The following is a 72089-nucleotide window of genomic DNA, read 5'->3' as shown; positions in this document are numbered from 1 at the left end:
TAGTTGCCAGGGGAGTGATAAACTCAATAATGGGCTATCTCTATATCACAATTAAAATTATGACATGCCCAAGTGATGTGGATGATGTGGAACAATGGAAATTCTCATGAAATGCTGTGTGGAATTTAAATTGTTAGACCATTTTAGAAAACAGTTTGTCATTATCTAGTAATTTTGAAGATGCATGTACCTGATGGTTCTGCAGTTCCATGCCTAAACACATACTTCAGAGAAACATGCACATAAGACCCAGGATCTATGTACAAGAATATTCATTTCAGCATTTTTATAATAGCTTGAAACTTATAAGTAGTAGTATATTCATATCAGAGAACATCAGCAATGAAATCAAACAAATTACAGCTGTACTCAACAGACTGTATTAAGAGAAAGAAACCAAACACAAAAGAATATGAACTGTATGGTTTTTACTTATGTGAGTTTCAAAAATAGTTAAAAAGGAAAAGCATGTTTTCTAGGAATATATGATAAAACTTAAAAAAAAACCCATGAAGTGTGAGATTGAAAGGGGAGCTTCTGGGGAACTGGTCATGTTACATTTCTTGATTCAGGTATTTATATTTTCTACTTTCTGTATGGTTGTTATATTAATCTTAAAATATTTTAAAATACATTAATTAGAGACCACATATCCTTTTTCTGGGCAACATTTTCAAAGCCTGTCTCCTGATACACATTTAAATATTACTTGCTAATAATAGAATTAGATCTGCTAGCAGTAACGGGAACATTAGAGATTGTTTCTGTCCTAGTCAACCTCAATTTCTTATCTAGTGTTGAACTTGGGGGCAACCTATCAACAAATTCTCTGCCTTCTTAGAAAGATGCAGACATTCTGGTAATGAGAATTTGGTGATTACTGTTATAATGTGGTGATTACTTTTTTTCTTGGGAAAATATACAAAAGAATGTGGTAAGAATGGGCTTTTTTCCCCAGAGATAAACCAACGCACATATGGTCACCTTATCTTTGATAAAGGAGGCAAGCATATACAGTGGAGAAAAGACAGCCTCTTCAATAAGTGGTGCTGGGAAAACTGGACAGTTACATGTAAAAGTATGAAATTAGAACACTCCCTAACACCATACACAAAAATAAACTCAAAATGGATTAAAGACCTAAATGTAAGGCCAGACACTATCAAACTCAGAGGAAAACATAGGCAGAACACTCTATGACATAAATCACAGCAAGATCCTTTTTGACCCACCTCCTAGAGAAATGGAAATAAAAACAAAAATAAACAAATGGGACCTAATGAAACTTAAAAGCTTTTGCACAGCAAAGGAAACCATAAACAAGATGAAAAGATAACCCTCAGAATGGGAGAAAATATTTGCCAATGAAGCAACTGACAAAGGATTAGTCTCCATAATTTACAAGCAGCTCATGCAGCTCAATAACAAAAAAACAAACAACCCAATCCAAAAATGGGCAGAAGACCTAAATAGACATTTCTCCAAAGAAGATATACAGATTGCCAACAAACACATGAAAGAATGCTCAACATCATTAATCATTAGAGAAATGCAAATCAAAACTACAATGAGATATCATCTCACACCGGTCAGAATGGCCATCATCAAAAAATCTAGAAACAATAAATGCTGGAGAGGGTGTGGAGAAAAGGGAACACTTTTGCACTGTTGGTGGGAATGTAAACTGATACAGCCACTATGGAGAACAGTATGGAGGTTCCTTTAAAAACTAAAAATAGAACTACCATAAGACCCAGCAATCCCACTACTGGGCATATACCCTGAGAAAACCATAATTCAAAAAGAGTCATGTACCAAAATGTTCATTGCAGCTCTATTTACAATAGCCAGGACATGGAAGCAACCTAAGTGTCCATCATCGGATGAATGGATAAAGAAGATGTGGCACATATATACAATGGAATATTACTCAGCCATAAAAAGAAATGAAATGTAGGTATTTGTAGTGAGGTGGATGGAGTTAGAGTCTGTCATACAGAGTGAAGTAAGTCAGAAAGAGAAAAACAAATACAGTATGCTAACACATATATATGGAATCTAAGGGAAAAAAAAAAGTCATGAAGAACCTAGTGGTAAGACGGGAATAAAGACACAGAGCTACTAGAGAATGGACTTGAGGACACGGGGAGGGGGAAGGGTAAGCTGGGACGAAGTGAGAGAGTGGCATGGACATATATACACTACCAAACGTAAAATAGATAGCTAGTGGGAAGCAGCCACATAGCTCAGGGAGATCAGCTCAGTGCTTTGTGATCACCTAGAGGGGTGGGATAGGGAGGGTGGGAGGGAGGGAGACGCAAGAGGGAAGATATGGGGATATATGTATATGTATAACTGATTCACTTTGTTATAAAGCAGAAACTAACACACCATTGTAAAGCAATTATACTCCAATAAAGATGTTTAAAAAAAAAAAAAGATTGTGCTTTCTTCAAAAATGCCCAATAGAAGAAGACAAAGAAAAGCTATTAGGAAGAAAATAAGTTGACAAAATGGAGATAAGAGAGATCATTCAGGAAATTTGAATCATGGGATTACTTTGAAACTGTAGAAAGAAGCCAAATGGATGGAACCAAAATTGAATATTTCTCAAAAAATTTATGAAGGAGAGCAATGACATATGTATTTGCAGCATGCATATAATATGTCAGTGAAAAAATGATACTGAATAGCCTACCCCAGATTTCTCTTAAAATCAATTATCCTATTTTAGGAAAACACCATGATAAGGGCCCTGATGTTAGCAATGCCCAATAAAACAAAGATTTACTGCTTTACATGCTAGTAAGGCAAATATGTATTTGCGTGTGTGTGTGTGTGTGTGTGTGTGTGTGTTCTCAGAAAAACAGTAGGAAGCTAAGGACCATGTGGAGTGAGGTAGCCAGTCAAAATTCTGTGGTTGTGATATGGCAAAGGCCATTTTATGAAAAAGTCTCATTGATGTTTAATCATAGTGAGGTGCACTGGTGTAACACTTTTACTTGGTCTTCTCATACGCAGATCTATCTCACTCATGGATGCTTCGTGTGTGTGTGTTTCCTAGTTAAGGTCACTGTGACCTAGGCCAACCATGAAAAGATAGATCCATGGACACTACTTGAACTAAAAGTAACTCTAATATGTCATATTAATATGACAACCACAGCAGTGTGTGCCTTCCTCACAGTATAGCCCAGAGAAGTAAATTTACTTTCTCTTCCAAGTCCTATTTGCTATCGTACACATTAGGGTCACTCCCTTTGACTATAAGCCATCCATTGTTAGGTATTTTACCACACGCAAAGATCCTATGAACCACGCAAGGTATAGAACAGCCTTCTTCTGTTCTTCCATAATCATTTTATAATGTGCAGTTCTTCACCGATGAGTTGTTTCCTTGTGCGTTCATATTGTCTAGGCATGTGCAGGCCTGCAGTTATCTGAAGCACACATATTAGGACCGTAAACCCAGATATTCTAGGGCAACAGTTCCCAAAGTGTGGTGCACAGACATCAACAGCAGCATTACCTGGCAACTTTTTAGAAATGCAAAATTTTTGGTCCCACCGCAGGCCTACTGAATTAGAAACTCTGGGGAATGGAGACCAGCAATCTGTCTGTTAACAAGCTCTTCAGGTGATTCTGATGCACACTAAAGTTTGAGAACCACTGATCTAGGCTGATTGCTAATAATTACTAGCGAGTGTTCTATTCCTTTCTGATGGCTATGCATCTTTGAGGCCTATTTCTTAAGAGCAACCAAGAACAAGTAAGAGCAGACTTCTGCTAGTCACATTGCTTACATACCAGATTTTCTGGTTGGGCTGCCATGATACTACAACTTAACAATAATGAAGACTTTATATCTTAGAATGTGATTCTGGACATTTGATCAAAGCACAGACTATGACTCCAGTCTGCCTGGGTTTGTTTCCTAGTTCTGACTGTACTAACTGGGTTGCCTTGAGCAATTTACATAACCTCCCTATGCCTTAGTTTTTCCATCTATCAAGTGGGGGTAACAATAGAACCTACTTTATAGGATGTTTGTGAGATTAAATAAATTAACATACACAAACCTCTTAGAACAGTGTCTGGATAGGGAGCTTTATACAAGCACTTGACATCATTAATACTAAGGAGACTATATTAGAAGAGCAGACGGCTGAGATACGAAATTCAGGTCACAAAGAAAATTTGTTGAAAGAACAGACAGCAGTTAATTTGGACAAAAGAAGACTAAGGAAATACATTATAAGTGTCTTTATAATGTGTTGCTCCTGAAAATAATGTTAGAAACAAAGAGAAGTCACAGAAGGTAATCTTTGTTTCAACATGAGTATATGTCGTATGTTAAAGTATATTTCAGAAATTAAAACATTGAAACACAGTAAAACTCAATGATAATGTGTTCTGGATATAGCATGATTAATGATTGCTGCTCCCAACCTGTGTCTTTTGTTGTTAACCTATTCTTAAATGTAACTGGGAAAAGTTCTTGTATTGGGAATGCGGGGAGTGAGAGGATTAGCAAGTGATGGCTACCTGATTCTTTGGGAATTTCTGAGTTCAGTGTATAGTCAGCTATGTAAAGTATAACCTTCTTCTCTTTACTTTTGTGCTTTTGACAGTTTAGGCTGTTTGAAAAACTTACTCTTTTTTTTAAACTCACAATACCGTGACACCACATTTTATGTGATTAAATTATTGGATATTACATATTACGCTATAGTGCAGTTTTAAGGATATCCCACTAGGGTTAGGAAAAAGCCTCTATTCTAAGCCTCCTGAGTGGACCTCTGCTGCCCTGACTCTTCAGCTTTACTTCTGGCGCCCCTCAAACCTTTCCATGATCAAGAAACTGCCCAGCAGGTCACCTCAGAGATGCTGCTCTAAGACAAAATCTGTTGTTCATGTGTCTAATCCAATTTGTCAGTTAGTTGTTAAAGATATTGAATAACACACAGATTCCCATGCACTTCTTCTATTTTCTTTATGGCACTTACCAGAAGATAAGTATTTGCTTATTTATTTGTTCAGTATCAAAAGGGCACAATCTTATTCTGTTTGATTAATCACCACAAACCCAGCACCAAGAAGAGATCCCAGCAAAAAGAAGTATTTATACTAAGTAGGTGATGAATTAATGGATGACTGAATAAATGAATATACATATCTTCTAAGTACAGATGGCCATTTTTGGAATAATGTGTTATATCTAAAATCTGTCTGGGAATTATCAACAAAACTGAATATATACAAAAAATTCAGTGTTGGGGACATTTAATAAACCTCACAAACACACTTAAGATATTAATATCTGCAATTCATTGATATTAAAATTCATGTCGTATTCCTCATAACAGCTGAAAAATCCCACTCCTTACTTTATTGATGCTAATTACAATGTAAAACACATTTTAATGTCACCATACTGGATGAGATAATTAATCTCTGCAAAGTGGTGAAGCATTATTTAAATTACTAATTGCATTTCAGTATGCATTATCAATGACTTTTAGTCTGTGTAATGAGTGATTGGAAGCCTTATAGAATGTGGCATATTAATACTAAAGAATGTGAATAACAAAAATAAGTCAGAAGTATAACATTCTAGGAATCTCTTAAAAAGACATTCAAACTTTAAAGACATGGAACTCATGTAAGACAAATGAAGCCTACTAATCTAACACGTAGATAAATATTTGATTATAATAATGATTTTGTAGAAAGTATAGAATTGCAGAAACCTAAGGAAAATTATAACTTTAGGGAGAGGGTGCAATAGAAGAATAATTTGCTGTGGAAATTATACTGGTGATAGAAATTCTAGAGGCAGTATGGGTTAGTAACTTTGGCATCAGACCCAAATTCAGATTTCAACTCTACCACTGACAAGTTGGGAGACTTAGGCAAATTATAAAACTTTCTAAGCCTGTCTGTCTTTTAAAATATTTCTCTTTTTTACTTTATTTTTTCTTTCTCTTTTCCTTCTTTCCTGGCTTCTCTCTCTCTCTATTTCTCTCTCCCTAATATGCCCACACATAGATGTGTTTGAGAACCCCGAATTTCTTTCTTTGTAAATGCAGTACATTTTTAGCAATATTATTACCATAGGCTCTCATAGCTTAATCCATGCATAAGACCTAGTTTCCTCCCCAGGGGACATATTCTCTGTGCAAAAGGCTGGTAAATATTAGGACAGATATATTGAAGACTAAATTTATTATACAGAGAAACATTTTACTCATCAGCTTCCACTGATGTCTTCTGTGCCTGTTTTTGAAATAATCTATTTCAGAAGGTTTATTGATTGGAGTCAAAGTTTCTTGATGTGTCCAACTTACATCAACATCATTCTGACTTGACAGACAGATTTTGTTTTTCTCCACCAGTCTCTTTTGTTTCCTAGATTCTAAGAGCAGATTAAGTCTATAAGTATTTGGAAATCTTCTACAGAAGATGAACATTATAGTAGTCTTCTACACTAGTATGGTAGTAGAACATATGTCAATAAGTGAAAGCTCTTTTGTTTGTTGTCAACTTCCTCTAATTTAAATTCTAGACCCTTAGGCATCAGCCATTATTTTTTAATATCTACCCAGGAAATGGTTTCCCACTTCTTGACGTGAATAAGGAACACTGGATTTGGAGTTAGAATAATCTTGTTTCAGAAATGGCTGCATCTCAAACTAGCCCTGTGATGTAAATTTAAGACAACTTATTTAACTTCTCTTAGTCTTTCTCATTTATAATATCAGAATAATAGTTTACAATTGTAGTGAAATGAACTGAGATCATGTGTAATGAATATGAATACAGTTTACAAGATGTAAGACACCTCAAGTTATAATTTAATTACACAAACACTGAACTCGTCCAGTATATTTACATAGACATCTTCAGAGAATGACATGGAAGTTTCCAAAGAAGATTTCAAGTAACCTCCCTTCCTACCCCAACTCCTATCTCACATATTTAGCCAGATATTTTTCTTTTTTTGGCAAGGAGAGGGATAAAAACTGCTTTGTCTCAAGGGCCTTCGATGTTTTAAAACAAGCATTAATTTCTTTAGAATACTATCACACCAATTTGAGCAACATTTATTTGCACTTTTCAAGCAGCTATTTAGTTTACTTATTCTGGTTAGGATAACCCACAGGAATAATTTCAAACCTAAAATTGAGGTCTGGTTATCCATTTTAGTGTTGGGGCAAATTATCATTGGTATAGGGGAGAAGGGTATCTCTCTTTTTTTTTAATCACTCTGATCATCTCCGCTCTGTTTTGCAGTATTCCTGGGAGGCTAGTCTACTTCTGGAACTACAGTGAAAATTCATGGACTCAGACAGGCCTCAAATGTGAACTTACCCTAGGGAGATTTGACCAGTTGGTTGAAACTTAATAGTAATGAGATTGAATTATCTGTTATGGACCAATGGACTATGTTCTGTTCTATGCCCTTGGGCTACATTCGAAATTTAGCCAATCATCTCAGCATTGTATGCCAGGCTGAACTGGATGAATCAGCAGAAATAAATCTCCATGACTACAAAAATGTCTAAAATTATATGCCCTACTCATCTGAATTAGTACCATTATGTTTTGATTTGGAGAAAAGCAAATAGATTTTGAATACAAACTGATATACTTCAAGCTGAGCAAATCTCCCGAACTTCCTCTGATATATGGTTGGTTATTTCCAAGTTCTAAATTATACCGCTAAGTCAGAGTCAGGTCCAGAATAAAAAAAGAAAAAAAGCAGAAAGAAACTTGATTAATAAGATCCCCATGTTTGGAAATGATTGATTCTAGGATGCACCTCATATTAGACTGAGAGATCATATTTATGATCAAGACTTTCAAATCCCACTAGCATCCCGAGCATATGCCAAGCACGAAACAAACGTTTATTCAATGACTGGTAACATGTCAGAAGATTTTGGTCAGGGATCAACTCCCAAAAGACCAGCAGAAATACCTGTTGATCAAGCAAGTCTAAATTTATTAGACTTACTGCAGTAAGGGATAATATCTTGTCAGAGGGTTAGCAATGTCTCAAAATAGGGGAAATTAGGAAATAATAATTTATAGGGTTTTAGGGCTTAGGATGGATGATTTTAAGGCAGGTCTTGCAATGTGGAGAACTGACTGGGAGTGGGCAGAGTTTATAACATAATAGCTTTCAATTGATAGGCACAGTGAAGCAAGGGTTTGAAATAAATAGTCTTGATAAGCAAGCTCAGTCTTGTTAAAAAAGGTTTTTAGTTTACTCAGAGTTTTACCTTTGAGGAGTGGGTATTTCTTGGTGCAAGAACTAAGGTACTTTTCCTTGGTATCGGTACAATTTTACACAGGGAAAGAAAGTATGCCTGGTTTTAGTATTGTTTAACACAGGGGCAAGAAATAATATTGGTTTTAGCTAATTAAAAATGAAATGAAGAGTAAGTAAATCTTTATTGAACCACCTAACGACAAAAGTTGTCTTAATGAGATAGTTGCATCTGCCTCATTGCAAAGAAATTACTCTCTTCCGTTGTATTATTCTTAGTTAATTCTTTCCATGTCTATTCTATGTCTTTCTGAAAGTAATTGAACGGACTAAGAGAGCAATCAGCCCTTTTTTGAGGTAGTCAATATTCCGTATTAATTTCAATGAACTATTTTTGGCACTCAAGAGTCTTTGTACATCTGCCTAACTTATTTTCCCATACTCCATGTGGGAGGCAGTAAGCAGTAAGAGAAGACTGAATTTTTTTCATCTTTCTGCTAACTGATATTTTTGGCATTTCAAATGTTGATACTTTATCATGCATAGGTAAAACTTTCACTTTTTGAGTTAATTATTTCAGGTTTTGATGGGGAGATCAAATCTCTCTTTGGCTACATTACCTTCCATGCAATATTATAGACTTTTGCTCCCTCTACCTTGCTTCATTAGCCCAAGATAGAAGGCATTCTAACTTGAAGGAAACTCATAGAAATCCCTTTTATTCCATTCTCTCTGTTGCTTTGGTTTTTAAAATATTTTTCTATTCTTTTATCGTCATTTAATTGGGTTTTAGGAGGAAAAGGAAAAAAGAATGTATACTTTGGTCTGTCACCTTGACTGAAAGATGTTTTGTTAATTTTGTGTATCAATTGGGATATTCTATTTGTTTTTAACTGATTATTAAGTAATGAAGCCTCTACTATTCTATAAATTTATTTATTTATTTATGGCTGCATTGGGTCTTCGTTGCTGTGCACGGGCTTTCTCTACTTGTGACGAGTGGGGGCTACTCTTCGTTGTGGTGTGTAGGCTTCTCATTGCGGTGGCTTCTCTTGTTGCGTGCAGAGCACAGGCTCTAGGCGTGTGGGCTTCAGTAGTTGTGGCACGCAGGCTCAGTAGTTGTGGCACACGGGCCCAGTTGCTCCGTGGCATGTGGGATCTTCCCAGGCCAGGGCGCGAACCCGTGTCCCCTGCATTTGCAGGCGGATTCTTAACCACTGTGCCACCAGGGAAGTCCTTACTGTTCTAAAATATATTGTACCTCTTAATGGAAAGCAATGGAGATGGTGAAAAATAACTCTAGACTGAGAGTTAATTCATTCCTAGTTCCAGTTTTGATGATTCTAGCTATATGAAGTGAAACAAGTCACTTAACCTTTTCAATTTCAGTACCTTCATCTGTAAAACAGTCATGTTATTCTATATACCCTTCTAAGATCCTTCCAGTGCTAATATTATGACTCTGTTTTATCCCAAGACAAGGTATCTCAATTGGCTACCTTTGAGTACAGAAAAATTTGATTATTTTAGTACAAGTTTTAGGAACATTAAATCTCAAATCCAAACTTTTGAGTTTTAAGTCTTAGGTCTACATGCTTTAAAATCTTTTAATGCATTTATAGATACAGGTAGACATAGAGCAACTAGATGTATGACAGTCCAATTCTGACATTGATTACCTGGTGTTAGTATCAGACTCCACAGGCATAAGGGCTCAGTCCCACAAGATTGCCCCCACTTCAGATGCCAGTCACAAGTATCCAGGTTATCCACACTTGTTCAACTTGGCTACTAAGTTGGGGGTTTTTACAACCCCCCCTCAAGTTTGACAATTTGCTGGAATGACTCCCATAACTCAAGAAAAAGTTATACTTACTATTATAGTTTGTTATAAAGGATACAAATGAACAGTCAGATGACAGGTACATAGGGCAAGGCCAGGAAGAGTCCTGAGTGCAGGAACCTCTGTCCTGTGGAGTTGGAGTGTGCTACTCTCCTAGCACATGGATGTGTTCACCATTTCCTAAGTTCCCAGAACTCTGTTATTTGGAGGTTTTATGGAGGATTCACTACATAGGCATTGGTGATTAACTCAATCTTCAGCCCTTCTCCACTCTCTGGAGGTTGGAGGGTGGGACTGAAAACTTCCAAGTTTTTAATCAGGGCTCAATCTCTCAGGGACCAGCCCCACCCTGAAACTATTTAGGGACCTGCCAAGAATCACCTGACTGGAATGAAAGGTGCTCCTCTCACCCTTATCACTTAGGAAATTCCAGGGGCTTTGGGAGCTCTGTGCCAGGAAATGGAGAAAAAGACAAAATATTTTTCTTTTTATAATATATAATATGTATATATTATATACATGCATATATATGCATATTTCTTTCCCATTTTAAAAATTGGTAGAAATGTCTCTTTTTACTTTAAAGTCTTGGATTTTAATTCATTTCTTTATTAAAGAAACTTTTATAAGAAACTGATTAGAGTACATAAGCAAACAATATCTAGAATTTTACATACATACTCAACTGGTTTCATCAAGGGCATAAAATACTCCCTTGTGGTATATTAGATACTTTGGGAAGCTATGTTGACTCTTCAAGTCGCCAGGGTACCATTTAGTAAATTCCAACTTCAATGGATTATTAACTTTTTAGATAATATATTTCAATTAAAACAAAATTGAATCTCCATGAAATCAAATGGCTGATGCTGAGTTTAGTCTATGAGCAGGAAAGTAAGCACTGGAAATGTTGCTTAAAGATGTATTACCTATAAGAAATCCAATCACTTCAGAAGTGAGCTAACCATACATGGAAGGAATGGATATACATCTTAACACTCCATCTTCCTTAGAGATTCTCCCAGATCTTATCTCTAAAAAGGAGAGCTTTACAAAGTAATCCTCACCTGAATGCTACAAAAATAACCGCTTTTAAAAATTCAGCTTGGAAGGTGTTGGTATTAATTTCCCTCACATAATTATTTTGAGTAAGTTAGAATTCTTCAAACCTACTACACTTACAGAGCTAGATTGTCTCAGTGCATGTAAACTATACTCTGCTAACTATCAACTCATTTTGAAAGTAGAATTAACTATTTCTTACCCATTAAGGGCACATTTGAATGCATTGAAGAGCAGTTATTGCAACCCACATCACCTAAACTTTCACATACTGGCTTAGTTTTGAATTGTGATTCAAAGCCTTACTAGATTCACTGAATCCTATAGATAGAAGAGACATTTTGTTCTATTTATTTATGATATTTTTGACATTGATTTTTGTTATGCTACTTTAACTTTGTGTGGTTTTCACTGTCTACTCCTGTTAACGTCCTGATTGGCCTGTATACACAACCCACTGAGGAATGAGTCCGTTAAAGTGCGCTCCTATTAGTACAATGCAAGTTCTGCATAGTGCCAGCTTAGAGTAAATATTTGATGGAACATTTCTCTCTCTCTTGAGAATTTTTGATTTTATCTCCTACCCACCCACATTTTTGCTTTTAGTTTAAATAGTCTAGTTCAGTACTTTCTTATTCTGATCGAATTAAACCTTTGGTGATACCTATTTCTAACATAGCCTAGCTTTTAGTTTTCTTCTTTTAAAATATATCTCCCAGGTTCAGACTACAAGCAAAATGTTGATAGCATGAATATTTCTAAATTTTTAAAGATAATATTCCTTCTTTCCTTCCTTTCTCTTTTGGTTAAAAAAAAAAGATATAAAAAATATAACTGAAATTGTTACTTCCAAATTACTACTTCATCATTTGACCGTCATGGGCATATTGTAATCTTTCTCAACTCATATAGTAAATAAACTAGTTTATAAAACATGATCAACCAAAAAACTTCAAGCCGGTTTATGTAAATTTACTGGATGAAAAAGACCTTTACGACTTTGTGTACTAACTGATCCTCTGTAGCTAGAATCTCCTATGGCATGGTTCTTCCAATGTAATGGAGAACATCCATGTTATATAAATGAGCCAAAGATGGCTTCTGTGTATTGTTTATTTCTTCACTTCAGGCTGAGGTCCATTAGCTTAAAAGCCCACTGGAGCTGAACTCAAACATTTTTGCATTCCAGTTATTATCAATACTATTTTTATTGCTATATATTGGACATATAACACGGCATAAGTTTGAGGTGTACAACATGTTGACTTGATACACTTACATATTGCAATCCAAACAAGCAGATTTTCAACCTTCTAGAGCCTACCTGCTTTGCATACCCCACAAAACCACACCCAACATCTGCCAGCTATAGGTAAGGTAAGTCTTACAGATAAAAGATCCCAAGCTGCTGCTGCCCATTGGAGCACTCTGACCCAGAGACTGTTTGCTGTGCTATTGAGTGATGTCATCTAGACAATTAAGCACCCTTTCTGAGTCCTCTCTTTCCTGGGAGTTCTCAGGCCTCCCTCCCCTTCTGAGCAGGGACAGTGCCAGTAGCCTCTGGACAGTATCCTGCTATGAGGGACTTCCTCTGAATGGTAACAAGAGGCAAAGAAAGTCATTATATAATGATAAAGGGGTCAATTCATTAAGAAAATATAACAATTGTAAATACTGATACATATGCACCCAACATTGGAGCACGTAAATGTATTAAGCAAATATTAACAGATCTGAAGGAAGAAACAGACAACAATACAGTAATACAGACAGTCCTCAACTTATAATGGTTTGACTAACAATTTTCAACTCTAGCATTCAGTACTGCAAATTTTGAATTTTGACATTTTCTCTGGCTAGCAATAAGTAAGATACTCTCTCAGGATGTTGGGCAGTGGCAGGGAGCTGCATCTCCCAGTCAGCCACATGATATCAAGGGTGAACAACCCATACACTTACAACAATTCTGTACCCATACAACAATTCTGTTTTTCACTTTCAGTACAGTATTCAGTAAATTATATGAGATATTTAATACTTTATTATGAAATAGACTTTGTGTTAGATGATTTTGCCCAAATGTAGGTTAATGTAAGTATTCTGAGCATGTTTAACATAGGCTAGGCTAAGCTATGATGTTTGGTAGACTAGGTATATTAAACGCATTTTTGACTTATGATATTTTCAACTTACAATAGGTTTATTGGGATGTAACCCCATTATAAATTGAGGAAGATCTGTAGTAGGGGACTTAAATACACGACATTCACCAATGGATAAATCATACAGCCAGAAAAATCAAGAAGGAAAAGTTGGACTTAAATCATACTTTAAACCAAATGGACCTAACAGACACACACACACACATATATAAAACAGTCTATCCAATGCAGGGGAATACACGTTCTTCTCAAGCACACATGGAACATTCTCCAGGATAGATCATATGATAGGTCACAAAACATGTCTTAATAAATTTAAGAAGACTGAAATCATATCAAGTATCAAACACTAATTCAATAAACTAATATGTTGAATTAAAATGGCTAGCAAAAGGAATTCATGAAGTGTTGCAGATGAACACCTTCCTATAACAGCATAGAAAAGGTCTTGCATTAAAATGCAGGAGAAAACAAAAACTCTTTGGCTCCAAATGCAATACTGAACTACATAGTTTTAGTAAAGCTTAGCTGATCAACAGGATATATGGGGATATGCAAAATTCCGTTAACTGTGCTAACTCTTAATATTTGCATCCATATTTTGAAAGAGAAATAATATTAACTTTATTGTTATTGAAATAAATATAACAAGTTGCTAAATTATGCTTACCCTCTTGATAGACAATAAGTATGTTTTTAATTGCAACATTCCTTTAAAAGTTGAATCTATTAAAGTCCAGATATAAAGATAATTTACTTAATAATGTCATACTATCATTTTCTCATATGTATTGTAATGTATAGATGTAGATTACAGATGGAATGACTAAAATATTCCTCAAAAATGATTGATATTATGCAGAAAAAAATAAGTTCAAACCCCAAACAAAATACTGGAAATAAAAATAGTTTGTCATATTATGCCAATTTATGGCTGTGTAAAGATAACAGGCTTTTCCTATTTGATCAAAGTACCCAACAATTTTAGGTAAATTTACTTTATAAAAGTTAGTCAGTAAATAAACATTGTACATAAGCCCTGTGGCATTTTTTCTTGTGTGTGAAGCTATGGCTCTACAAATAATTATATAAGTTGCATTCTTTCAGAGTGTTCAGAGTATAATGGGGGACATGACATATATGAAACATTAGTTGGTCTTCCTTATATTGCTCAGGAAAGATATTTTTCTCTATTAATTTTTTTTCTATTAATTTTTAAAATGTAATATATGAAACATACTGTGAAAACCAACATCCAAGATGGACCCCAGTGATCCACATTTTGGATATTTATGCCCTTGAATAGTTTCCTCATATATTTAATGTATTTAATAGTTTCCTAAGATATTTCCTCTGTTGGTGTGTGACTTCCAAAGCTAGGTCATAAAATGCATTGCAGTTTCTACCTTGCTTTCTCTTGGATCACTTCTGGGAGAAGCCAGCTAACACATGGTGAGAAAACTCAAGCAGCCCAGGTATAGGTACAGTATAGAAGAACTGAGCTCTCTTGGCAATAGCCAGCACTAGCCATGTGAGTGAGGCATCATGGAAACAGACTCTCTAGCTCCATTCAGTAATTTTTTTTTTTTTTGGCCGTGCAGCTGCTTGCAGGATCTTAGTTCCCCAGCCAGGGATTGAACCCAGGCCACAGCAGTGAAAGTGCCTAGTCCTAACCACTGGACTGCCAGGGAATTCCCCATTCAGTAAATTCTTAAGATGAGGGCAGCCTTGGCTGACATCTGACTGAACCTCATGAGAGGCCCTAAGCCAGATCCATACTGCTAAGCTGCTCCTAAATTTCTGCCCAACTAACATTAGGATAATGTGCAGCAATAGATAAATAATACACCATAGAAGACAATATATGTAACATATATGTTATTATAAAACATAATAATAAACACCTGTGACACCACCCTCCCCAAAATTTATAAAATAGGACATTATCATATATGTTAGTATAGCACTTTTAAACTACTATTGATTGGTATTGCCTGTTTTCTGGCAGAATATGTGCCCTCATCCAACTTTTTTATTTCTTTTAGGAGCGGCTTGGCTATTCCCTTTGCCATTTCCTATAAATTTTATTTTCAATTACCCCAGGCTCAAGATCTTGGGATCCATGAAAGACACTTTTGGGATATTCATTTGAATTGCATTTTGGACAACTGAGTATTTGACATTGAATTCTCTTATCCATTAACTTCATTTGTTTAGGTCTTTCAGTAAATGTTCATAACATTCCTCATACATGTTTCACACATCTTTTGTTGGATTTATACTTAGGCACCTTACATAGCTATAGAAGTTGCTCTTCATTAGCTTATTTCATTAAATTTTAATTCCTAATTTTCATTAGCTTATTATCCCAGAGGTAGGAACATAACTATCATTTTTAATTTTTTTAGAAAAACCAAAGGATTTATTATTATTTTTCTTCTTATTGTTGTTCAGCTCATTCAGACCTTGCATAAAGAAATTGTTTGGTAATACTGGAAATCAAACCAATTTTTGCAACCATATCCTAATGATGAGCAAAAAATATTCACTTATTCAACACTGTATTTTCTTAGCCAAAACATTCAATGTGGCTCATACTTCTTTTTTTAGGTGATGTTAAAATAATGTAATATATGATATTCCCCATGTGTTGCCAAATATGATGGTAAAAGTGTGGTAATAAAATTCCATAGGCTAAATTAGAGGAAATCAACAAAAGTAATGTGTAAAGCAAAATATGAGAAAACATTTCAGTGAGTATGTTTGATATGCTTTATCATTTATTTCAATATTATCCTGTTAGATTTAGTTATTTACTACGGAAAGAGAGAGATAAATTGTATACCAGCCAGTCAATTTATTGAATATTACCTATAGGATATGTATGTACCTGTATTTTGCATAAGAAAAAAATGGTTCATTTATATAACAATTGCTCTGTGTAGAGTTAATGGTAGTCAACCTTAAGTTCTATTCTATTTTCAGACCAACCATGAATCTTTGGTTCAGAGTACACATAAAAATATTGTCTCATAATCCTTAAATTTGTAATCAAATATATTTTAACAGTAAACATCATGAAATTGAGGAGAAGCTAAACTAATTTCCTAAGACAAACTAGCTATGAAATCTAAACAAAAGATTCCTTAGTTTCTCATTTTTAGTAACAGCTTCACAAATGACTTGGAAAATCAGTCTAGAGATAAGTTTAATAAACTGCTTTTCCCATATTCTTGAAGCTAATCATTCTTGAGAAATAATCTAGCATCACCTGTCTTTGAGTATCACAATAAAGGCAGAATTTGATATTAAAGTCTTGATTCTGGATTCTGGATTAGTCTGGACTGATCAAGAGTCATTCCTTTTCAGAATCCTTATTAGTGAGTTTAAGCAAGTATGTGTGAGCCCTATCTTCTCTCTTAGGCCTGCCAATCTTTTCTGGTAGAGAGGTCCATTTTGCATCTCCATCTCAGCTATACTTACTATGGCTTTTGTTTTAAGAGCTGGTATACCAGAAGTAAGGCAGACGTAACCTCTCAGAGCAGCCAAGGAAGCCATCAGTGGAATAAAAAATGGAAATCAATGGGAATCCCGCAGGAATTACAGAATAAAAGATTATATGTGCTGCCTCCTGAGTCAACCTTCAATGCCCAATGTAAGGGTGTTTCTCAAAGATGTTCTCTGATTCTTCTTGAGCTGTAGCCAGCGTCTTGGCTCTTCAGCCCTAGTCTTGCAGGATCTAGGAATGGGGACCTCTTCACCACCTCCTTGTCCTACTCCAAGAAATTTATAAAAGAATTGCTTTCTTAGTCCTGCTATCACAAAAGTCACCCTGTAGCAATTTAGCATAGCACCGAAAAGTCTTTTGATATCAGAAGAGGTAATTTTTTATGTTTCTATGTTTATTTTTGACTTATAGTTGAGTAGAGAATGAAGCTGTAAGCTCTCTCAGTACTGGAGAGTATAATTGAGAAAAGCCTTTTGTGATTTGAAATATTTTCCTACCTCTGGCGGGTGAATGAATTAGATTATACAGTCTAAATTATTATACAGTCTAAATTATTATACAGTCAAAATTATTCTAATAATAATTATATAATTATAATAATTATATTATAGAATTATATTATATAATTAATATGTTATATTAATATACATTATATATATAATTATATAATTATATATTATAAGGCTTATATATTAATTATTAATTATAAGGCTTAATTAATTATTAATTATAAGGCTTATTAATTATAAGGCTTATATAATTATATTATTATATAACTATATAATAATTATATAATAATATAATTATATTATTATAATATAATTATAATACTTATTATAATTATAATTACAATTATAATATAGTTATAATAGTTATAATTATTACAATAATTATATAATAATTATAATTATAATTATTATAATAATCTATTATAATAGATTATACAGTCTAAATTATTATATAGTCAAAATTAATGGAGCTTTATGTTAATGGATTTATAGAGATTTATAAATGCTTCTCTGTATCTAGCAGTTCCAAAGATTTACAGAAAAAAAAGAAACTGAAACTTCAGATGTGCTAGCCTTTGAAGAGAAAAAAATCTTTTCTTACAGAAATTTTCAGCATCTTTATATAGAAACCCAAGTTCATATATTCAGAGTGAATCTTTTTACAAATTAGACTGGTTTCAGAACAGCTATATGCCTTTTCTCTAATTTTTATGTGTTAAATATAATACAATCAATGAATTTTGTTTTTTACTATATTTAGGTTTGGTTTTTCAGGAAGAAACTAGTAATTCTGAGCTTCATAAACTTTTTATATTGGCTTATTGATCAGATAAGCAAATTTAGTTCTATACACTGATTAGGATTGTGAAAAATTTAAAACTATGTGTTCATAATTCTGACAAAGCTTTTATGTGAACTGTAAGGTAATTATGTACAAAGTAGTATAGAGGTCTAAACGTGATTTCAAAGATTCTTATGTAGACACATGAGCTTTGCTCATCTGCTACTTGTTTTGCATGACAGATGTTTTCTTTGTGAAAAAGAAGTTAGTTAAGTTGGTTAAAGGATATAGTTTCTGTGGGTAACTTAGACTCTACTAAATTAACAACAGCAGAAAAGCACAACTGTGTGTAAAAGGTAATGGGATGTGTTTTATTAAAAAAATGAGAGTAGTTTGTAAAATAAGGTATTTGTTTCAAAATGTGAAAGAGGTTAATAAAAGACATAACCTGAATAGACATAGAAAGTTGCATAATTTTTACAGGAAAGAAATTTAGTCTTGGCTTATAATAACTGCAAATAATGGAGCTGAAAAAAAAACATTGAAATGTATTAACATTTTGACAAATTTTGCTCAATGTTGATGGGCTTACTCGCAAGATGATTTATAAAGAAAGGAGCTCATGAATCTTATTTGGTTTTCTCTTTGTTAAAATGAAAATTGATCTTGAAGTTTTTAGTCTTAACAAGGAGTATTAAAAAGGTTACTCTTTGTGTAATCCGCTCAGAAAGCAGAGATTCAGTATCTCAACCAGAAAAATTTCAGTGCTCTGTGTTGAATTTATTGAGCTCTATAACAGGAGTAAGCAATTTTTTTTTCTGTAAAGGGCCAGATGATAAAGATTTTAATCTTCTCAGATTATAAGGACTGTAAGATCTGTCACAACTACTCTGTCACTGTAGTGGGAAAGTAGCCATAAATATGTTTATAAATTATTAAGTGTGGACATGTTCAATAAAGCTTTATTTATGAGCATTGAAATTTCATATAACTTTCACATGTCACAAAATGTTATTACTATTTTAATTTTTTTCAACATTAAAAAATGTAAAAACTATTCTTAGCTTATAAACTCTACCCATGAACTCATGACTAGACCTATGGATCATGGTTTGCTAACTTCTGTGATAGATTTTTTAAAAAAATAACAGAACATTTTTGAAAGAGCTAAAATTTCTTAGAACCATGTAACCTTTTTCTATATTTATTTTAAAATATAATATTGTCACTTTGATTAAATAGATAAGCAAATATTGTTTCTCAGGTGCCTGTCATTTCATCTTAATCAAGTATTTAAATCTCCTTTGATAACTATTTTGATTTTGTCTTCTCAAGATCAGACCCTTAATTCAAAAAAATTAAGATATCTTTATACCTGAAAATATCTTTGAGATTTCCCAGTGTGCCCTAGAAAATCACAAAGATTTCTTCTTTCTCCTTATTAAGAAAAAAAGATACTATAAATACTTAGGTTTATTTGGTCTGCTCCATATTTATTAATTAGCTCAATACTATTATAAGAGATGAATGAGAATAATAATTAAAAAGATAAGAGGAGCTCATCCTTACCTAGGTTAATTTTATACATGTAAAATGCTTTTAATATTAAAATTTAAGGGTATTTGTCAATGTGCTCATTATTCATAATATCTGGTTCTTACCCTCAAGGGAAAAGGGATGAAAATCTTATGAAATAGTTATGTGTTGTACACTCCAATGGCTCTTTTTCATTTTGATATTATTGATTACTGTAATAAATTAACAACAGCCATTTACTCTCATATACAGGTGAACTTTGCTTTTCTCTGATTCTTACTTAAAACATGAGTTAGAACTCATACTTTCAACAAAGAAGGTCAGTCTCTGTGTCTCAAGAAAAGGACTCTACCAGATATCTTAACTAGTACATCAAAGAATAGACTTTTGGCTGAAGATTGTTAATCTGGTATCACTTAGAAACCTTTCCAACTATACCAGAGGACCGAGTCAAGCTTTCCAGGACTATTTTATTTCATAACAAGATGACTTCAGGAAAGCAGACTACTGATTTGAGATCCAGGGGAACAAAAATTAATTACATTGGACTAAATAAACTGATGGGAAAATTTTAATAGCAGTTATTTGTTTGGAAGATTTTTTATGTCGTTTTAATGCTCTATTGACTGATGAATATATAAGAACTCACTTTTTCTTCCTTCCAGATCTCTTACCCTCAATTTAGAATATTATGCTTTTATAAATGGAAATGAAGCATTTAAAAATGGAATCTAATTTCCAATTAAGTCTTATAGTTCGCAAACAAATATTCTTAACGAGTTTTCTTATTTTTTTTTCTGGTAATAGTTATACAAAAAAAATTAATAAAGAGAAACCTTAATTAAATAGAATTGGGAGACCAGAACCGGGAGCTCTCATGCCCAGCAAGGATAGCCCAGCCCAACAGGAAGAAGAGAGTCCTCTTCTTTCCTGGCAAGGACTCAGCCAATGAAAAGCCCTGAACTCTTTGTTTACTATAGCCCTCCCAACTTCCTTTTCCTCTCTGTAAAAGTGTTTTTCTTCCTTTACCCTGCAGGGGGACTTGTCTGGGGCTCACCATGGTTGTAGACTCCGAATTGCAATTCTCTGCTGATCCTGAATAGTTCTATATTTGCTGGAGAAATATGTGGCAATCTATTGATTTCAGGTCAACATTTTGGTGGCCCATGTGGGGACCATTGAAGACTCCCATTGGTTCCAGGCCTGGTGAGCACAAGGTGCAGTACCCACAACTGAGCCCATTGTCACTCATTGCTTTTCTCGCCAACCCTGGAGTTTGAAGGTATGTCTTTCTCCTGGATCAGAGCTCATGTTCTCTTTGTGTTTGATGCTCTCCAGGCTTTATTTGGGATCTATTTAAAGGTTTCTGGTTAAGGCCTTGTTCTTTATGCAGTACTTAAGTTTGATACTTCCCTCTTATCTTGAGATCAGACTGTTTCCATCAAAGCTGGCTGAAAATGCCTTTGGCCTAGTTCCTTTGGGAAGGGACTGCTTTGAATAAAACTATGCCAGTTTTTCAGACTTTGGCCTATTCCTTTGGAAGGGCTGTCCTCTGGGGACTGGCTAAAAAAGGCCAGATCCTCCAGGACAGGGCTGTCTCCTTAAAACTGGCTGGGATTGGCTTGAAAGCTGTGTGAATTGAGCCGTTTGAGCTGTTTGAAGATTGATCTTTACTCTAGAGGAAAAACCTCTGAAAAGGCGCTCCTAATTATCTAAATATCTTGAAACCCTCCCCCCAACTCTAGCTGATTTCATGTTTAAAAACCATGGCCCTTCCTCATGTACATTTCTAACTAAATGGACTCACCTGACCAAAGGCAATTTAAAGTATCAATGTCCATAATTGGGTGTGGTTTGTCCTGGAACCCCAAGCAATAAACACTGTTATCACTCCACATTATATTGTTTCTAACCCTGTTGTTACTAACTCTGTTGTTACTATCATCCATTCCCACCAGAAGTAAATTCTTTACTGTAATGGACTTATGCAATGCATTCTTTAGTATCCCAGTAGATGAAGCTAGCCAATACATTTTTGCCTTCACCTTAGAAGAAAAACAATTCACCTGGAGAGTAATGCCTCAGGGTTTTACTGAGAGTCCTTTTTTCCAGCAAATCCTGAAGGCTGATCTGGATGACATTAACTTCCCTAGAGGCTCTACTTTGTTGCAATATATGGATGATTTGCTTCCTTGCTCTCCTTCTTAAGCCTCTTCACAGGAAGACAGCATCCACTTGCTAAGGCTTTTAGCCTTAAAGGGACATAAGGTCATCAAAGAAAAAATGCAGTTTGCCCAAACTCTGCTTTGATATTTAGGGCATCTAATATCAAAACAAGGGCTACACCAACATCCAAATAGACTTCATGATGTCCTAAGTTTCCCAAAACCTGAAACTAAGTGCCAACTGTAAGGTTTATTCAGACTAGTTGGTTATTGCCAAAACTGGATTCCAAATTTCTCTCTTACGGCCAAACCCCTATATGCTTTACTCAACAGTAACAACTCAAACCCAATTTTATGGGACGAACCAGATGACATAGCCTTTAAGGCCTTAACGGAGAGTTTGATGAACCTGCCCTTGGGCATCTCAATTATCAGATTCCCTTTTCCTTGGGGTTCTCACCAAAAAGCACAGGGACCCATAGGGTATTATAGCCAGCCACTGGACCCTGTGGATATGCCCCTTGCCTTAGAGCCATTACTGCCACTTTCCTTTTTATTAAGGCAACTGAGAAAATTGTTGTGGGATCTCCTTTAACCATTTTTGTATCTCATGCTGTAGAAATTCTCCTGAATTCTCATCACATTCAACATTTCTCGGGCAGCCACTTCACCTCCTATGAAGTCCTTTTGTTAACTGCCCCTCCATAACTCTTTTACATTGCAATAACCTTACATCACCAATGAAATCCCTCACGACTGCTTAATGCTGACTGACCACCTCCTGATTCCTTGTAATGACCTACAGAAAATTCCACTGGGTAACATTTACTTCTCATGGTTCACTGATGGTCTTATTTAAAAGGTAACAATGGCAAATATTGTGCTGGGTAGGCTATTGCAATTCCTTTTGAGGTTGTTGAGGCAGCATCTTTACCTATGGCCACTTTGGCCCAACAGGCTGAATTATATGCTCTTACAGGGTCTTGTACTTTAGCTAAGGATGAAACTGACAATAATTATACTCATAGTAGATACGCCTTCAGAGTAGTTCATGATTTTGGAATATTGTGGAAATAACATGGCTTCCATACTTCCAGTGGAAATAAAATTAAAAATGACCCCTATGTTCAGGACTGGACTGAAGCCTTCCCTTGCAGATAGGCTACTGCCTTTTCTATGGCTAAAGTCCTTTTGGGAAGGATTAACCCTACCTGGAAGAACTCTTCTTGAAATTCAAAGTAATCGAGAAACCCATTTTACTGGCCAGATGCTTCAACAAGTCTGTGCTGTTTGGCCAGTTTTACAAAACTTTCACTGTGCTTACCACCTTCAATCCTCTGGTGTAATAGAACACACTAATAGCATTATTAAGACTCACTTGGCAAAATTTGTAGAAGCCCTCCAAATACCTTGGCCAAAAGCATTGCCATTAGTCTTTCTAAATCTCAGATCCACCCCTTTTGGAAATCATAAACTCTTTGAGAGAGTCACAGGATACCCAATGCACTTGGCTCCTGCTTTTTTTTTTTTTTTTTTTTTTTTTTTTTGCTGCACTGTGCGGGCATGCAGGATCTTAGTTCCCCAACCAGGGATCAAACCCATGCCCCTGCAGTGGAAGCGCAGATTCTTAACCACTGGACTGCCAGGGAAGTCCCACTTGGCTCCTGCTTTTGACCCACAACGGATAAGAGGAGAGATACTACAATATTTCAGTGACTTAATTGCTTCTACTAAAAATAACCATGTTTTGGTAGAGTAATCTTTTCACAGTGCTCCCTCAGGAGATGAACACCTTAAGTACTGTACTGTGAAACCTGGAGGTTTTGTCTATTGGAAAAGATACTTCCAAAAGAACTCCCTTTAACCTCAGTGGATAGGCCCCTATCAGGTACTGCTGACCAACCCTTGTGCCGCAAAACTCCAAGGAACAGACTCTTGGATTCGTGTGGCACACTTAAAGAAAGTTCCAGACCCTGACTGGACCTGCATATCATCTGGTGACCTGAAAGTAAAGATTTCCCAGAATTGGAGCAGATGACATCTGATGAAACAGCTTTCTCAAGATATCCAGGCCAGGCCTGTCGGAAGTTTGTTACCAAACCTTTGATGATGACATAACACTCAGATGATCTCCAGTGTTTATGATCTTGGTAACATATGGACTTTACATAAAAAGTGCCTGAGAGTTCTCCCTCCCACTCCTCATTACTCAAACGTGACCTTAATAGGTTTCCAATCCGTACACTTTCCCTACAATGTGAGACACTACAGCCAGGAAAGATTTTTCCTGGAATTGCAGGGCAAAAAGCCACTGAAACTAGAAAACCTGACTCTTGATCAGGAATGCTTTCAGAGAAAGATCTTGATCAAAACGGGGGAAATGTAAAAAATTTAAAAACAGAAACCTCTATTAATAGAGCTGGGAGACCAGAAGGAGGAGTTCTCACACCCTGCAAGGATAGCAGAGCCCAACAGGAGGAAGAAAGTCCTGTTCTTCCCTGGCAAGTACTCAGCCACTGAAAAGCCTTGGACACTTTGTTTACTATAGTCCTCCCAACTTCCTTTTCCACTCTATAAAAGCATTCTCCTTCCCTTGCCATGCAGGGGAACTTGGTTGTAGATCCCAAAATGCAATTCCCTGCTGGTCCTGAATAAACCCATCTTTACTGGAGAAGCATTTGGCTATCTATTGATTTCAGGCCAATAGTTATTTTCATTATTTCAATAAGAATCAGCCTCCATTTTACCTCAAGTTAGAAAAAAGTTGATCGTTCAACCAAAAACATACTACACTGTTATATTTGGGAATGAATCACTTATAGTTGGATATAGCAAGCCCACTGTTAAAGAACAAAGATACCAGTGCCTACAAAACCATCACAGGAAACTGGTCGGGTACTTGGCTTATAGGGCTCCAGCCTCACAAGTGACAAATAAAGTCACTTTCTGGCAGGCCAGGAACCTTAGCATATTTGGGGGACTTTGAAAAGAGAAGAATTTACTAATTCTATGGGTACTACAATAAAATCTAGGGGAGAGATTTTTTTAGCCTTAACTTCCTAGCCTAGACTTTATAGAGTCTTTTAAATGGTCCAATCATGGATTCTTTAATAAAATTTACAAACAAAAGCTAATAGTTTTAAGCAGACTCACAGCTATAGAGAACAAGCTAGTGGTTACCAGTGGGGGGTGGGGTGGGGGAGGGGCAATATCGAGGTAGGGGATTAAGAGGTACAAACTACAAGGTATAAAATAAGCTATAAGGATATACTGTATTGTATATCATGGAGAATATAGCCAACATTTTATAGTAACTATAAATGGAGTATAACCTTTAAAAACTGAATCACTCTATTGTACACCTGTAACTTACATAATATTGTACAGCAACTATACTTCAATTTTAAAAAAAGCTAATAGTTTTGCCTCAGTATATGTTAAATACTATATGATCTAAGAAGCTTATATAGTTATTTAACACCACTTATTGCATCTGTGAAAATAATCAGTCTAAACTATAATGAGGCCAACCTTTTTTTCTGATCAGTATTTGGAAATTATTTATGACCAAAACAGGGAATGCTATGGACTAAAAGTTTGTGTCCCTCCAAAATTCAAAAGTTGAAATCCCCATCACCAATGTGATGGTATTTGGTGATGGGGCCTTTGGTCATAATTAGGTCATGAAGGTAGAACCCTCATGAATGGGATTAGTGCCCACTCCCCACTCAGTCCCCCTACATCCTACCGGTTCACTCTGGGGTTTCTCCCGTCTCCTTGGGCATCAGAGTTCCCCACCATAGGCCAGCAGGCACCCTAGTTGTGGGGAGATACTAACTCTGCATCTTCCCACACCACCATCTTGACTCTGCCTCCATTGATTGATTTAAGGTAAGAGAGAGAGAGAGAGAGAGAGAGAGAGTGTGTGTGTGTGTGTGTGTGTGTGTTTTGTGTGTATAGGAGGGATATTTTCAGACACATTTTTGAAAGCTCATACTAGTCAAAGGATTGAATAGATTAAAAGGGGATAATTTGGGCAATTTGGTTAGAGGGAAACTATCTATAGCACTATTTTATTTGTGGACCTCCAGAGATAGTGAATAAGAATGGTGGTAATGGAGATGGGAAAAGTGGACATCTTAAATATGTAACAGCCTGAAAACTAGGTCTTTTATGTGTGCAATTTAGTGGACATTAATGCTTTTCATTAAGATAAAATATGTTAAAAGAGGTGGGTCAGTGTTGGGGAGGTTACATGTACAGTATGGGGAATTTTTAAATGTGAGTATCCTTTGAAATATAAATAAAAATCTGAAATTTCAAGAAAGCAGTTAGGTCTGGATCTCTGAGGAGAGTTCTCAGAGATAAAAGTCTGTGAGTCATGTGTGAGCATGACTGTGAGCATGTGTGATTTATTAAAAACTTTTGAACTAGCTAAGACAGAGAAAAGAGCTCACAAATATATAAGCCTGGAAAAGAGGAACTGGTACTAAGCCCCAAAAGAAGTTAAAATTAAATTAAGAATAAATATTTTTGTATACATATTTTTAAAAAAGGATTCCTTATGAGAATATAAATAATAAATGGCTTTAATACGATAGAGGTTTCTTTCTTTCTCACCTAAAATAAGTTACATGTTTATGCAATACAGGGCTAGTTTGGTAGTTCCTTAGCAAGTGATTTTGATGATCAGGTTCTCTGGTTTCAAGATTGCTGCTGTAGCCCTAACCTCATGTCCTTATTCCAGGAAGGATGGAGAATATCCAGAAGACTTACCTAATTCATGCTTCATCTTGTTGTTCACTCTTGGGCACGAGGGCACTGGGAAATTTAGTTTCGGGATGGGCACATTGCAATCTAGAATGAAATGTGCTCTCTGTTAGCAAAGAAGGAGGGAATAGAAATTGGGGAGATAACCAGTTGTCTTGGCTATAAACATACATGGGAAAATCATTCTCATACACTACTTTTTATGGTGTATATTAGTACAGACTTTCTGAGTGAAATTTTGGCAAATTATATTCAAATATTTAAAATTTTTATACACTTTTGATGGAGCTTTTTTACTTTTAGGAAGTTGTTCTAACAAAACAGAGTAATTCTGTCTCACCAAGTAGACTTGGGAAGTTCACAGCTATGGTCATCTTGGTATTTAGGTTGGAAACAATCCAAATGTCAAGAAGACCAGTCAAAGTTGTAGGTTCTGGATATCAACTAATTATTTCTTGAATGGGGTATGGGATATAGATGTGCCCTTTAACGTAATTCAAATTATAGGTCCTGATCCCTTTATTTTAATAATAAGGCTTAAGTAATACTAAACTTAAGACTTTGCTCTTAAGTTTTGGTATCCTGTATGGGGTCAGCTTTCCCAGAATAATCTGTTCTTTCACTCTCACTTTTCCAATGCTCTATAGCTTGCTATCTATTAAATATTGTATATTGATCTGGTCTGTTATCATTACTGGAGATAAGTAAGCCTTATCATCATCTAGATATATTTAGTGTCCTCATTCAGAGATTTCATGTCTTGGTCAATGAAGAATATGATATTTGGTTCATTCTTCATCTTGCAAAAACCAGTTGAAATTTCTTTCTTCCTGTATATGGTGGGAGACTACCAATAATAATCAATTTGTCTCTGTAGGGTCTTAATTTTCCTAAACATAACAAATATTGAGAAAGGTACAACTTTACTCTTCCTAAAAAGTTAACAGAAAAAAGAATATTATATACATTACTCTCCCTTATCATTAAAATTAACCAATAAATTAAATAAAAATTACAATATCACCTTTCACTTACATTATAACTTTCTTGTTTTTAAACTTCATACTAAACTTTCCTTTTATGATTATAACTAAAGACTTATGCTTTTATTCACTTACTCAACTTGTTCCAAATAATTACAGTAGTATTTTCTCTGTTACACATATATTGTCAAAATTTAGACAATGAGAATCCTTTTTTAACTGAGCTCATTTGTCCTTGTACTATCCAAGCCATCTTTGAAATCCTCCTCACTTTTGGGCAGCCATATGTTCCAGGTCACAGATCAGCTATTACCCAGGAAGTGCTAGTTCATTTTACAAAGGAAAAGAAAAGGCATTAAAAAAATAAATTCTGGCCGTTGGGGGCTGCATGTCAGATTTTTCCACATGAGTAAGTCTGGTAGATAGGATGAGATTAATGCTGGGTCAAATTCTAGCTAAAACTAGAAAAGAAACTACTTTTAAAAGGGCCATGAGTTCACATTTCCAGTTTGTTATTAATTCTTTATTTTGTGGTGTGAAGTTTATTTTACCAATGACATACACACTTAGACTATTAATCCTTCCCCAAAGTTTTAAATATGTTTCCCCCTTTTAAAAATAATTCTTATGTCTCATTGACTTCCAGTTTAGTGTCAGTTCATTATCTTTCACTATTGGTTACAGTAAGAGAAAGAAATGTTCTCTAATGTGTCTATGGTTTTCAGTCATCTTATTGATAGGTAGTGAAATAAAATATGTAGAAAGAAAAGTTCACTTAATTTTCACGTTCTACAAACCAAGTTCTAGTTAATCCAAGATTGAAGCAATTATTTTTAAAGTAAAATGTCAAAATGTGCACTGTCATAATTATGTTTATGACATATATTAAATTTATGCTTTAAGTTAAAGAAAAACTCATTCTATGGAGTTATTTTTAGCAAATATAATAATGAACACCACTTAGTGTGCTGTTATGAAGCACACCATTTGTTATTTTGGAGGTCTTACTAATCCTTGTGCAAATATGAAATGCAAATACATAATTAGCTAATTTATTAATCATTCATTTGAAATATTTATTGATTATGTACTCTGTGTCAAACATTCTTCAAGGTCTAGGGATACGATAATAAATAAAATACTTACAATTCTCTCCTCCTCAAAGTTACAAAACAGTTGAGAAAACATCCAGTTAAATAAATGGTTATAATATAGCTTGATGAATGATAACATTCATCCATAGGGTAGGAGAAACAAGAATTTTATGGGAACCTATGGCAATGGAACAAAACCTGTCTTAGTGATGGTCTTCCTGAGAATGCCACATTTAGGTTAAGAACTAGAGAATGAATAGGACTTAGCCAGACAGAAGGTGGAGGTCGCATAGTGGAAGTCATAGCCTTGTGGAGTGAACGTCACTGATTTCTAGGAGTCAGACATTATCCAAAAGGCAAAAGTAAGTCATTGAAGGGACTTAGGTAGTGAATAATCAGATTTGCATTTTTCGAAATATTACTTAGACTGGAAATTGGAACTGTAGAAGGACAGGCCTTGAGGCAACAGAGCAATTAGGAGGCTGTTTCAGAACTGTAGTAAGGGAGGATAATGGCCTAGAACAGTGTGGGGCAAGTGATGATAGAAAGATGGAAAATAAGCCATATCCAAACCATCAAAAAAGTCTATTGAATTTAACATTAACATGTTTCCAGAATCTGATCACTGCTCACCATCTGCCTTGCCACCATCCTGGTACAAGCCAACAACACATCTCCTTTCAATTATTGCAATAACCTCTTAGCTAGAGTTGCCAGATTTAGCTGATAAAAATTTCATCTGGCAACACTGCTCCTAACTGTTCTCCCACCTTCTGCCTCTTCTCCACATCAGTCTTTTCTCAATATGGCAGGTAAGAGTACTGTTAGGAAAACACAACTCAATCTTGAAAAGTTCTAAATAGCCCAACTGGTCATGATGTAGTATGTTTTTTATACACTGCTGGGTTAAATTTGCTAATATTTTGTCTAGGATCTTTGCATTTATGTTAATAAGTGCTTTTGTCTCCAATTTCTTTTTCTGTCTGCCATGGTCAGGTTTTGCTATTGAGGTTATATTTTCATCATTAAACGAATTGTGGAGTAATCTATTTCCCCCCTCTCTTCTCTGGAAATGTGTTTTTAAGATTATATTGATCTTCTCTTTGCAATTGGTAGAATTTTCCTGAAAACCTTAGGCCTGGTGTTTGTTATTGTTTTACATTTTAAAATACTGATTCAATTTATTTGTTATAAGACAATGTTTTTGAGTCAATTTTTATAACTTAGTTTCTAGGAAACTATTTTGTCTAAATATTCAATCTTATTGTCGTAAAATTTTTCATTGTTCTCTCTTTGTAATCTGAGTTTTACCTCTGCTTATGTCCTTTTCCCCTTTTTCTTCCCTCATATTGTTTACATGTACTGCTGTTCTTCCTGATTAATTTTGCCAGTATCTGTGCGTTATCTTTTAAAAATAATCAATTTCTGTCTTGTTGATTCTCTTTATTTTGTATTTGTTCTGAATCTCATAAATTTCCAATCTTACGTTTATTATCTACTTACTTCTATATTTGGTTTATTCTATTGTTCATATACTATTCTGTCTATATTGTGTTTTTGAAATTCTCATGTTTTTTATTTCCTATTTGTCAAAATTTCATGTAACTGTTAGATCTAGATGTCCAATTGATTTAGTTTATTTTCTTATATTATTGTGGCAAGAATATTTTATAAGTAGGGCTGTGCAATTCCTATTGATTATTTTACCTTATGTATGAATTTCCTGAATAATGAGCTGGTTGCCTAAGTAAGATCTCAATGATGAAGAATGAGTGATTAAGTATAATTAGGATATTAAGTGTAATTATCAGTTTTAATAGATTTGATATCAGTATTCGTTCTTCTTTTTGAAGCTCAAATGGTCCCATCTTTGGCTAATGGGAGTCCCTTCAAGTTGCCTCCTGTGTCCTTTTATAGTCTGTGATAGAGTCTAGGCACAGGATTTCAGAAATGACAAGATGATCAGGCTCACCTTGGATATTGCTGGTCACAGATATATTTTTAAGGAGCCCTGGTAATTCTTGTAAGTGGAAAGTAATATTTGGAGATTATATCTGGGTGGTAGGTTTGCAATTTCTACTGGGTTATCACAGCTTCTTGGGCATTTCAGTAGAGAGCTAAAACACATGTATTTTATTTATTTTACAAGGAGAAAAATAAATTTTACCTTTCCACACTACCTGGAGAGGAGTCCGTACGGTATAGTCTTCGGTTCCTGTCAGAAAGGCAAACTTTCAGAATGTTCGAAGCCCTTGACATACTGCAAATGAAGGAGGAGGCTGTACTTAAATTCCTTGCTGCAGGAACCTACTTAGGTGGCACCAACCTTGACTTCCAAATGGAACAGTATATCTACAAAAGGAAAAGTGATGGCGTCTACATCATAAGTATGAAAAGAACCTGGGAGAAGTTTCTGCTGTCAGCTCATGCCATTGTTGCCAGTGAAAATCCGGCTGATATTGGCGTCATATCCTTCAGGAGTATTGGCCAGCGGGCTACACTGAAAGTTGTAGCTTTCTGTCACTAGGGCCAGTTCTATTGATGGCCGCTTCACTCCTGGAAGCTTCACTAATCAGATCCAGGCGGCGTTCTGGGAGCCTCGACTTTTGCTGGTTACTGATCCCAGGGCTGACAGCCAGCCTCTCACAGAGGCGTCTTAAGTTAACTTGTCTACTCTCATTCTGTGTAACACAGATTCTCCTCTGTGCTACGTGGACATTGCCACCCCACGCAGCAACAAGAGAGCCCCCTCAGTGGGCCTGATGTGGTGGCTGCTAGGCCCGGAGGTTCTGTGCATGCGTGACACACCTCCCGCGAGAACTCACGGGAGGTCGCGCCTAATCTCTACTTCCACAGAGATCCTGAAGAGATTGAAAAGGAAGAGCAGGGTACTGCTGGAAAGGCTGTGACTGAGGAGGAATTTCAGGGTGAATGGACCTCTCCAGTTCCTGAGTTTACTGCTACTAAACCCAAGGTCACAGACTAGTCTGAGGGCATGCAGGTGCCCTCTGTGCCTATTCAGCATTTCTCTGGTGAAGATGATAACTGAGTGATGTTAAGCTGTTCCTCCACAGGTTTTTGAACAGAAAACGGCAATACAAAGCTGACGGAAAAAGAATGTTTCTAAAAAAGTAAGTAAATCAGTAAATTCTAATTTCATAATACTGATTTCCCAAATTTAAATGGAGATTATAGGATTCTGTTTCACATGTTTGATTTGTATCTTGATCTTGTCTTTTATACTGAAAATCTTGGTTCCTAGTGATATAATTACGTATATGGTTTAATCTACTCTGTGTGATGTGGAGTATGTGTGTATTTTTATAAGGGTTTTAGAATTATCCCCAAATCAAACTTAATAATAGGACCACTAGCTGCGACTTAAGATTTTGTGATCTTTATTTTTGGTCCCACTTAGGTATATAAAGTCAACATTCTATTTTAAAATTCATTGAGATAAGTATCTTTGCCATTATGCCACAAATTTGATATAAAGTAGTATTAGTGAGTTTCAATTTGTTTTTTATTTTAGGGATTGCTTCACTTTTTAAAATTTCATTTAATGTTATCTTTCACATATATAAAAAATGAAGAAGGTGCTAAGGTCAAAACTATAAAACAAGGCACATTAGAAAATATCTAGTTTTTATCTTTGTTCTTCCCACTACCTCTCTTTTGTCTTCTTCCCTAAATTTACTATTTCTTTTAATTAATTTTTGGTTTACCCTTCCATTGTTTTTGGAAAATATTAGCAAATATGTATGTACATGTGTATGAGTGTGTGTATGAATTCCCACACCTTTGTTACCGAAAAGGTACCCCAAAAGGTGTAACGTATTTCTTTCATTCTTTTTCTTTTTTACAGCTGTTTTGCTTTTGCAATTAGTAGGAAAATAAGTAGCTTTTTGCATAAGTCATTGCATATTCCTGTGAGTGTATCTTAGGAATAGATTCCTAGAAGTGGGATTTCTGGGTCAGAGAGTAAATGCATGTGTAATTTTGCTAATTAATAATTTGCTAATATCAAATTCTTAGAGCTGGTATGGTTTTGCATTTCCATTAGCAATGTATGAAAGTGATTGTTTCTCATGACCTTAACAACAGAGTATGTTGTCAAAGTGTTCTGTTTTTGCCAAGGTTAGAAATGATACCTCAGTGTAGTTCCAATTTTGTATTTCTCTTATTATACATGTATTATATATCTGATCACTTCGTATGATTAAGGGCCATTGCTGGTTCTTTTTCCGTGAACTGTTTTCCATATCATTTGCCTATTTTTTTCTTTAAAGTATTGGGACTTTTTCTTTTTCTTTTTTAGAAGTTCTTTTTATAATAGCAATATTTGCCCTCTATATATGAGTGATATAAGATGCAAATATTTTATCCAACTTTGTCATTTGTCCTTATCCCTCCTTCCTTTCCTTCCTTCCTTCCTTCTTTCCTTCCTTCCTTCTTCATTTTAATTTAGTTTTATTTTTTGGCCATGCCACGTGGCTTGCGGGATCTTAGTTCCCCCACCAGGGATTGAACCCATACCCTTGGCAGTGGAAGCAGGGAGTCCTAACCACTGGACCACCAGGGAATTCCCCTTTCTTCTTTATTTATACCATGCACATGTTTTTTTTTTTTTTGGATTCCAATAAAACTTCATTTACAGAAACAGACCACAGGACACATGAGTCCGTAGGCCATGCTTCGACAACCCCCACCCTAGACTCTTATTTTTCAAGGCATGATCCTAGGATCATCAACTTCACCTTGGACCCTGCTAGAAAATGGTGATTCTCAGGCCCAGGCCCAGAATTACTGAATCAGAATCTGCAGTTCAACAAGCTGATCAGGTGATTTCTACTATGTTTGAGTTTGAGAGGCAATGCCAAATAGTGTCCATTGGAGCAAGGTGGTAGATCTATATTGCCATGAGCTAGTTAAACTTCTCTCTGTTCCGTGATTATAGAAAGATTGGAACCTTCCCAATCTGCCATGCACATTTTTAATGTAATCAAATTTATCAAGAATTTCCCTTTTTGCTTCTAGATTTTGGATCACAGTAAGACATTTTTTTTTACCCTTTTCTAGATAATAAAGGAATTCACCTATATTTTGTTTTAATACTAGTACAATTTTATTGTAGCCTTTAGATATCTGATTTTTTAAAAAATTTATTTGTTTTATTTATTTATTTTTGGCTGCATTGGGTCTTCGTTGCTACGCATGGGCTTTTTTTTTTCTCTAGTTGCAGAGAGCATGGGCTACTCGTCGTTGCGGTGCGCAGGCCTCTCATTGCGGTGGCTTCTCTTGTTGCAGAGCACGGGCTCTAGGGGCGCAGGCTCAGTAGTTGAGGCACATGGGCCTAGTTGCTCTGTGGCATGTGGGATCTTCCTGGACCAGGCTCGAACCCGTGTCCCCCGCATTGGCAGGCGGACTCCTAACCACTGCGCCACCAGGGAAGCCCTAGATATCTGATATTTTAAAAAATTCTCATGGTCTACAATGTATGTCATTTTTTTATGTACAGCATTTTATTATTGGTTAGTTCTGAATATTTTTAAAAACAATCTCTATTATTTCTCTTTTGGTCAATGAGTTATTCAAAAGTAGTCTGTATGATACTGCTTCTTTGATATTTTTTGAGCCTTGCTTTATGGATCAGGTGTCCATTTTTCTAAATGTATAGTATATACCTAAGTTATTCTCCATTTTTTGCTGCAGAGTTCTGCCTATGGCCACTAAGTAAAGTGTGTTCACTTTTTGTGATTCGAATTTTCTATATCTTACTATTTTCTCTGCTTGACTTGCCAGAAACTGAGATAGTTTTGTTGAAATCTCTTATGTTGTTGGGTTTGTCTATTTCAACTTGTAGTTCTGGCCACTTTTACTTCACATATTGTAAGAGTATTTTACCCTGTACAGGAATTAGTGTTTTAATATGTTCTTAGAGAATTGACACTTTTCTATATACAAATATATATATTTAATATATACTAAATTTATCCTGCTTAGGTTTATTTTTTCTGATATTAGTATAAGCGGCTCAACTGTAATTTCATTAGTGTTTGCCTGGTATATATTTATTAATTATTTTAATTTTAATCTTTACTTGGCTTTGGGTTTCAGGTGCATATATTGTAAAGAGCATATAGCTGAAATTTGATATTTTTGTATAACCTGAAAATATATGTCTTAATTAATAAGCTTAGTTCATATATACTTGAGAGGTAAGGGTTAACTTGTCCCAGACTGGTCTCCTGAAGGTTGGTCCCCAGAAACAAAAGTTGAGTTCATATACTCCTGTAAAGCTCTGTGGAGATGAGTTATGGCCTGGTGACTAAGAAAATAATTCCTGGTACATAATAAGGTTTGGACCTCAGCCTCTGATCATATGAAGGGAACGTGTCAAATCTTGCTGCTGTATTGATATATTGTATGGCTATAATCACATGGCTTGAAGCAGAAGGGACAGATAATGCTACCCACCTATCATGAATGCTGAGATTGCAGGGAAGGGCTGGAATCCAGGTTCTGCCTTATCAAATTGCTATTGTAGTCTGGTTCCTGATCTAAACATGGGAAGGACTAATGCTTCCCATGGATTAATGATGCTTAAAGGCTGCACAGTTCATGTGTGAGGAACTTCTTCCAGAGTCTGAGGTATACCCTGAAATATTTCTTCATTGTCCTAGAATTCAATGGGCAACAGAGGACTTACACATGTGTTATTGCTCCTATTTCCATGGGTTTTCCCCAATAAACACTACTCCAGGCACGTGTGGTGTGTGGGCTTCTAGCCATATAGAGTTTATATGTGACAGCAGGGATAATTAATACTGATAATGCCTGGATTAGTTTCTATAAATTTACTTTTCCTTTTATATTTGTTTTATTTTCTCTGAGCTGCTTCTTCTCTCCTTTCTTGGTTTTTTGGTTTGTTTATGTGGGGATTGATTGAGCTATGTTTGTTTTCTTTCACATATCATTTTTCCTTCTCTTGGTTTTGAAAGAAAATTGCAGCAATTTTATTTTACAAGGTATAGTTGATATTTTATCCTGAATATTTATTTAACACAGTCTAAAGTTAATAACTCCAACACCTACTGACCAATGCAAAAACCTTAGAACTCGTTAACTTTTATCATCCCAGTTTTGACATGTGTTTTATTGTGTTAAGTATCTGCCCTTTTTTGAGCTCCACATATTAGACTTTTTGTTGCTATTGTTGTTATTATTCTTATTTTATATGGAAAATACTTGTTAGATATGCCTACATTTTAATCTTTTATTTTCCTCACTGTTAAGCATTTTCATCAGATCCTTTAGAAGTTCCCTCAGTGCAGGCTTATTTATGGTAAAATCTCTCCGTTTTCATGTATCTTAAAATGTTTTTGTTTTCCTTTCCTTATTTAAAGACAGCTTTGCTAGGCATACACTATTAAGTTGATAATTTTTTTTCATCACCAATTTGAAAATAATATTCCTCTATCTGGCTTTCGTTATTGCTGTTGAGTTTTTAATTTGTTTTTCATTTGTTTTGTTTTGTTTTTGTGAGTTTAACTCTCATTTCTCTCTAGTAATCTGTCTTTTCTAAGTGCATTTAAAATTTTTCTATTCATCTTTGCAGTTCTTCAGTGTTAACTCTAAATGTATCTAGGAATTGATTTGTATTTCTTCTTTACTATGCTATATTTAGTGTCTATGCTTTTCAACCACCCATTCAATCTTCATTCCCTTGCAGTTTCATCACTCTTCCAATACTCTCTTCAACCTCATCATTCTGCCAGATTAGCTCACTCAAAAGTCGCCATGCTCCACCAGATTAATAATAGTGTCTTTTTCTTAGTACTTGACCTTCTTTAGCCTGACATAGCTACTCATACTTTGTTTATCCATTTGTTCTTTTTTTCCTTTTTTAAAATTGAAGTATAGTTGATGTACAATACTATATAAGTTACAGGTGTACAATATAGTGATTCACAATTTTTAAAGGTTATACTCCATCTATAGTTTTTATAAAATATTGGCTATATTCCCCATGTTGTAGAATATATCCTTGTAGCTTATTTTATACCTAATATAATAGTCTGTATCTCTTAATCCCCTACTCCCATCTGTTCTTTTTTTAAAATTTATTTATTTAATTTATTTATTTTTGGCTGCGTTGGGTCTTTGTTGCTGTGTGTGGGCTTTCTCTAGTTGCAGCAAGTGGGGGCTGCTCTTCGTTGCGGTGCGTGGGCTTCTCATTACAGTGGCTTCTCTTGTTGTGGAGCATGGGCTCTAGGCGCACAAGCTTCAGTAGTTGTGGCACATGGGTTCAGTAGTTGTGGCTCGTGGGCTCTAGAGTGCAGGCTTGGTAGTTGTGGCACATGGGCTTAGTTGCTCTGTGGCATGTGGGATCTTCCCGGACCAGGGCTTGAACCTGTGTCCCCTGCATTGGCAGGCGGATTCTTAACCACTGCGCCACCAGGGAAGCCTCCATCTGTTCTTAAAATCTTTTTTCTTTGGTTATTGGATGTGGTCAGCAAAATTCTAAAGATGCCTCTACCCCGAGATTCCTCCCACTTGACTATTCAATCAAACAACAACCTAGGGATTGTTGTGAAGGGATCTCACAGATGTAATCAAAGTCTCAAGTCAGTTGACCTTAAAATATAGAGGTTATCTAGGTGGGCCTAACTCAGTCAAATGAGCCCTTTAAAATAGAGTTTTCTCCAGATAGTTGAAGAAGGGGAAGTCAGAGAGATTCAAAGTGTGAGAAGGAATCACCTCACCAAAGCTTGTTTAAGATGGAGTGGAGAGTAGGGGAGCATGTGTGAAAGGAATGTGGGCAACCTTAAGTTGATGAGAGAGGCCTCTGGCCAACAGTGAGCAAGAAAATATGGGCTTCAGTCCTACAGCTATAGAGAACTGAATTCTGCCAACAACTTGAATAGGCCTGTACACAGATTCTTCCCCAGAGTCTCCACATAATAGACCAACATGGCTGATACTTTGATTTTAGGCTGTGAGATCGTGTGCCTGACTGGACTTCTGACCAACATAACTGTGATGGAATAAATGGGTGTTGTTTTAAGCTGCTAAATTTGTGGTAGTTTGCCACGTAGCATTTGAATGCTTAAAGTTTTGCCAAAAGAGTAGATCTTCTGTTAAGTGCTCTTACAACAAAAAAAAAATATTTTCAAGAAAGCAGTAGAAAATTAGAAAATTAATATCCTGGGCCTCCATACTCCTGTCTCTCCTCTGACCATTATGATCACTCCATCTCTGGCTTATGTTCTGGATTCTCTTCCTCTTTCTGATCCTTAAATTTGGGGATTTTCCAGAGATCATCAATAAATCACTGCCTTTATAATTTTGTGACCCAGTGCATTAATCTATGCAAAAGTCCTTTTTTTTTCTCTTTCCTTCTTTATTATTTTATGAGGGAATTGACTTTGTTTTGTTTTGGGGGTTTAAATAGCATTTGCAAATCTTGAGTATTATCTCATAATTCTTCAGTTTAAAGAAAAAATTAAGGATAAATATAAAGAAAACAACCCTATATAAACAGTGTTTTAAATTTGACACTAAAACTCCACGTACAATTTAATTGAATCCATAATTTTTAAGCTATTCATGTCTTGTCCGATTTCTTTTCCAGCCCCATTCTGCCCCTATTGTCTATTTCATAACATGTAGAATTTAATATTTTATTAGGACTGTTTGCTGGTTGTTTTAAGTACATGTGTCTCCTCTCCCTAAAGATGAAGAATTCTTAGGTTTTTGAAGAGGAATTGTACTCTATTTTGAACCTCACCCTGAAAGAGAGCACAATTCTGGGAACATTATGTGTGTTTAATGCAAGTTTTCTGACTTGCAGAGAAAATGAGAACTAAAAAGGGGCTTCTGAATAAAAGGTGAGATGGGGATGTGTTTGCCATAGTTTCTACCACTGTATTACTGTGCATTTCTCTCTACTGTCAACATTTTAACTCAGCAATACCAATGCCATGGTATTACAACAGAGGAAGAGGAGCATCATATTCTATTTGTTTACTTTCCTTATAATAAGTTACACATATCTATGTCCAGTATCTCCTGTATGTATCTACTCTGGCTATTTTCTTTTTGGCCTTATTAAGACACAAGGTCTTTCAAAGTAGAGCCCTTGGTTTGTTTTGACAGAGACAGCAAAGGAGACATTTGATAAATGCTACCTAATCAACACCTAAAGATGTCTGTCAGCTAGCAGTTCATGCCCATTTAACTTGCTCTCTCTAATGCCCATCCTAGCCTGTACACAGCTGAGATGTAATAAGCCCTTTCTCATGATAGATAAGAATAACCTGAGGGCCATGGGCTGTAGAGAACTAAGGTCAAATCTGACCACTGTGCTTCTCCTTTGTCCCAAATCTGAATTTATTTATGATTAGTTCTGCTTGCTACTACAATCAGAAAAGCTAAGGAGGTCATATGGAAAGCAGAGGAAAAAGATGTGATGGATGTAGAAACAGTAGGAAATGATGAATGATCCTGCAGTCTCTCTGGGCAAGAGGTTTCAAAACAATGCATATGAAAGAATAGATTTTCCTGTGCTCTGAATGTATTGTCAAGAAATAAACTACTTAAAATGTACCTTTTTAATGTTCTCATTTGTCTTTTCTACATATCTCAACACACCCTTTCAAAAAAAGCAAAATACCACAGCCTGATTAAGTATTAAAAAATCCCTCACATAGAGTCTGTGATAAAAGTGTTACAAGTGAGTGTCATCAAAGGCATCTCAGAATATTATAAGTTAAATGAAAATAAAGGTAAGGAACTATAGGAATACAGTGATTATTGATAATAAGATGATAGTACTACTAGCTACTATTTATTAAACATTTTCTGCATACTAGGCACACTGCTAAGCAGTTTATATAAATTAACTCATTTAATATTTTTAAAAGTACAGTTATGTAGACAAATGATGAAATGTAGAAAAGACTTGTCAAAGGTCATATAGCAAATATAACATAAAGTCAAGTTATTTTACCCATTTTTGTCTGACTCACATTCTTAAAATCATTGATCTAATGCCTCTCAAAAAGAGTTACCATTGATTTTGAGTGTATTCTTAGAAATTGGTGGGGGGAGAGAAGGGGGGCTTTTGTTGAAGATTTATATTTTATTTGATGCTATTTTCCTCGTGTCATCCTAAAAATTACTGTTTCAGAAATGGAAATGTGCTTCTGAACCACATTATTATGCATTTACCTCCCATGTATTATATCAAATGATGTTAACGGATAAATTTTGAGAGGATAATGTGAGGTATATTTAGGGAAATAACACGTCTTCGTCAGGTTAGATTATAAGTGAAGCTGACATAGATTAAGGGAATTAGGTTAAAAAAAGCCTTCATTATTCTAGATAAAATATTTTCAAGCACAAGTTGAATGCATGAATCAAGTTCAACTTAAATCCATTTAAAAAAAAATCTGTTGATGTTAAAAGAAGCAAGCACAAGGTCATAATTTTTCTTCTCTGCATTTCTGATGGTTTTTCTTTGTCTCTGTAGTTCATCTACTAATTTAAATGTCATGTTAGTGGAGGCACTCGTTTTCTTTTGTGGTGTTTAATTGATATCTTCTACATGACAAGCTTGTAATGACTCATTTAAATAGGTGGCATGTTTTAATAGATTAAACAGAAATGTTACTATACCTTTTCTGATAGATATATTTTATATGTGGTAAGATGAGGAGATATTTTTAAAGAACATGCATATTTTGTCTAAATCTTTATAGCTCTATGTCTAGTGAATTTTGGAGATAGGAATCTTGTAATTTTCTGAGCGAATAAAAGATTTGTGGAAAGTTCTGAACAAATATCTAGTATATAATATTAAATATTGTGATAACCATCTTCAAAGAGATCTTGGAACAGATAGTGTTAGCTAGCATGGAAGATTTCAGTTTTCTCTGTTGAATGGCTCACCACAGAAGTTTTGGTTGCAAGACATGGGGCCAGTGCTAGAGAGTTTGGACTTGGAACTAGATGTACTCACTAGAGGAAAATTTGCTGGTCAGGTGAAGAAGTCCAGCCTGACAGGATATTCATTTATCTTGAGAGAAACTGACAGGTGACTGGTCAGTCTGAGGAGCTAGCTAGTATACAGGGCAGAAAAAGGAGGAGCCTACAGGGAAGCAATATATTGAGGTGTGGTAAGCAGACATGTCAAGAGGCATGAGGAAACAGGAAGCCAGACATAAAGCATGGGGTCTGAAGTTCAGAATCACATCTCAAGAGGCAACGGTGGAGGCATGAGAAAATCAGAATTCCAATCCTGAAGTCATTGATGTGCTGGGTGTTTATCAAGATCAGGACTAATATCAGCATCCAGATAGGAAACTGAGTCATAAGGTGAAACTTGATCTCAAGAAGAAATCAAGTTACTAGAACTGGGAGATAAAGTAGAACTATAGGAGCAGCCAGATCAACTTGAGTATAGATAGCAATCATGACTTCCCTCTTCAAAAAGGCTTGAAATCTTTCTAAAACTGAGACAGGGCCTACATGTTGGTATTAGTCACTATAGGCAGACATTTAAAAAAAATCTTCTGGCCATAATAAACCTGAGAGATTAGAGTAAGTTTTCACTTTAGGACTGGTATTTAAGGCAACAAGAATATAATTCACTTTGGTTTTAGTTTAGTTTGAGCAATCATTTTCACTATAAGCAACACATACATGATAGAGTAAAACATGGGTAGAAAGAGTTACACCTCAACAAACCAAATTGGTGGAACTATAAAGAGGAAGAGTATGAGAAGATTCAAAATGTCACACTGAAACACCTTTAAAAGACTATGCTCTGACTCATAAAAGCAGTAGTGATTTGATCAGCCTGATAGTTTGCTGCTTTAAGGAAAACATTTGTCAACTTTATGTTCAAGAACCTGGCTGGAGGAAAGGAGATTTTACTTTTGATTTATTCACTATCTAGATATGAGAATTCCTTAGGTCTTTTAGTCATTCCTTCCTAAACAATAAATAAATGAGATCTTTTAGAAATATCTAATTAATTCTCTAGTTAAGGAAAACTATTGTAATAATACACACTTGCTAATAGAACTTTGAAAATAGTATGTTAGTAAAAAAGTTAAATGATCATCTTAAAATCCTGATCACGTATTGGGCTGGTCAAAAAAGTTTGTTCGGGTTTTCCGAGGTTCTTATGGAAAAACCCAAACGAACTTTTTGGCCAGCCCAATATTTGCTTCTCAGTCACACTCACAAAGATTATAATCACCATCAGAAGAGACATCTTTGAACATGAAGTCCAGTGTTAAATAGCTATAATTTCACAAATATCACCCCATTCTTCAAACTCTAATAATTTCAGTTCCCACTGTGGACTTTAGATTCTAATTTATATTTTATATTAAATATATTAGTCGCTTCCAACAAAAATGAGATAAGCAAGTATATTATTATAAAGTAGGAGCAATAATATAAATTTACACATTTTGTAACTTTAATGCACAAACCAGCCCTTTTGGTTTGATAAGCAACAGTGGATTTTTAAAATTTCAACCAATACAGAATTTTATGTCCCTTTAAAAAAGAAAAATAAATAAATCAGTAGTACTAGGGTATTTTGTACAGCCAGGGAAAGACATGCTGACACAGCTAGCATTGAGGATGTGGTGCTGGGATCCTATTGGCACACATACCTGTCACTTCCTTTTCACCTTTCAGAGCTACTGAATTGCTGTTGCTTGGCCATGGAAACTCAGTTATTTCCCATGCTGGCATCTGGCCTATAGCTTAATGACCTTAACCACCCAAGACAAACGTATATATTTGTTCTCCAAATGACTTCATGGCAGCCATTTGAAGGCAAGTGAGGCCCAATCCCTGAACTCCTTGCTTTCTTTAAATAACCCATATATATTTTGTATGCTCCCTTTGTTCTTTCTGGCTGCCCTTAGGCCCCAAATCAGTTAAATCATGCGTGTTTTTAACAAACACACTTCAAACTGGCTTTACTTAAATCTAAGAGACATGATCATAGTCAAATTTTCCAATTCTAAAATATCTTAACACCTTAACACCTAACACCTTTACCTCTTCATCTTTCATGGTCTTAAGATGTTTTGGCATAGGAGGGAAAATGTCTGAATGAATTTTGTAGTTATAATAAGAAGGGCTCTATATGAAGTGAAAATAAGAAAAACTTACTGCTGTGATATCACATTATAAAGTGCCATGGAAATGTAAATTATTATATTTTATATTATTTTAAGGTCTTGGTGTCCTGCACATGTGGAATCCATAACACAAAGTAAATCACCTAGGTATACAGAGAAGAGTCCATGTTGATGCTAATGATACTTCTGATAATCTCCTCACTCAGTTCCTAGACCTTATTAGTCCAGTGAGTTCTACTTTCTCCTTCTGTTCATGATCCAGTTCACTCTTCTTTGACTATAGAGTGCCATCTCCAAAGTCTCAGTTTTTCCACCTCTCCATCTTTCCTTCTTTATCATTTTCTTCACTCTCTTTATTGTCTATAGTCTCTTAATCTTTAAGCACAATCCTAGAAACACATTCTTTCTGCCCTGTCTGGGTGCCAAAATGGACAGTTTCAATGATCTCCTTTCTGCCATCCTATATTCGTTCACGCCCTTCACCTGGCTTGCCAATTTCCTTCTTTTAAGTAAGTGCAAACTTCTGCTTTCTCTGACAGAAAACAAAAGGTTTAGGTGATTTCTTAGAGAAAGCACTTAAACATGTGAATATATTCTATCATAAATTCATCCTTTTCTAATTTATTGGCTAACAATGACTCCTGGGGCCTGCCATTCCCACTCTTTCTATGTTTAGAACCAGAAAATCAAACTTTGGGAGAGTATAGCAAAAAGAGGTTCTATTTCCTAGTACTTTATTAGAGACCTCTAGAGGAGTGAAAGGGATTGAATAGCTTTTCTTAAAATATGAGATTCAGATTGGTAGCAACAGAGAAATCATACTTTGTTACTAATCACAGAATACTGGATTGGAAAATCAATGTTCATTCATGTAATTTTTATTTGTTACTAAACATCATATTGATTGGTTAAATATGCTCACTTGACTAGCCACTTAATATCCTTCCTATTTACATTTCATCTTTCTATTTTTATCTCATATCTCTAATGAATTTCTTCATAAGATCCCAGCAGCTGATGTCTGCCCAGTCAAGCCATGGTTCACTTTTTGGACCTGTGCAGTCACATTAATACAAAGCAGAATGCTCTTTGTTCATATTTACTGTCATTCTTAGTATAATTACAGAAATCTCTTTGACTTTTCAGACCATGGGCCATGTCAGTTTGTATTACTGGTACTTAACTGACTGATCCTGTTATAGGTGTGTCCAAATGAAATGTGATTTCTGTTAAAGCAGGCTTGTAGGATCTCTCCCTTCCTAACTTCTCACAGTAGACTTTGTCACATTATCGTAACTCAGAGGGCTTGTAAACTTCTCATTTACTCATTACCGTATAGACTAATGGTAAATGCACAGGTCCTCAAGTTAGACTCCTTGTGTTTACATTAAAGTTCAGCCACTTATGAAGCTGTGGGACATTAGGGAATTGATGTATGTCTCTGGGTTCACTGTGATTATCTGTAAAATGCGGGTAATAATAGCACTATGTCATGTTATTGTGAGACAGAAATGAAGTAATTCATGTAAATATCTTAACCTGATGCCTAATACATGGTGAGCTCTCAATAAGTGTAGGCTGTTTTTATTAGTGGATGCAAGCTAGTGATGCTGTAAAAGCTTTCAGCAAGTATGTATTTCTTTCTTATATAAAGAACTGCCATTAAGGCTGCCCTAATTTTTTTTAGATTACATTTACCTATAGATTACTTACAGGTTCAAATCTACAGTGGAAATAACTTTTTTTTTTTTTTTTTTTTTTACCAGTTTTGGAAAGATGTTTTTAAACCAGTTCCTTAGAAGACTCCTATGTGACCCACACTAGTAAAATATACCTTCAGGTGCCTCCTTTGTCTGTAGGCAACAGCAGTGTAAAATATGTAAACAAATGAGTGTCCTTGTTTGCTAAAATTTAATCTGTTAATCATGTTGTATTATTGCTCTTCCCCAAATTCTCTCTCCCCGTCAGGTAACATTCCTTATTATTAGGAAGAGGAAGTTCCTTAACATATTATTTCGACAGCATAATTTACCCAGATGATGGTCATTATGATGATGCTTTATTTTTTTTTTTGATTTGTTTATTTATTTTTGATGATGCTTTAGATTCATTTAGAGTCCACCATTCAGAGAGGAAGAATAGCTGGCCTACATTATTCCTCATACTTATTAAAAATTGCTGCATTCCCATTTGTGAGTTTGTTGAACGACTGGGTAGCATACCTCTTTATAAAGATAAAATGGAGAGTAATAAATGAAAACACTCCCTAGCTATACTATTGATTTAATTGTTTATTAAAATAACCTCATATTGGACTGTATTTTACTCTTAGAAAATTGACAAAATGTTAATATATTTAGTTTAACTGGACCAAGTACATGTCTTATTTAACTTTGATTCCCCAGCACAAACTCATTTATTAAGAATAAATGCTTGGGACTTCCCTGGTGGTGCAGTGGTTAAGAATCCACCTGCCAATTCAGGGACATGGGTTCGAGCCCTGGTCTGGGAAGATCACACATGCCGCGGAGCAACTAAGCCTGGGCGCCACACTACTGAGCCTGCGCTCTAGAGCCCGTGTGTCACAATTACTGAAGCTCACACACCTTAGAGCCCGTGCACCGCAACTACTGAGCCCACATGCCGCAACTACTGAAGCCCATGCTCTCTAGGGCCCACGTGCTGCAACTACTGAAGCCCGTATGCATAGAGCCCCTGCTCTGCAACGAGAAGCCACCGCAATGAGAAGCCTGCACACCGCAATGAAGAGTAGCCCCCGCTCGCCGCCACTAGAGAAAGCCCATGCGCAATAATGAAGACCCAATGCAGCCAATAAATAAAATAAAATAAAATAAAATAGAATAGAATAAACAGTCGAGAATATTGGACTTTATTTAAAAAAAAAAAAGAATAAATGCTTGTTGAATCGAATTAATCAGCCAAACAGTAGACAAATGAAAGTTGTGGTTAATAAGATGGGCCAGACTGAAATACTACTCTTGTTGAGAAGCTTACTTTAATCACCTTCTTATTTTCCAGCGTTATATAATCATGTATTAAAGTGATAGAATATTTCTCATATTGAGAAAATAATAGTTTTGTATTATGCTGAATCTGCCTGGGAATAAAATAGACACCATATCAAATTCAGTGGAGGTGTCATGAGAATTGATACCTAAGAGTTGTTGTGGGAACACATTTAAATTTTAAAAATATGCAAGATATTTGATATTGTCTCATGCCCACTATTGTTTGGGAATAATGCAGTTTCAATTTATAGAATTGCATCATGTATTTTAGGGCTGGAGAGAAACTTGATAAGTCCTCCATTGAACCTAAAGAGGAATGCATTGCAATAAGGTGCTCATTGAAAAATCAAATAATGATGTGAATAATGTTGATCATCTCTACTGGAGGAAAAAATGCTACACATTAAACACATTACTTATTATATATTTATTTAACAATCTTGGACTTTATTAATACAATGTTTTGTAGTATGTATGCCTTATTTTTTTTCTTATAGTTAAACGTCTGAATTCTGAGAACTTTCAGCATGCTTTGGTGAGAGGAACAGTCATCTTATTTTCAAAAAGATGCAGGCACAGACTGTTTTTGACCAAAAGGTGTATTACTGACCAAAATTCAGCAATCTAGTCTGGAAAATAAATGAAGAATTCTGCTGCTGGTGAGATGAATACATAGGTAGAGGGAGGTGAAGAATATAAACTACTTAGCAGCCTTAAACTTTCTCTTGACTTTGATATAAGTGCTGGAGAAATATCAATGTTATCATTCCCAGAAGCCATTCATTTAGAAATGGAAATTAGAATAGACGGAATAATACAGTGTTGGGAGTTACCTATCAGGAAACAAAATGGATGTGTGTGATATCTACCCACTCTCATGGTGAAGGCCTTGCATTACACTTACTGTCTAAAGCTTACTGTGCTGAAACCTTCACAGCAAAGGTTCCAGTTTCTCATAATGACCTCTAAGTGAAAGTGAATGAGGTTTAGCTACCAGGTGTGTGCTTCTGGAACAACACACGATGGGACCTTTTTTTTTTTTTTTACTTTATTTTTATTTTATTTTATTTTTTGGCTGTGTTGGGTCTTTGTTGCTGCATGCGGGCTTTCTCTAGTTGCGGCAAGTGGGGGCTATTCTTCATTGTGGTGCATGGGCTTTTCATTTCGGTGGCTTCTATTGTTGCGGAGCACGGGCTCTAGGCGCACAGGCTTCAGTAGTTGTGGCTTGCGGGCTCTAGAGCACAGGCTCAGTAGTGTGGCACATGGGCTTAGTTGCTCCGTGGCATGTGGGATCTTCCCAGACCAAGGATCGAACCGGTGTCCCCTGCATTGGCAGACGGATTCTTAACCGCTGTGCCACCAGAGAAGTCCACAGCGGGACTTTTTAACGTTGTTTCCAAAGCTATTTTTTTTGGAATACTGTTCTGTGAGGTTTGGTAGAAAAAGGATCCCATGATCAGAATGTTTGGGAAACACTGAATATTTTATCCCCATGTTATACATTCAAAATGTATGTTTTTTACATCAGACATAAAATTCCTAGAGTAAACAAAAACTGAAAGAACAAAACAAAAAATCCTGCTAATTCGATTAATACAAATTTTTCACTGAACACTTGTGAAAGTTTTTGAGGCACTGGCTGATACTGAACACAGTCTTGGGAAGGCTGATCTAAGGAATTAAAATTCTGTAAATTATGAGGAAAACACTTTTAGGTGAGAGGAGATGCATATGGTAGCAGGCTTCAGTATTCTGTATTTCCATTCGGGAAATTGTTCTTATTTGATCCCTTCCATCCTTGATCTTTTTTCCTTTCAGTGGACTCTGTAGTAGGGATAAAGAGAAAAATGTAATTTACTACCCTAGAAGAGCTATTTACTCTACTGTAAATACAGTGGAGGCTGGTAAAAGTGTGTTGATAATAAGACATATTAGCTTAGGTTCTCTTGGTAGCAAATAACAAAAACTAAATCAAAGTTGGATATATGAAACCCAAGGGCAGAAATACAGCCAGGCTCGGGAAAGGTCTAGGAAGCAGCTATATCATTTCCAGTAATGTGATCGCCGAACTGCTTTTCAACAAAGGGCGTCTTCCTAAGCAAACATTCAGAATCTAGTCTAGAGATTCAAAATGAACTCTGCTGCTGGTTGAAATTAAAAAAATATATATATATATACACACACACATATATATACACACACACATACGCATGCATATATACATATGATACAAAGGAAAGAAAACATATATAAGTGGATGTTTTGTTATTACAATATGCATGCCAGGCATTGGTGACCATGGGAAGTCACCCCCGTGTTTCTGAGCAAGACAGCCTAACACTCATTTTGCCATTATCACTGTTGCCCAGAGTGAACTTGTCAAAGAGATACTCCACCATTCAGACTTCCAAACCCCTCCACCCCTCATCTTGCTACTCATACTTAACCATTAGTATTTGCAATAATTAATGAACATAAACGTTTCAGGTGAAACTGAAGACTCCCTTTATTTTAATCCCTGCCCAATCCCATTCCCTTCACTTCTTCCCCAGAGGCAACTGCAATCATGATTTTCAGGCTATGGTTCTACACTTTTACTATGCACATGCACCCACATTCACCAGGGACCCCTACCTCACCCCACCCTGCCCCAGTCTACCCCCATATACCCACATTATTTATAAGGGGAAGATTGATTTTGTGTTTTCCAGGGCCCCATGGAACGCCTTCTCCCTCCCACTGTGGAGATCCTGAGCTGCATATGGTTGGGGTATGGCTGTGTTCAGAGACTCCTGGATACCTGTTTTAAAACTTAAAAAATGAGAGATTTGCCCACATGAATCAACCAGAGACCTTTATTTATTTATGAACCAATAACCTTATTGGAAGAAACAGAAAAACTGGAAGAAAAAAACTTAAGTGATAAAGTCCAGGAAAAGAGAGTCCTGCACTTGTTGCAAAAAAAAAACAAACTTAAGTGAACTTCTTCTGCAAGGGCACTATTGCCGTCTGCATGGCAGGCACGGTGACCAGGGCTCTGGTCACCCCGTGGCTCTGGGGAAGTCCAGGCTCAGTTCTTTTTGTCGCTGTCGCCCAGGGTGAGCTTGTCAAAGAGGTACCCTGCCAGGTCGGCGTCCGGGGCCCCCATCATGCTCAGGGTGGTGACATGACCCTCCAGCTCTCTGATGAACGCCACCTGCTGGCCGAGGTAGTGAGTTGCCAGGAAGAGACGCAGGTGGGGGTCGCTCTTGTCGGTGGCCAGCTGGTGCAGGTCGAGCAGGCTCCGGTTCACGCGCTTCTCCAGGCACAAGGTGTACCACATGGCCTTGAGGCCGCTCTTCCACTCGTCACTGACTGGCTTCCTGATGTCTTGGAAGTGGAGGCGGCCCCCGCGCTGGTTCTGCAGGCGCATCAGGCCCTGGGCCCGCTCGCTGTGCTCGTGGGAGCGGCGCAGGAAGAACCCGGTGAAGTGCTTCAAGGCGACGTCGTCGCGGTCGAGGTAAAAGGCCACGGCCAGGCACACGAAGGAGGCGTGGAGCTCCAGGGTGAAATGGCTGTTGACGGCGGCCTCGCAGTCGGGCTGGTAGTTCTGGCGCACCTGCGAGGGCGGTGCGGGCAGCCTGGCGGCTGGCGCGGGCAGCATGGCGGGCGGCGCGGGCAGCATGGCGGGCGGCGCGGGCAGCCTGGCGGGCAGCCTGGCGGGCGGCGCGGGCAGCCTGGTGGGCCTGAAGGCCAAGGTGGAGGCGAAGCCGTGGGGCCCGCGGTAGCTGCCTCGGAGCGCTCCCATGTGGTCGAAGAGGGCGGCCGCTCTGGGATTGACCGGAAGGCGGGTCCATTACCTGGGTTTGGGAGAGGGGAGAAGAGGTTCCGGTTCTGTTACGGGGGGATGGGAGGGTGGATGTGCACGGGGGGTGGGGCACGGACGCTGTGTCCCAGGTTCCATCGAGGCCTGGGTGAGGCAGGGAGACTGCGCTGAGCTTCTGGCCTAATCTTTTAAAATGTTATTCACGAATATAAGCGCAACCGTTTTGAGTTAATCACTTGCGTGATTTCTTATTTGAATAGTGCCCTAATGTGATTCTTTCATTAAACAGTTCTTTTGTGGTATCATTGATTATATTTACTATCACAGAGCTCTACTTGAAGTTAGCTCTCCTCAGTGACTTTAACACCCGTACTAATGACACTTCTGATAGCCTCTTCGCTGGGTTCCTGGACCTTATTAACTCCAGTGAGCTCCACTTTTCTCTTTCTGTTTCTGGTCACGTTCACACTTGTCTGACAGCAGAGCACCACCTCCAAAGTCTCAGTGAATCTTTCCACCTCTCCAGCTTTCACTCGTTTTGAACCTTGTCTTCGCTCCCTTTGTTGTCTCTCATCTCTTAATCTTTCAGCACAGTCCTAGAAACACAGCCCCTTTCACCTGATTTTCCAGTTTCCTTCCTCTTGGGTAAGTGCAGACTTCTTTTTTCTTTGTCAGAAAACAAAAGGCTTAGATGCATTCTTAGAGAAAGAACTTAACTGTGTGGATGTATTTATCCCCTCCAACCTCATTTGTCCTTTCACTGCCACTCAGCAAGCATTTTTTTTAACCCCTCAATTATGTTGTATGGAATGAGCCACAGTGATAGGAAATACCATTGATCTCAAATTATCTTTCATTCATTCATTCAATAAATATTTATTGATTACTTAATATGGCCCAGGCACTGGTATGGGATTTGGGCATATATTAGTAACAAAGAGAGACAAAGTCTGTTCCCATGAGGTTTGTATTCTAGTGGAGAAGCAGACCAAAACAATACAAAACAAAAAACTGCTGTTTTTCTCCCTTTATGGTCTCAAGTAAATACGTATAAGATATTACACATGTATATGAAATTAAAAAGTCAATATTTTCTTAGAAGTTAAGGATATTATAGTGGAAGACATAAGACCAATCTAGGTATTTATAATTAATTAATTCAACATTAATTCAACAGCCATTTATATACAGTACTCCAAATATGTGTCACTGTTTGAATCTGGAGATACACAGAAGAATCAAACATGGTCTCTGTTCTCAAGGTACAAGAAAGAGTGATGGACTGTTTTAAGTGCTCTCAATGGTTTTAAAGTTTTTGGATAAAATAGCTGTTTTCACTTAAAGTTTTATTACCATGGCTTTGACTAATGTACTTTTTTGGGGGGTCTCTATTTCTCTTTGAAAGCTCATGCTATGCTATAATCATTGTTTATGAAGGAAGCAAAGGATCAAATATCAACTGTCACATTGTAAACTTATCTAAGCAATTTTAGAGGCATTTAATTGTTGAGTCTGTAAAGAAATAGAATAATACAATGTCTATTTGATAAGTTGATTTTAATGATAGAATCATACATTAGAGATGGAAAAGAACTACATGATCAGTTTCTCAGTGAGATAAAATTGTATTCTATGTTTGCTTAACACCAGTGTTTAGTCTTAATATAATTGCAATCTTTCAAAAATTTCCTTGGAAGAGTCCATTGTAGACTTCACTGGAAGAATCTATTTAAATAGAAGAAATCGTGATTTTGTAGAACATTTTCTCATTATGTCCCAAGATTATTTAATAATTAATTTATCTGGACAACTTTACTCTTCAAATATTAAAATAATACCATTGAATGGTTATATGTGTACTAAGGGGTGATGATGGTGTTTCTCAGATGTTTTATCCCTCATCATTACTTCCTAGGTTAGAAGATAATGTTAAAGTACATGTTATAACTAAGAGAAACCTAAGGTTTAAAATCTAACTTTTTTAAGGGAAATCAATAAATTAGCATGAACTGGAACCTCAAATTTCCATGAAGGAAATATACATATGTATAAACAAAAACATTGCATCCAGTTTTTCTTTAATGAGGAATGTAAAGCTAAATACAAACACAGAATGAAAAAACTTTAGAGCAGATCATGTTTTTAGAAAAATTTAAAATTTTATTTTTTTAATTTATTTATTTTATTTTTTAATTTTTGGCTGCATTGGGTCTTTGTTGGACGCGGGCTTTCTCTAGTTGCAGCGAGTGGGGGCTACTCTTTGTTGCAGTGTGTGGGCTTCTCATTGCGGTGGCCTCTCTTGTTACGGAGCACGGGCTCTAGGTGCGTGGGCTTCAGTAGTTGTGGCGTGCAGGCTCAGTAGTTGTGGCACATGGGCTTAGTTGCTCTGCGGCATGTGGGATCTTCCCGGACCAGGGCTCGAACTCATGTTCCCTGCATTGGCAGGCGGTTTCTTAACGACTGTGCCACCAGGGAAGCCCCCAAATTTAAAAAAATTTGATAATCAAATTTTATAGTTTATAACTTGGTCTGTGCTAAGATAATGTCTTTTAAAATATCAATATAGGACTATAAGATGAAGGTTTCTTTGAAATGTTTGTGGTCAGTGTTGGTAATATGTTAGGATTCTCCAGAAAAACAGAACCAATAGAAGATATATTTGTATATTATATAAAATAAGGAATTGGCTCACGTGATTATGGAGGCTGACAAGTCTCAAAATCTGCAGTTGCCATACTTGAGACCCAGGAGAGTCCATGGTGTAGGTCCAGTCCAAAGGCTAGGAGGCTCAAGACCCAGGAAATTCAACTTGAAGGCAGGAAAAAACAATGTCCCTGCTCCAAGGCAGTCAGGCAAGAGGAGTTCCCTCTTACTCAGAGGAAGGTCAGCATTTTTATTTTATTCAGGCCTTCAGATGATTGTATGAGGCTCATCGACTTTAAGGAAAGCAATCTGCTTTACTTAGTCTACTATTTCAAATGTTAATCTCATGGAAAAACACCCTTTCAGGCACAAACAATAATATTTGACTAAATATCTGGGTACCCCCTGGCCCTTTCAAGTTGACATATACAAATTAGCTATCACAGTATTATTCATGATAAATGCAGAGTCAACAAATAAAAATTCTCATGCTATAATCTGCAAAAACTGTTTTGACTTTCAGTTCCCTTCATTAATTTAAAAATGTTACAGAACTAATAGTTACACAACTGATATTAGACAATAAGTTCTGACTCCATGTCAATGATTAGCTCTCATTCATTCATGCAGTATATTTCTATTGAGCACCTATTATATGACAGGTATTTTATAGGTACTAACATAAAAACTTGTTCTATAAGCTCCTCATATTTGTATTTCTTTTGTAGCTAAGTGCTAGTAAATGTTTCATGTAACTCCTTCTTTGAAAATTAATACATGAAGTAGGATCAATGGTATAATCTTAAGGAAGTAGACCATAAGTAGCAACAGTTGGTGGCTTATCTCACTCTCTGTGTTGTGTGTGTGTGTGTGTGTGTGTGTGTGTGTGTGTATACATATGTATAAATAAATCATTTAATGAGAGGTAGTGAAAAGTGATACATCAATATTATATATCTCTGGGCTGTTCACTCTGCATTACCTCATTATTACAGATACTGAATTAAATTTGATTATTATTACCCATATTTTACAGATAAAGAAATTGTGAATTAAAGTATGTAACATGATCAAACACAGAGCTTGTAAATAGCAGAGAGTGACACTCTGAACTGGATTCCTCTCTAGGTAGTTTGGGAAGTTTGGCTGGACCATGAGCTCCTTTAGAACAAAGACTGGTCAACTTGTGATGCTAAATTTCACATAGTAGGGGCTCAAAAATATAAATTAAAATATTGAGTGGCCTATTAAAAGCTTTAGTCTCATTATTTCTCCAAATTAAAAAAATGAGTGGGAGTGGATGTTGAATATATATTTAAACTCTGTTTCCTTTAGAAGAAAAAAAAATCAGACACCCAATGGTGATAAATTACTATTATAATTTTACTTTAATATGCATAAACATAAAACCAGGCATAGAAATTGGTATGCATTTATAACTGTAAACCTAACAATTTGTAAATATATGCAAATACAACTATAAAACTGTTAAAATAAAAATTAAGAAATTCCAGTTATGCATCAGATTATGCTTTTTGTCTTAAACACAGTCCCTTCTCACTGAGAACATACTAGTTGACGAGATGCAAGTTTCCTTTCGAGTGTGCCATGCCTGTGCCCTGATATCCATGAAACATCTCAGTTCTCTACCACCCTTCTTTACTGAAGACATGGCACACTTTAGCTCATATGATGATTCATAATGTACTTTTGCTTTCAGGTAGTGGAAGTCATCATTCAAATATTGTCTGTCCTTGTTCTTTTTTATTAGTTTGTGAATAGTAATTCTGATGCAGTTTGTTGATTTCATGAAATACCATTAAAAGTCTCAGGAACTTCAGTAACTGAAGAGGCTGTTCAAACTGGGAATTGAGGGGGAAGAGAACTACTGACAGAATTTTAAGGGATAACACTCTTCCCTTTGAGTTTCATTCTATTAAACTATTTTTCGCTTCCCAGTCATCACTTTAAAAGGAAATTTTAGTGTTTGCAGCTGGTAAAATGTGACTATAAGGGTGGACATGCGACAGTTGGCCTTTTTACACTAGAACATGCCAGCCTAGCAGCAGTCACACTCAGTGTGATTCAAAACACACATGCAGGCATGGACGGTGAGTTTGTGCTGCTGCGTTGAGCTATAGACAGATCAAGATAGTTCTGAAAATGCTTCCAGTAATTTTTCATTTGGATGTAAACACAAGAACAGATCCATGGAATTCACAAATACAGGTAGAGAACACTGAGTTAGAATGGCATGGACACACCATATATCTAGTCAATAACTATTTAGGACCTAATATATTCCAGCTTTGTGCTAAATGCTGAATGATTGCAACAGGCGTTGACTTTAATCTCATGGGCCCTAGAGTCTGTTTCAGTTCACTATGTTCACTGACAGAATGTATATGTGATGAATGTAAAATTAGATGCTAATGAGTTGATAATAGAATATGTATATATATATTGAAATATTCATATATATTCAATAATATTTTGTTGGAAACCTTTACCACTATTGTCACAGATACAGAAATTGCTACAGACGTTCTCATACCTTTTCCTACATAGCAATTAGGTTTAGGGAAAATATTTTTGGTGGAATGGTGTTAGTCAACCTACAAATCCAGAATGTCTTGGTTGAAGGTGTAGATACTTTGTTTCACTAAAATCAAGTGTAAGTTTTTCCAAACAAGTTAGGAAAAAAATGCAAAATCCTTATAAAATGTTCCTTATGATTCCATACCTTACTATACTATTAACCCAATGTGTTAATAAGCTTATATTTAATGTAATCATTATTTTTCATAATTTGACATGAGTAATGTGCTCTCACATTTTAATTTTCTAAACTTTTATACCATATTCTCAATGACTTATTTGCCGATTTCCTTTTTTATAAAAATATGATAATGACCTCAACCAACCACTGTTAAACTCAGCAAAAAGCACAATTTCCAAATTAAATGTTTTGTAAAGTGTTTCCTATGTATTATTCACATTTATTACTTTTCCTCTGAGCTTTTGATATTTCAGTACATACATCAAAAATAAATAATGTCCTTTTGACTTATTTTCTTGAAGTCTTTTGCCATTTTCCAAATATATCTGAATAGTTAAGGTCAGTTAAACCTATTCAGAGTTTCAAATTTCTAGGAAATATCTGATATTTAGTAACTTTCTGCCCAAATGATTTTAAATCTCATTTATTATAAAGTGAATTAAAAGATTGGCATATATTCTTTAAATAGAAAGATTATCAACCTGCTTTTGCTAATGTAGATGATGCTCTTAAGTTCTGATTTCATACATGACAAACAACCCATGATTAAAGGCTCATTAATAATCTGCCAAATACTGTCAGCTGTATGACTCAGTTCTCCATTAGTAATGTAATCCCTTGATTTTCTTCTGCCAGAAAAGTGCTGATTCTTTGAAACCATTGGCAGTAATATGAATTTATACATTATATGTATGTGTGTGTGTGTGTGTATATATCTCTTGGAAGAGAGACTGAACGCCAAGACAAAACCTCGCATTCCTTTACAGGACGTGCAATGCAGATGTGTTGTGGAGTAACTGCTGGATCTGGGAAGGAAGGTGAGGCCAAATGCAGCCCATTAGAAAGGGAAGAGGCTGTTGGAACTGGGAATTGAGGTGAAGAGAACTACTGACAATTTTAAGGGATAACACTCTTGCCTTTGAGTGTCTGTGTGGTAGAGTCCGTGGCCTAGAGTAGAAGGGGAAAGCTGTACTAGAGCAGCTTCTGGTGGCAGGAATATTATCTTCTTATACATGCAGCTATTGAAACATTGCTTAACATTCCTCAGATCTTAACTGTCAAGGACAAAAAACAACAATGATAACTGGAAATGTCAGTTCCACGTCCACAATAATCTATTTACAATTGCTTCTCTATTTCACGAGTTCTCTATCAATTATCCATGCTTTTATTCCCCCCAAATCATCACTTTTTGCCTTAATCATGTGTATTCCTCAGTTATGCTGTAGAGAACAGCAATTTTCCCTATGTGGCCCTTCCCCCTTAATTCTTTTTTTTATTTTCCACATTAACAATCCCTAATTTTTAGAAAAAAGACAATAGCATATAAATGAATCAAGGTGCAGAATTCCTCAAATTATAAAAATCAATCCCTGGAGCGTTACTGATTGATAACTATATTGATCACATCAGTGTAAGTATTTTAATCAGTCTGTCTACAGAGATTGCAGCTACAAGATAAAAAAACATAATCAGTTTATTCAGTTGTTACAAATGTAGGAGGGGGAAATGGAAATAGGATTAACAAGATTTTATGTAGAACCAAGAGTCCACTTCCTTTTCTTTCCAGAGACACTATTCTATAAACCATGGTATTGCTTCTCCTAGCCAGACTATTAGGCATGTTTGGTTAGATTACATTTTGAATTATACCAGTTCATTGGAGTAAATGTCTCTATGGGACACTTGGGTTTATAAAACTCTGTTTCATAGCTGGATGATGTAGAGCATCCCTCAGACTATCTTCTTGCAAAAGAATGCTGTTGGGTCAAATGAACAAGAGAAAACAGGTAATAATATAATATTAGAACTCTCTACAAAATAACATCTCAATTCCCGTTTTGTGATAGGTTCAGTGACATCTTAGAAAACCATGTTGTGTGTACGTATGTATGGAGTGCACACATTTGTACGTACATATTGGGCTTTGATCACTAATGTTAATGTTCGCTAAAATTTGTACCTTAATGTGGATTGTAGTATGAATATATATGTAGTAAATTATTATAAAGAGATACGATTATTAATATAGAATAGTATTCTGTATTTTATAATTAGGGTTAGAGTGGTATAATTTAAAAATAATAATAATATTGAATATTTTTGCCTACCCTTCCAATATTGGACGTTAGTTAGGTAAAGTAGACATTAGTGGAAACATACATCTTAGCTGATTGTGTATGTATATACTCTGTCAATTTTTAATTCTTTAAAAAATACAAATATTGTATTAGAAGCCATGGGGTATTAGAAGTCAGCGGTAGTGGAAAACTGAGGTTATTGATTATTTTGTGTTTTCATATCCACAATATGAAGTGATTTTGGAAGTGTTTTGCTAGCTACTAGAAAGTAAGCTAAGATTTATGCTAGCTCTTTGAAGGTATCTACCGAAGTACCATCACTAGGAAAGTGAGGTCACCCTTCTTTGATTAAATCATCAGACATAACATAGTACCATTTACATGTCCTCAAAGTTTTATTACAACACAATTAATAGCCAAGATTTTAGCTATTTACAAGGTCTTCTAACTATATACCAGATAATTTCATGTGTACATGGCATGAACTACCTTATAAAATAGAGCTGCCTCTTTTTATTTCCTAAATATTATAATCTATCTATATTAGTGAACTGGAGCTGTGGATCAGGTGATAAGATATGCATAACTGTGTGCACTGAGTGATAGGAATGCCACTTGTTATCTTTATTCTGGAAATGTCTATATAAGAAAATAAAAGGTACTTTCTAGAAGTATGAAAAAAATAGCAGCCCGATACTGTTCATTGTTACCCTTTTTGGGAATTTGAATAAGTAACTTATTCTCCCTTAACCTCAAGTTCTCTATTTAAAAAAGTGACCTTGGACTAGATCCTGTTGCAGATACTGTGGTCAAATGATTTTATGCCCAGGGATTTCAGCCGTTGGCTGTGAATCAAAATCAGTTGAGGAAATTCTGATTCAGCAAGTTCGGGGTTGAACTCTGGCATATGTACAGTTGACCCTTGAACAACTTTGGGGTTAGGGGTGTGGACCCTCACACAGTCGAAAATTCAGGTATGACTTTATAATCGGCCTTCCGTATCTATGGTTGCACATCTTCATATTCAGTCAACCCCAGATTGAGTAGTACTGTAGACTAAGTGAACCCACCCAGTTCAAGTCCGTGTTGTTCAAGGATCAACTGTACTTTTAAGAAGTGCCACAAGTGATTCTGATACTCAGCCAGGATATGGAATATTGATTCTGTGCTATTTGGTGCGAAGAACAAAATGGGAATCTCTAATTCTATATATTGATTATAACTTGTCTAAATTTCATACCTTACTAAGAAAAAATATCATTGGGTGTAGCAATGGTAAAATAGGTGCAGTGTATTTCATTGTAAGAGAAGATGGTTACAGTGTTACTGGTAGAAAAATGATCAGAATAGTGTATTAGTTAGGGTTCTCCAGAGAAACAGACCTAATAGGATATTTATATTATATTGGATTGGATTGGATATATAATAGGTTATTGTATTTTATATAATAGGGTAAAATATCCTATTGCGGTTGACCCTTGAACAATATGGGTTTGAACTGTGTGGGTCCACTTATACACGGATATTTTTCAGTAAATACTGCAGTGTTACACGATTCGTGGTTGGTAGAATCTGCGGATGCAGAACCGGATTATGCAGTTTTTAACTGCACCCTAACCCCCATGTTGTCCAAGGATCAAATGTTTATATGTGGGGAGGGGTGATTTCTTTTAAGGAATTGGCTGTTGGCTTTGGTTTATGTGATTGTGGGGCTTGGCAAGTCAGAAATCTGCAGGGTAGGTCAGCAGGTTGGAAATTAAGGTAAACGTTCATGTTGCAGTCTTGAGTCCAAAAGCTAGAAACTCAGACAGAATTTCTATATTGCAGTCTGGAGGCATAGTTCTTTATTCACGGGAGGACTTCAGTCTTCATTCTTAAGGCCTTCAACTGATTGGATGATGTCCGGCACACTATGGAGGGATCATCTGCTTTTCTCAAAGTCTGCTGATTTACAAGTTAATCACATCTAAAATATACCTTCACAACAGCTTCTAGACCAAAAAACCAGGCACCGTAGCCTAAGTTTACAGGTAAAATTAACCATCATCAATGGTAAATATGAGTGAGGGCTGGCTGAGGCAGGCAGAAGGATGCCGAAGTGGGTTCATTCAGAGGGAATGTGATTGGGTATCAGAGGAGGGCTGGCATATGCTGTGTGGGTGGAGGAGGCAGCAAGGTTGTGGACTACTTGAATCTGCTGGGGCTCAAAAATGGTGCCCTGAGCCAGCGTGAAGTCTACCACAGTAAATGTGGTAGGCAACTGAGGGTAGGCAGAGGCACATAGGATGTCATACTTGAGACCAATTAGGCTTCATTTAACCAGTGAGTTTCATCACGTTGATTTTCATAGTTTATTCTCATTCCCTTGTTCATCTGTTCGTTATATAATACTCCAGTCAGAGCCTTTCAGCTTGCTTGAGCATTTGTTTATTAGCTTGGTGGTGTTGGTTTTGGTTGTCAGTACTGCACTATTCATTTTTGGAGTAGTATCACTTCATACTAAGGCAGTTGTTGCCTGTTGATTGAACAGGCCCGTTGTAATTTCTCTGCACTCCATGGCAATATCACTTTTCTTCAGCCCAGGAAGGGTTGTTTGAATAAGCAGGTTGCTTCCACTTTTAGTCTTTCAGCTGCCACTTGGATACTTACCAAACTTTGAATCCACTTGCCAAACTATCATGACCCTGTTATCCTGTGTGCCCACCAGTTATATACATATTATCTTTCCTTACCTATCTTGCATATGCTGAATTTTGACTTTCTTCAAATTTGGTTACCTTGGATAATACCATTACTACTTTGGTTTTTAAAGCCTTTAAAAGTCTTTTGGGACTATAAAAGGCGCAGGGCTCTAGAAATGGAATCCTCAGATTTTGGTGTGCATAAGATTCACCTATAGCTATATGAAATGCAGATTCTTGGCTCCATTTCTAGAAAATTCTGATACAATTTATATGGCGAGAGGGGGGTCTGCAAATCTGCATTTTACAGGAGCTACAGTTTCTACTATGCTTAATAGCTATTCTGTGTTGATTGATCATAGTGCAATGCAACTATGCACTTAAAAAAAAACTAAACCTTTTTTTGAGAATATTAGATTTATCAAACAGTTGCAGAAATAGTACAGAGAGTTCTCATGTACTCTTCACCCATCTTACTCTAATGTTACTATTTTACATAGTACATATGTTAAAACTAAAAAGACAGCAGTGCATTACTTTTAGCTAAACTCCAGACTTTATTCAGATTTATCGATTTTTTTTTTTTTTTTTTTTTTTACAATTCTGTCTTTTTTCTGTTCTAGGATCTAATCAAGTATATCACATTGAATTTAGTTATAATCTCTCTTCTATGGTCTCTGACAGGTTCCCAGCCTTTCCTTGTTTCCCATGGACCTTTATAGTTTTGAGAAGTACTGGCCAGGCTTTTGTAGAATGGCTCTGAATTTGGGTTTGTTTGGTGTTTTTCTCATGATTAGACAGACCAGGGTTTTTTGGGTTTTGGGGAAGATTACCACAGAGGTGAAATGTCTTTCTCATCACCTTGTGTCAGTAACGACTTTTTACTGGTGATGTTAACCTTGATCACTTGGTTAAGGTGAGGTCTGCCAGATTTCTTCACTGTGAAGTTACTATTGTTCCCTTTCCATACTCTATCTTTTGGAATCCAGCCAGTACTCCTAAGAGGGAGTTTAAGCCCCATCTCCTGGAGGGAAGAGTATTTACTTGTTATTTGAAATTCTTTGTAAGAAAGATTTGTACCTTCTTCCGCATTTACCTATGTATTCAGTTATTTATATCAGTATGGACTCACGAATATTTATTTTATATTTCTCTATCACTTTAAAGTTTAATTAATTTTATTACTCAAATTGTTTCAGCTTAGGCCATCAGGTGCTCCTTCAGTTGGGTTCTTGTGTCCCTTTGATCTGCCTCTATCCTTTTGATTTTTGAGTGCTGCCTTGTTTCCTGGCACTACATAATGCTCCAGGCCCATCTTGTGTTTTCATTGCCCCAGGCCTAGAGTTAGTCATTTCTCCAAGGATGTCTGGTTTTTGTTATTTTGGAGAACCATGTTTAGAAACTAAGGCCTGGATGCTAGATGTGTTTGTTGCTACTTGGTGTCATTGTTTCTAGTCTCTCCGCAGAGTTATGAAATATATGCATGTATATTAACCAATGTATACACACATATCTGTAATCATTTCTATAGGTGTCTATCTCTATACCTATTAAACTAAACATGAGTTCATGCTAATGTCTAAGACTCTAATCCAGCATCACATGGTTCATTCTAGCTTTTGCCCCTTGCTAATTTGTAACTTCTTTTACTGACAGTGAGAAACCTGACTCAAATTATTTACCATTTATTTACTTATTTGTTCTACACTAGTGTAAATGTTTTCAGAGTTCTTAACTGTATTCCTGTGAGAAACAAACTTACCAACTAAAATTGTGTTTATGTACAGTTATTTTTGAGCCTAGTCTTATATTTACCAATCAAAACACCATTTTCCAAAGTCACTTACGTCAGTTCCTTTTTCTCCACCCCCTTCAGTGCCATTTTATCATATGTTGGGAATACAGTTAAATTCATTTGTCACAGTATGCATTACATCCAGGATACTCTGATTAAAAATTGCATACATTAAAGTTCACCCTGTGATGTACTATTCTATGTGTTTTGACAAATGCGTAGTCATGTATCTTATGCCTAGTACCATACAGTACAGTTTCATCAACCTAAAATATTCTCTGTGAGTGGCCTTTGTAGTCAATCACTCCCAGCCTCTGACGAATGCTGATTTGTCTTCCATCCCTATAATTTGTCTTTTCCAGAATGTTGAATAAACAGCATCATACACTATGTAGACTTTTGAATTTGGCGTCTTTGACTTAGCAACATGCATTTAGGATTCATCCATGTTGTTGTGTGAATCTATAGTTTCTTCCCTTTTATCACCTGAAGTATCCATCATCTCGAATACCAAGTTTGTTTATCCATTCACCTGTTGAAGGATAATATGATATGATTATTTCTAGTTTGGGACAATTATAAAAAAAGCTGCTGTGAACATTTGGGTATAGGCCTTTGTGTGAACATAGGTTTTCAATTAACTGGGGAGTATGATTGCTGGATCCTATTGTAAAACTATGCTTAGCTCTGTAGGAAACTGTCAAACTGTCTTCCCAAATAACTGTATCATTTTATATTCTCACTAGCAATGAATGTATGTTCCTGTTGCACTTTGTCAGCATTTGGTATTGTCAGTTATCGGATTTTAGCTATTCTAATAGGTGTGTTGTGATATCTCATTGTGGTTTTATTTGTATATCCCTAATGACATATGATGTTGAGCATCTTTTCATATGCTTATTTGCCATCTGTATATCTTCTTTGGTAAAAATAGGTATATATGTATTTTTCTTTCTTTTGTTCTTATAGATTGTGTGTGTGTGTGTGTGTGTGTGTGTGTGTGTGTGTGTGTGTATGTATATACACACATATATAAAGTTAGGTTGCTTGTTTTCTCATTGTTGAGTTTTAAGAGTTCTTTATATATCCTAGATATGAGTCCTTTATACAATATATTCTTTTGGAAAGTAAAAAAAATGAAATGGATACAAGGTACAAATAAAAGTTTTAATCAACAGTCATATGAAAAATTTTGAAGCTGCCCAGTTGAACTTTAGGATATTCTAGATAAGTGAATACTCATTAGCTTGCTAGTCACAGTATTATTAAAGGGAATGGTTGAAACATTGGCTCTTATAAAAGTTCCTCAGAATTTTTCTAAATAAGGAAGCTAAAATTATACCCTTATGAAAATTCTCTTACTATATAAGTAAACATCATGAAATCTACTAAATATCTTGAGACTTTAAAGCATATTCCTATAAATAAATGAAAATATTTGTGAGCTATAAGGAGATCTCTGTGACTTTTGCTTCCCCTTTATGCATTGAATATAGCTTACTTCTGTTTTCTAATTATAATTATACTATATGAAATAGCAGTATTATACTGGATGTTTATTCTGAGACAGATAACATGCAAAACCATGTTAGATAAATTATATTGATTTACAAATAACCCATTTGTTTGATTTCATACGAAATTTAGAAAGAATATATATTGTGTCCAGTTTACAGAGGAAGAGCCAGAGGCAAAAGAGGCATTTATCATTCCTCATTCACAAGGAGGAACTAAGGCATACTTGTTAGTAAGGGGAGAAAACATCATTCAGCTACATCTAACAAAGGAAATGATAAATATTCTCTTGACAAGTTAATAAACATGTTTAGAACAATTAATTCTGTCATGAAAAATACTGTGATAAAAGAATAATCCAAGATGAATTTGTCTGTATTTCAAATCTTTATAAAACAGCTTTTTCACGGGCATTGTTGTAAGCACCATAAAAGAGATAAAAATCTAACTGTTATTATTCATGGAAAAATCAAGGATTGCAATTGGATCTATAGAGTCACAAATATAAATCTGTGATATTAATCACCTACTGCTTAAGAGGTAAATGTCTCAGTTTTCAAAGTCTAATGTATTTATTTATTTATTAAATTTATTTATTTTTAAAAATTTATTTATTAATTTATTTTTGGCTGCGCCGGGTCTTCGTTGCTGCACGCGGGTTTTCTCTAGTTGCAGCGATAATGTATTTATTTTTATTTCTTTGGAGATTTATTTTCTTCTTACAGATCATATGGTATCACCACTGTTTAAAATTCTCATATTATTCTTTCAGTTAAAAATTATTTTGGGGGCTCCCTGGTGGTGCAGTAGTTGAGAATCTGCCTGCCAATGCAGGGGACACGGCTTCGAGCCCTGGTCTGGGAAGATCCCACATGCCGCGGAGCAGCTGGGCCCGTGAGCCACAGTTACTGAGCCTGCGCGTCTGGAGCCTGTGCTCCGCAACAAGAGAGGCCGCGATAATGAGAGGCCTGTGCACCGTGATGAAGAGTGGCCCCCACTTGCCGCAACTAGAGAAAGCCCTCGCACAGAAACGAAGACCCAACACAGCCATAAATAAATAAATAAATAAATAAATAATTAATTAATTAAAAAAATTATTTTGTTAAAGTACTTAAAATTTTTATACAATTTTAAAGGTTACTTTCCATTTACGGTTATTACAAAATATTGGCTATATTCCCCATGTTGTACAATATATCCTTGAGCCTATCTTACACCCAAGAGTTTGTACCTCCCACTCCCCCACCCCTATATTCCCCTTTCCCCTCATGACTGGTAACCACTAGTTTGTTTTCTATATATGTGAGTCTGCTTCTTTTGTGTTATGTTAATTAGTTTGCTGTATTTTTAGATTATACATATAAGTGGTACCATACAGTATTTATCTTTCTGTCTGATTTATTTCACTTAGCATAATGCCCTCCAAGTCCATCCGTGTTGCTGGAAATGGCAAAATGTCATTCTTTTTTATGGCTGAGTAGTATTCCATTATATATATTTATATATATATTTTTTATATATATATATATATATATATCTCACATCTTCTTCATCCATTTATCTGTTGATGGACACTTAGGTTGCTTCCATACCTTGGCATTGTAAATAACACTGCTTTGAACATTGGGATGCATGTATCTTTTTGAATTAGTGTTTGTTTGTTTGTTTGTTTTTTTGGTATATACCCAGGAGTGGAATTGCTGGGTCACATGGTAGCTCTGCCATTCATTTTTTGAGAAACCTCCACTGTGTTTTCCACAGTGGCTGCACCGATTTACTTTCTCAACAACAGTGTACAAGGGTTCTCTTTTCTCCACATCCTCACCAACATTTGTTATTTGTTGACTTTTTGATGATAGCCATTCTGACAGGTGTGAAGTGATATCTTACTGTGGTTTTTATTGGATGGGCCAAAAGTTTCGTTCAGTTTTTTCTGTAAGATGGCTCTAGTAGCACTTAGTTGTCTTTAACTTTATTTGAAACAATTTTGTTAGATTGTATGTGACAGCTGTCATATCAGCATGCATATAAAGAAAGACTTATCAAAATTGGTAAATTTTTGTGTAGCCATTTTAATATTGAAGATGGAAGAAAAAAGCAACATTTTTGGCATATTATGCTTTATTATTTCAAGAAAGGTAAAAACGCAACTGAAATGCAGAAAAAGATTTGTGCAGTGTTTGGAGAAGGCGCAGTGACTGATTGAACATGTCAGAAGTGGTTTGCGAAGTTTCCTGCTGGAGATTTCTCGCTGGATGATGCTCCATGGTCAGGTAGACCAGTTGAAGTTGATAGCGATCAAATCGAAACAGTAGTTGAGAACAATCAACATTATACCACGTGGGAGATAGCCAGCATACTCAAAATATCCAGATCAAGCAATGAAAATCATTTGCACCAGCTTGGTTATGTGACTCGCTTTGATGTTTGGGTTCCATATAAGTTAAGTGCAAAAAATCTTGACCATATTTCCACCTGTGATTCTCTACTGAAACGTAATGAAAACGTTGCATTTTTAAAACAAATTGTGATGGGTGATGAAAAGTGGATACTGTACAACAATGTGGAATGGAAGAGATCGTGGGACAAGCGAAATGAACCACCACCAGCCACACCAAAGGCTGGCTTCATCCAAAGAAGGTGATGTTGTGTATATGGTGGGATTGGAAGAGAGTCCTCTATTATGAGCTCCTTCCAGAAAACCAAAGGATTAATTCCAACAAGTAGTGCTCCCAATTAGACCAACTGAAAGTAGCACTCAACAAAAGCATCCAGAATTAGTCAACAGAAAATGCATTAATCTTCCATCAGGATAACACAAGACCACATGTTTCTTTGATGACCAGGCAAAAACTGTTACAGCTTGGCCGGGAAGTTCTGATTCATCTGCCATACTCACCAGACATTGCACCTTTGGATTTCCGTTTATTTTGGTCTTTACAAAATTCTCTTAAAGGAAAAAATTTCAATTCCCCGGAAGACTGTAAAAGGCTCCTGGAACAGTTCTTTGCTCAAAAAGGTAAAATGTTATGGGAAGATGGAATCATGAATTTGCCTGAAAAATGGCAGAAGGTAGTGGAACAAATGGGTGAATATGTTGTTCAATAAAGTTCTTGGTGAAAATGAAAGATGTGTCTTTTATTTTTACTTAAAAACTGAAGGCACTTTTTGGCCCACCCAATATTTGCATTTCCCTGATGATTACTGATGTTAGGCATCTTTTCATATGCCTATTGGCTTATCTGCATTTCTTCTTTGGAAAAATGTCTATTCAATTCTGCCCATTTTGTAATTGGGTTGTTTGTTTTTGATGTTGAGTTTTATGAACTGTTTATATATGTTGGATACGAATCCTATATTGGTCATATCATTTGCAAATATTGTCTCCCATTCAATAGGTTGTCTTTTCATTTTGTTGATGGTTTCCTCTGCTGTGCAAAAGCTTTTAAGTTTAATTAGGTCCCATTTGTTTATTTTTGCTTATATTTTCTTTACTTTAGGAGAGGAATCCAAAAAATAGAGCAGAAATAAATGAAATAGAGTCAAAAAAAATCAATGAAACTAAAAGCTGGTTCTTTGAAAAGATAAACAAAATTGATAAATCTTTAACCAGACTGATCAAGAAAAAAAGGGAGAGGGCCCAAATCAATAAAATCAGAAATGAAAAAGAACTTACAACTGACACCACAGAAATACAAAGGATCATAAGAGACTACTATGAGCAACTATAAGCCAATAAAATGGACAACCTAGAAAAAAATGTACAAATTCTTAGAAAGGTACAATCTCTGAAGACTGAACCTGGAAGAAATAGAAAATATGAACAGACTGATTACCAGTACTGAAATTGAATCAGTTATTTAAAAACTTCCAACAAACAGAAGTCTAGGACCAGATGGCTTCACAGGTGAATTCTACCAAACATTTAGAGAAGAGTTAACACTGATCCTTCTGAAACTTATCCAAAAAACTGCAGAGGAAGTACCACTTCCGAACTCATTCTTTGAGGCCACCATCACCCTGATACCAAAACCAGACAAAGATACTACAAAAAATGAAAATTACAAGCCAATATCACTGATGAACATAGATGCAAAAAGTCTCAACAAAATACTAGCAAACTGAATCCAACAATACATTAAAAGGATGATACACCATGATCAAGTGGGATTTATCTCAGGGATGCAAGGATTTTTCAGTATCCCAAATCAATCTGACACACCACATTAACAAATTGAAAAATAAAAGCCATATGATCACCTCAATAGATGCAGAAAAAGCTTTTGATAAAATTCAACATCATTTATGATAAAAACTCTCCAGAAAGTGGGTATAGAGGGAATCTACCTCAACATAATAAGGGCCATATATGATAAGCCCACAGATAACATCATACTCAACAGTGAAAAGCTGAAAGCATTCCCTCTAAGATCAGGAGCAAGACAAGGATGCCCATGCTTGCCACTTTCATTCAACATAGTTTTGGAAGTCCTAGCCATGGCAATCAGAGAAGAAAAAAAGATAAAAGGAATCCAAATTGGAAAGGAAAAAGTAAAAACTGTCACTGTTTGCAGACGACATGACACTATACAAAGGAAATCCTAAAGGTGTCACCAGAAAACCACTAGAGCTCATCAGTGAACTTGGTAAAGTTGCAGGGTACAAAATTAATATACAGAAATCTGTTGCATTTCTATATGCTAACAACGAAATATCAGAAAGAGAAATTACGGAAACAATCCCATTTACCATTGCATCAAGAAGAATAAAATACCTAGGAATAAACCTACCTAAAGAGGCAAAGACCTGTACTCCAAAAACTATAAGACATTGATGAAAGAAATTGAAGACGACAGAAGCAGATGGAAAGATATATCGTGTTCTTGGACTGGAAGAATCAATATTGTTAAAATGACCATACTACCCAAGGCAATCTGCAGATTCAGTGCAATCCCTATCAAATTACCAATGGCATTTTTCACAGAACTAGAACAAATAATTTTAAAATTTGTATGGAAACACAAAAGATCCTGAATAGCCAAAACAGTTTTGAGAAAGAACAGAGCTGGAGGAATCATGCTCCCTGTCTTCAGACTATACTACAAAGCTACAGTAATCAAAACAGTATGGTACTGGCACAGAAACAGACACATAGATCAATGGAACAGGATAGAGAACCCAGAAATAAACCCACATACTCATGGTCAATTAATCTATGACAAAGGAGGCAAGAATATATAGTGGAGAAAAGACAGTCTCTTCAATAAGAGGTGCTGGAAATCTGGATAGCTACATGTACAAGAATGAAATTAGAACATTCTCTAACACCATGTACAAAAATAAGCTCAAAATGGATTAAAGACCTTAGTGTAAGAGTGGACACTATAAAACTTCCTAGAGGAAAACATAGGCAGAACACTCTGACATAAATTGAAGCAATGGTTTTTTGTAAAAATACTTTTAATAGAATTTTTAAAATATGAACATGTGGGAAAATTTTCTTCGCATTTGCGTATTTTTCTTCTTTCACAGAATTGGTCATCTGACTGGGTATAAAATATTGGTATAAAATAGTTTTTATCAGGCATTATTCTGTTGACATTAGATTCTGTTGGGTTAGATGTACATCTGATTCCTTAGTCGGTCCCTTGTTTTTCTGCTCTGACATCTTTTTAGAAAGCCTTATACTTGAGATTCTGAAATTTCATCAGCGTATGTTTCGTTATGGATCTTTTTTTAATACTTTGAACTCTGTACTTTACTCTGTGGACTTATTTCAATCTGAAAACTCAGATATTTGTTCAGCTAAGGGATATTATTTTATTAATGTCTCTTTGATGATTTCTTCTCTATTTCTTATGTTAACTGATTTTAGAACTGCTAGTTTTGTGTTGGACTTAATCACCACATTTCTTAATTATCCCTCATATATTTAATCACTGTACCTTTTATTCAACATTCTGTAGTATTTCCTCGATTTTATTTCCCTTTTGCCTGATTCATTGCATTACTCAGTTCATATACTGCAGATTTAAATTCCAGAAATAGTATTTTAATTATTTATTTATAATATATAAATGTAATATTGTGTTAATGTCAAAATATTAATCTTTATAACTTGCTTAAACTGAATTGTAAATACGGATAATATTCTCTTATCTGATGTTTTTCCGAAGGATGTTCCACTTGATATATGAGAGTTTAATAGGTATTACTGGAAAAAAAAATCTTTTCTGACGTCAAATGAGTTTAGGAAACACTGTGTTTAACAAATATTAAATTTATTTCTTGAATCCGTTATTGTAAATAGCATTTAGTGAACTCATGGGCATTGGGAAACTCTAAGAAGCTATTTTATAGGGCGAATTTTTCAGATTTATTTTACTAAAATATTTATAAATTAAAGAACATATTAAGGCACAGGGCAGTTTAAGAAATGGAACAATGTCACTTTAGAATATACAGCATTGGAAATACATTTTTTACAATCAAATTTTGTTAAATTTAACATGGTGTATTATTAGAAATTTCTAATATCTTTGTATTAAATAAATAAATTAAGAAGTACTTTATGAAAATAGGAGCAAGGGAATATCATTTATTCCTCCATGCCCCATTTCATTTCCTCCTCCAGGATTTCAAAACTAATTTTACACATCTTTATTTTGGTGACAGGTTAAAGTTTGGTTGTCTTTTTTCTAGATGATTATAATTATATAAAATGAAGGGAATTAAAGTACTACAGAAAGGCTTGACTAAGTTTATTTTAGCTTTCCTCCTTATCACTGTTAGGAAAACAGTATTCAATCAAGATCTGTCTGTATGGAGACTAACTGTTGACAGGGTCTAAAAACACACTGTGTTAAGATTATTTCTGGTATAAAATTTATTATAATCAGATCAACAGTGGGCCACAGAAATAGCTTTTTAAAAGTAAAACCAATCAGTCAACATACGTATTGACTGCCTATATATTTGTAATAGGAAGAGCTGTATTGTATATTGACTGTTTTGTTGCCAAATTACAGGAAAAACCACAGTTGTTTACAGCAGTGACTTTTTTACCCAGCAGGATGGACAAAACATTCTCAGAAATGTTATAAATATTTTCAATGTAGTCAATTTTGTGGTTGCAACTGTATTTATTTTGATTGATTTAACTCATGGTTAAGTGTTTGCAAGGCCCTTTGTATGTAAATCTGTGGTGCATTATTGTGCATTATTGAACTAGAGTTCATTAGGTAATGGAGTTTTATGAACTTTATTAGCTTTTTTATTTTCTTACCCAGGAGTAAATAAATAAGGTTCTTGCTCTAAATAATAAATTTCGTAAACTATTGGTAAGATGGCTTTACTTTAAAAAAGGCTAGCAAAAATAAAGAAATGAAAAGCTTGTTGCTATCTCCTGCCATCATCATCTTGCAGAACACAAATTTCATATTCACATTAAAAAGACATATTGCTCATGTTGATCATTAACTAGGAAAATGAGCCATAGGGGATACATTATGCTAAAGAACAGTTAAGTGAGAAAAATTCCCAAGACATTTGCCTCTTGAAAACAGCCTATAAGTAAAATCTTTTAAGCACCATGCTGTCATTTGATAAACTGTTTTACTGAAAAGGTAAAAGTCAAAACCCAAATTTGAGATGTCACCACACACATATACGGTGTGACTTCACTTGTCTGTAAATTGAAGTCCTCTTTTTACAGTAATTTTAGTTATAATAGTGAATATTCTGGTAGTTAGCAGAAAGTTAACAATAATAACTTAATGATATAATAGCAGCCTTGGGAATTGAGATAATTCATGATCTATATATATTCTCAGTGTACTGCTACTTCATTTAAGATATATAGGTACAAAATGAATGCAATAAGCATTCTTTATTTCTTTCGCAGGTATGAAAGACTTGGGCTTCTGTGTCAAAAAGTCCTCAGTTGAAAGCTTGTTCCAAGCTATGTGAACTTGCATATAGTGATTTACTCATCAGAAGAATGGGACTAATAATACCATATATTATAAGTATTAACTTAGGTGATTCATTTAAAATGATGCTAATATTACACTTAGCTCATTGGCTTCAATTAATATGTGGTAGCAATTATTTTTAAAAGACTGACCTTGATAAAGTAGTCTATTCATTATGTAAAAACTCAAGTTCATTTTTAAACTTTAGGTTCTTCTGTTATAAGTTTGGAAGGCTAACATAATACCTTTCCCCCCTTTTTTCTTTTTTTTTTGTTTTCCAGCTAGTCACTGAAATCTCATTTATATTTTTTCTTGTAGAAGTGTTAGTAGGTAGTACATTTCCAGCATATGAATAGCTTTTGGAGTCAATAAATCCTGAAGATTAGTTTGAGACAGAGGAACTAAACCTCCAAAAGTAGCTTATCAAGGGCTACATTTATATGGCCTTTAGATATTTCTTATATTATTGTCGTGAATTTGTATTTAATTTCAAGAGTAACTGTCCTGTCTCTCTAACAACAACAGAAAAGGAACCTTAGATTTTGTCTGTGTTTCCATTACAGATTTTTCTCTCCCAGAGGCTCAATAATAATGGTGTAATAAGTAGTACATCTTATGGAGTTTTTTAGTCCACTGAATACAGATCCACTAAAAATTGATTCTGATACACTGTACTGTATTGTGAAAATTTTGATTGTTCATCATGCTGAATTTGCTTTTTAAAAAAATTAGAGGAAAGATTGCAAATATGCAATATATAGTAGATTTCAGTGATTTTAATTTTTTTATTTATTTTTAAAAATAAATTTATTTATTTATTTTATTTTTGGCCACATTGGGTCTTCGTTGCTGTGCATGGGCTTTCTCTAGTTGTGGCGAGCAGGGGCTACTCTTCGTTGTGTTGTGCGGGCTTCTTCTTGCGGTGGTTTCTC

The 72089-nt window shown here is 35.7% G+C and overlaps 2 pseudogenes across 2 annotated transcripts; one reads left to right on the top strand and one right to left on the bottom strand.

Annotated features, from left to right (window-relative positions):
• The first annotated feature begins 23367 nt into the window (after positions 1-23367).
• LOC309621174 (small ribosomal subunit protein uS2B pseudogene) lies at positions 23368-35824 on the top strand (annotated as a pseudogene). The gene has a single exon. The product of its transcript is annotated as a small ribosomal subunit protein uS2B pseudogene (transcript).
• Positions 35825-48889: 13065 nt separating this feature from the next.
• LOC309620990 (ferritin heavy chain pseudogene) lies at positions 48890-49672 on the bottom strand (annotated as a pseudogene). Its single transcript has one exon. The product of its transcript is annotated as a ferritin heavy chain pseudogene (transcript).
• Positions 49673-72089: the final 22417 nt, after the last annotated feature.

Source organism: Balaenoptera borealis, assembly GCF_965194805.1.
Source record: "Balaenoptera borealis genome assembly, chromosome: X".
NCBI classification, from domain to species: Eukaryota; Metazoa; Chordata; class Mammalia; order Artiodactyla; family Balaenopteridae; genus Balaenoptera; species Balaenoptera borealis.
The sequence above is the reverse complement of the archived record's forward strand: the minus strand, read 5'-3'. Positions and strand labels throughout refer to the sequence as shown.